The 70876-nt window shown below is 47.3% G+C and overlaps 5 protein-coding genes across 6 annotated transcripts; 2 read left to right on the forward strand and 3 right to left on the reverse strand.

The window, feature by feature from the left end:
* Positions 1-13486: 13486 nt before the first annotated feature.
* On the reverse strand, positions 13487-18122 carry LOC127314039 (uncharacterized). The gene is made up of 3 exons (XM_051344503.2): positions 17337-18122; positions 14381-16406; positions 13487-14172 (listed from the first exon to the last, which is right to left on the reverse strand). The coding sequence occupies exons 1-3, from the start codon at positions 17555-17557 to the stop codon at positions 13567-13569; spliced, it is 2853 nt and encodes a 950-aa protein (XP_051200463.1). The 5' UTR covers positions 17558-18122; the 3' UTR covers positions 13487-13566.
* Positions 18123-18314: 192 nt separating this feature from the next.
* Positions 18315-19853, forward strand: LOC127314040 (uncharacterized). Its single transcript, XM_051344505.2, has 2 exons — positions 18315-18703; positions 18841-19853. The coding sequence occupies exons 1-2, from the start codon at positions 18428-18430 to the stop codon at positions 19642-19644; spliced, it is 1080 nt and encodes a 359-aa protein (XP_051200465.2). The 5' UTR covers positions 18315-18427; the 3' UTR covers positions 19645-19853.
* A 17272-nt stretch (positions 19854-37125) lies between these two features.
* Positions 37126-37880, forward strand: LOC139833881 (uncharacterized). The gene is made up of 4 exons (XM_071824245.1): positions 37126-37362; positions 37442-37618; positions 37703-37797; positions 37871-37880. The coding sequence occupies exons 1-4, from the start codon at positions 37339-37341 to the stop codon at positions 37878-37880; spliced, it is 306 nt and encodes a 101-aa protein (XP_071680346.1). The 5' UTR covers positions 37126-37338.
* Positions 37881-40051: 2171 nt separating this feature from the next.
* Positions 40052-41241, reverse strand: LOC127314041 (uncharacterized). Its single transcript, XM_051344506.2, has one exon. The coding sequence runs from the start codon at positions 41141-41143 to the stop codon at positions 40175-40177; it is 969 nt and encodes a 322-aa protein (XP_051200466.1). The 5' UTR covers positions 41144-41241; the 3' UTR covers positions 40052-40174.
* A 5398-nt stretch (positions 41242-46639) lies between these two features.
* On the reverse strand, positions 46640-54069 carry LOC127314042 (OVARIAN TUMOR DOMAIN-containing deubiquitinating enzyme 1). 2 transcript variants are annotated; one of them, XM_051344507.2, is made up of 10 exons: positions 53498-54069; positions 49849-49896; positions 49713-49766; positions 48141-48200; positions 47965-48048; positions 47729-47845; positions 47570-47625; positions 47419-47474; positions 47239-47339; positions 46640-47031 (listed from the first exon to the last, which is right to left on the reverse strand). In XM_051344507.2, the coding sequence occupies exons 1-10, from the start codon at positions 53957-53959 to the stop codon at positions 46813-46815; spliced, it is 1257 nt and encodes a 418-aa protein (XP_051200467.1). In that variant the 5' UTR covers positions 53960-54069; the 3' UTR covers positions 46640-46812. The 2 variants fall into 2 exon arrangements, with proteins under 2 accessions (XP_051200467.1, XP_051200468.1); XM_051344508.1 differs by lacking the exon at positions 49713-49766.
* Between the last annotated feature and the right edge of the window lie 16807 nt (positions 54070-70876).

The following is a 70876-nucleotide window of genomic DNA, read 5'->3' on the forward strand; positions in this document are numbered from 1 at the left end:
TATGAGTGAAATCAAATGCACATATTCAATGACGAATATTCGGAGGAAATCAAACTATATTGAGGATCAAAGATTGCAAGAGGATATGAAGGTGAGACACTATGAAGCAAGCAATCAATGAACCAACACTATGCTCTAAGTAATTATGTGAAAGCTCGCCAAAGTTTGTGCACAAGATAAACAATTTGCATTGAAGAATATGGTGCACAAGCATGGCATCATTACTCCCACAAGACCACTCAAGGCATGTGCCAAAATCAACTATGAGTGCTTGAAGATGCAAATGATATAAAATGAGCACTCATAGCCAAGTTCTTTGTGAAGTCATTAAAGAGTGAAATAGGAATGAAGGAATAGACTCCAACAAAGAGGGATATCAAAAGATATGCACCATCTCTTATGTGTATAAGTTTCTCTAAGTGAACAACATCATGGAGACGTTTATTCGCAAAGAAACATGCACACACAAGATAGGTATAAGAGAGATAGAGCAAGATATCCAAACAAGTATGCTCAAGGACTTATCTCATGTTAAGAATCTAAACCAAATATAAGAAATGAGATAACCCACTCCCAAAGAAAGCAAGGTTAGAATAAACCAAACCCTCAACACTTTTCATGATGGCACAAAAGTACCGAAAAGGAAAAGGTTTGTCTTCCAAGGTCAAAATCTTGAAACAAGGAAGTGTTCTAGCAAACATAGGAGAGCTCCCCCAAAATTAGTGCACCATTTAGAATTTTGCATTTGAATACAAAATGCACAAATGTGGGATTTGCTCAATCATGTTTGTCAAAACACCAACAAGGTTCAAGTGAAACAAGGAGATCCAAAAGAAGCAAGGAAGACAAATGGGAGTCTAACCCACAAGGACAAATTCTTGGCAAGAAATGAAGCAATTGAGCACAAGAGCCAAGTGTGAGGATGATCCGGAACAATACTACACAATTTATTACCAATTGTCAAAAGACAAGAGGTGTATAGGAAATATCCATATGTAGTTTGTGAGTATGTCCAAGATTATCTTCACAACAAGAGAGCAAATGGTAAAGTGGGATTTGTTTGAGCACACGTGTTACATAGGAACAAGATAATCTCTAATATCAACTCTATGTGACACAACCTCAAATGTTCACATTTTCTAGGATTGTAAAATGCACATGGCACAATACTCCCCCATAATGTGATAAAGACATTTTCCGTGCAAGAGGCAAATAAGAACCAAGTGAGATAATTAATGGACATTATAGGATTTTAATTCATCATGTCACACATTTTAGGATTGTGAAATGCACGGAGCATATCACTCCCCCAAAATGGGATAGACCATTAATTTCTCACATGAGCCAACAACTAAGATATGAATAAGATGCAATAGGCTCAACAAAGAACAATTGTACATGGTGTGCCACCCAACATAAAAAGAAACAAGATAAGCAAGTAGGAAGCACAACATACACAATCACATGCAAGGCACAAAACCAACACATGTAAAAGGGGAGCGAGTAACTTTCAATGTAAAGGAGTTGAGGACTCGTTACCGCAAGGAGGAGCATGGGTAAAGAATGAACGGAATAGTACTTGACTTGAGAAAGTGAAAATGATGAAGATCCCCTAAGTCTTCATGAGCTAGTCAAGCCTCCATGCTCTCCACTTGTACCTATTGATCAAGTTTTGGCTTGTTGGTCCCCAACAAAGTTGGGTCCTAAGAAGTTAGTCACAATAGGCTTGGCAACCTAAATGGTTCTTCTTGCGAAACCACTTTGAGTGCCAACATATTTGGCAAACACATTGCCAACCTTATCCTTATGTAGAGAGTAAGCACCATCGATCAAGATAGGGTTGGATGAGTTACCACTTGTGCAAAAGGAGGAGATGTGGCCCTTCTCACGGCATATGTAACATCTTCTTCTCCTCCCCTTCTTCTCACTTAATTTCTCCGCAACGGGAGCCTTGGCTTGATCCTTCTCGGGTAGCGGCCCTTCTTCACGTTGAGGTAGACCTTGAGCTTGGCCTTGAGGTAGACCATGAGCTCCATCTTGAGGCCGCTTCCCTTGTTTCTTCTCGCCAAGTGGCTTCTTCTTCAAGGGGCACAATCTAACATGATGCCCTTCAATCTTGCACTTGAAGCACACAATCTTGGCGGGGTCCTTCACATGCCCTTGGCCCTTCTTCCGCTTGTGCGAGGTGGACTTGTTCTTGTTGTTGGAGTTGAATCCAAGTCCACTCTTGTCATTTGGGAATTGCTTCCCCTCATGACCCTTTACCAAGTCCTTCTTAAAAGAAGAGACTTGGGCCTCGAGCTCTTCGATTTCCCCTACATGGTTAGTAACAACACAAGTACTAGAGGAAGTGGAAGCTTTATTGTTAGAGCAACAAGGCAAGGTATGTAATTCACCACAAGATATAGCAATTGCATGGGTGGGTGATTTACTAGCACTAGTACAAGGAATTGTAGAACAAGGCATAGAAGGTAGTTCACCACAAGATAAGTCAATAGCATGAATGGGTGAACTAAAAGCACTAGCACATGGCAAAATAGCATTTTGAGAGGTAGTGCTAGTACTCACATGAGGCACATAAGATTTTACCTTTGGCATGATAGCCTCATGAGCTAACTTTAGCAAATCATGAGAGACTAGAAGATCATCATGGGAGCTAGAAAGCTTTCCATGACTTTCTTCCAATTTCTCATAATTGCTTGTTAGCAAAGCAAGTTGAGCCCTTAGCTCAACATTCTCCTTCAAGATGGAAGCTTCACAAGAGGTAGAGTTAGTAGCACAAGCATTATCAATTATAGCACAAGGAGAAGGCAACTTAGCAAGCTCTATTTGGTTGAGAGCCTCAAATCGCTCAAGTGACTTGGTGAGAAACTCACAATCCTCAAGGAGTTTACCATGAACAATTACTAGCTCATCATATTTAATTTGTAAATCATGTGCCACCTCTAAAGCTCTATCACGAGATTCCTTTACCCTACGTATCTTTAGAGCAAAGTTCTCTTCAAGAGTTTCATTGGTGGTTTCTTGTTCTTTAAGAGCTTTACCAAGTTTTATAATCTCGTGTCCATACTCGCGCTCATGCTCTTCCTTTTTCTCAATAAGTTTTGTGCTCTTAATGGCAAAATTGAAGATTTTCATGAAGTTAGAGCGAGCAAGTTTTTTCTTAGGAAGAGCATGATAAACCGACTTTCCCAACTTGTTTAAGGAAGCAACATTAAGTCCTTCCATATCATCATCCTCATCATCACTAGATAGATAGGGTTCCAAGGAAGGAGATACCTTAGAAGCCTTAGCCATAAGGCAAGTGTAGGAACCGTGCAATGATGAAGAAGATGAATTCCTTGAAGCTCCATCCAATATCTTATCTTGGCCCATAGTATCTTTGGTTTCCTCTACATTGTTAGCACAAATACTAGAGGAGAGCAAAGTATCTTCATTATGGCAACAAGACAAGAGAAGCATATCATCATGGGATGAAGATATGCAAGGACTATCAACACTAGCATGTAAATCATTTATAGTGCTACAAGTGTTAAAGTCCAAAGATGAGACATTGCAATGGGATAGAGATGAAGAATCATCAAGGAGCGCTCACCATCAACAATGCAATGTTCATCACCACTCACCATACCATTACCTTGTGTCTTACCACACGTTGGTGAAGTGGAAGGAGCGTGATCATCCTCAATGGTCTTGGATCCACCATATGTATCTTGAAGATTTGTCCAAACCTCATGAGCACTCCGGAAAGGCGCAATGGAGGAAATCACTACATGACTCACAACACGGCAAAGGACTTTAGTAGCTTGAGCATCTAGATAAGAGTTTTTCTTCTCCTCAAAAGTTGGATTTTGTGGATCCTTGGGAGGAGAAAAACCCATATCAAGAATTCGCTCCACATGTGGGTGCATGTCCCTAAAATAATCAAGCATGTAGAATTTCCAAGCATCATAATTAGTGCCATCAAATGTAAAGGGAGAAAAGTGCACTAATCCTCTAGCCGACGTCATACTCTCTAGGCGGTGAAGCCCAACAAGATAAGAGAGCCCTAGCTCTGATACCAATTGAATGTTCGAGGACGTCGCCTAGAGGGGGGGTGAATAGGCGGTGTGGCAAGTTTTAGCCTTTTCCAATTTTAGCGCAACGGAAGGTAAATGTGATAGCTTTGGCAAAGGTGATGTTCCTACAATGATACTAGGACATGTGCAACAAGTAAAGGAATCAACAAGATAGTAAGAGTAAGGTGCGAGATAACCGGAGGACGCGGAGGCGAGTCGAGGTTTGTTTACCGCAGTTCCTTCCACAACAGGAAGTACGTCTGCGTTGAGGAGGTGCTAGTCTCACACAAGAGACTAGACGGCCACACCACGAAGGAAGGCCTCACCTTCTTCCTCGAGAGAGCTCCACGGAGGTGCTCTCCCTCTTCCACTAAGGCACCGGTCGAGGCGGTGATTCCTTCACAAGGTTGGGGCGAGCTCCACACACACAAGGATGCTCCCAACACCCTATGGAGCTAGTACATCACCAAGCTAGCCTCCATAGCTGCACATCTCCAATGCTCCACCATAGGAACCCATCCAATGCTCCACACAAGGAACCCTTCCAATGCTCCACCAAAGGAACGCTACCAATGCCCCACGGAGGAACCCGTCCAATGCCCCACAAAGGAACCCTTCCAATGCTCCACAAGAGGAACTCTTCCAATGCTCCACTAAGGAACCCTATCACCAAGATCCACTAAGGAAGAACACACACACCCTACGAGATCGGAACCCCGGAGAGAGCACAACCCATGCACCTAATGCAATGGCTAAGAACACCACTAGGATGCCCAAGTTCTTCTCTCCCAAATTCCAACAAAGCTAGAAGAAGCAATTGGGGGAATAAGGGAGGAAGAACAAAGGAGGAGAAACACCAAGAAACTCCAAGATCTAGATCTAGCAAGATCCTCTCACTTAGAGGAGGATTCAATTGGTGAAGCTCTAGATCTAGATCTCCTCTCTCCTTTCCCCCAAAAATATGCAACTAATAGTGGGGGGGATCAAGAGGAGGAAGAACAAAGGAGGAGAAACACCAAGAAACTCCAAGATCTAGATCTAGCAAGATCCTCTCATTTAGAGGAGGATTCAATTGGTAAAGCTCTAGATCTAGATCTCCTCTCTCCTTTCCCCAAAAAATATGCAACAAATAGTGGGGGGATCAAGAGGAGGAAGAAAGAACCCAAGGTCAACAATGGAGGAGAGAGAGTGGAGGTGCAGGGTTGGTTGGGTCGGAGGTGGAAGAGAGATATATATAGGGGACCCAGAAATATAGCTGTTGGGGCTGAAAAACGGTCAGATCCGCGCCCAAAGCGGTACTACCGCTTGTCGAAGCGGTACTACCGCTCGCGCGCGAACTGCGCAGAAAACGGTCAGAAATAGGCCCAAATCGGCCCAAAGCGGTACCACAAGCGGTACTACCGGGTCGGTACCGGGTCAATACCGGACCAGATGCATTGTCTCGCAGAGACCAAACCGGTACCTGACCGGTACCTGACCGGTACTACCGCCCGTCCCCTTTTTTCTTTAAATACGAAAACGGCAATATCTCGGGCTTGGAAACTCCGATTGAGGTGAAACCAATTTTACCGGAAAGAGGACGACGAGAGCTACCACTACACAAGGTGAAAACATGCAAAAGAGTGAGTGATGATTTTCTCATGGTCATAGAGGTGTAACCTCTCAATATGGTATATCGGGAAAATCATCACCCTTGCACATGCAACATGCAATGCATCCGGAATCCGTTTCCGATGAGCTAGAGCTTGTCATGAGAATGAACACAAGCTCTAACTCATATCATGGATAAGAACCAAGAAGAACTAAGAAACATGCAAAAGAGTGAGTGATGATTTTCTCATGGTCATAGAGGTGTAACCTCTCAATATGGTATATCGGGAAAATCATCACCCTTGCACATGCAACATGCAATGCATCCGGAATCCGTTTCCGATGAGATAGAGCTTGTCATGAGAATGAACACAAGCTCTAACTCATCTCATGGATATAAGAAACACGATGCAATGCATGCTAGGTTTGAGCTCTCTCCGATGATGCGACTCACTATCCTATCGAGCACAAACCTAGTCCTTGCGCGTTCTTCTTGAGTCGGCAAGCTCCGTCTTCATACTCTTCATGATTGTCCATGCCACCGTCTTCCTTCAACTTACACGCCACCGTCTTCTTTCATCTTGTACGCACGCCACCGTCGTCATCCATCTTCTACCCCGTCTTCTCTATTCATCTTCTACGCCGTCTTCTCTCTTCATCTTCAACACGGTCTTTGTCTCTCTTCGGCACCATCTTCATCATTGTACTCCGTCTTCTCCATCTTACAACCTTGAGTCCAACACATAGCTATGGACTTGACCTAAGATCAATTCTCAATGCAACCGTTAGTCCATAGGGATTGTCATCAATTACCAAAACCACACATGGGGTAAAGGACTTGTTCTTACACCTTTCTAAATAGAACACAAACCCTAACCAAATTATAAAAACCATTAAGAAGCGAAGCCTTTTCGCCAACAAGAGCCGAGATCCACCATGCCTCCATGGCGCTAAGACCACATGAGGCGAGGCAGAACGGTGGCGGCACCAATGAGTTTAAGTTTTACTAAATCTATAGGAAAATATGCTCACTACAACCTTAGATATATATATATAGTTCGGCAAGATAAATCTAATAAAACTACTTTGATGGGGTGATGTTGATATATTTCTACAAAGAAATGACTTAAGACAAAATTGGAACACCAATTAGTTTAGAACGGAGGGACTAGGTGTTTGTGTCAGATTTTGAGGTCCCCAAAGTTCTCAAGAAAATTATAAAAAATTACATGTTTTTTTGTTTGACATGGAATGCGTTGTAGGAGTAATGTGCAATATGTTTACCGAAAATACTTTTGTACTTACACGCATAGGTGTGGGTGGTTCTGTCACCTTCTGTTTTGCTTTAAGTTTCGGATAAAAGGAGAAGAGAGAACTACTTTTCTATCTACCACAGTGAGCGGGAACCTCAGGGAATAAATCGATGGTCTAGAACACACCTACACTCATGTGTGTGTGAACAAAATCCATTCGATATGTTCACTTACGAACTTGCATAATAATTTGTTTCATACATGAAGAAAAAACTTTAATTGCCTATTAGCAAATTCAGTAGCGGCAGCATCATGCACAAACTTAATTGTGTCTGATTTTGAGGCACCTCAAAGTTCTCAAGAAAATTATAAAAGTATTCATGTTTTTTGTTTGACATGGAATGCGGAATATTTCAAGGGGGAGCATCTGTCTCTGCATCAACCGATGTATATGGCCTATTTATGTTGTTATTGTTTGTTCGGTTCACAAAAAATTACAGCTGACAAATCATATAAGCTCGATACATGTATCAACCGAAGACAAAAAAAAAATATCAAAGCATCAACATGTGATTCTCGTGCAACCGTTTGTAAACGGCCTCACCCAATATCCATGGTCTAGCGCTTCTGTACAGATTAGTGGAGGATAAAAAGTGCAACATACCAACCTACAAACTTGTATAAAAAAAATTGTGTCATTATGAAAGAAAAAAAGTCCAAGACATTGGAAGGAGTTTTTTTGTTATAGGAGTTAATGGTGCCTTGGACATCCTGCATTTTTCCTGAAAAAATGTATATCTTGGAAAATAAACCTCCACATGGTTTACTTCAAAATTTTGGCACCGCGTATGTCTATTAGCAAATTCAGCACCTACAGCTTCATGGATGAAATCAATTGTATCCTGCTGCATCCTCAATTTGCTCAAAAAACATGTTTGTAAACAAGGATAAACAGTGAACGGTACCGGTCTAGCAAGAAAGATTAGATAATAACTATTGTTCGACAAGGCGACGCCTAGGCAACACTTAAGCACGCTTAGACACTAGGTGATGGATAAACGCCTCGTCTAGGTCATAAGCGGAAGCCTAGGTGGGGCAACTAAAAAATTGTCTTTCTCAATAAAAAAATCATGACATACTTTACTAATGAGCTATATGAGTATTATTCTAAGGGTAGTTATTAGAAATTTACACATTTACATGCTTTAAAACTAATGCATATTCATATATAATAACATATATATACACTCGCCTAGGGCGCTTAAGCATCGCCTCGGCACTTGGCGAATACCAACCATCTCACTTACGTCTAGCGTTTTTCTCAACCTTAATAATAACCAAACAAAGGAAAACACAAGTAGTTCAATCTGGTACTAGTATAATTTCCGGACCAAATCCATCGCGTGCTATGCTTACAGTACTTCGGCCCGACGAGCCCCCCGAACGACGTTTTTTCCATCCGGACGGCGTAATTCGGCCCAGTCGCGCCCCCGGTTCCTCGTTTTCGTCCGGATTTGGGCCTAAATTCATCCGGCGATCCCACGCCATCACCGGCCCCCCGGGGAGCGCTCGGGGAGTCCGGACGAAACGAAAGCGCGGGAAATAACGAGGAAACTTTCCGCGCGTCTGGTGGCCCCAACTTGTCGGCGGGAGAAACCGATCGTCGTCCTCATCGCATCGTCTTCCGCGCGTTGTAAAAGCCTGCCGCCGGTCTGCATTCGCCGGCCACGCGGCGAGTTAATGTCGTCGTCTTCCGCGCACGCATCGTCTTCCGCGCGCAGTAAAGGCTGCCGCCGGTCAGCTCGCCGCGGACGCGTCGCATTCCACGCGGCATTAATCCCCCGCGCCAGCCGCGCCTATATACGCCGCTCCGCTCGCCGCGAGGCGTACCCCGTGCTCCACTCTCCCTCCACTCTCCCTCTACTCTCCCGATGGCGTTCTACGACGACGACGGCGCAGCCAACAACGGCTTCCCCCGCCGGTCGCTCCACGCGTGGGAGGGGCACCTCCTCCACCAGGCGGGGTACCCCTGCCCGCCGGACACGAGGCCTCCCGGCGGCGGGTGGTGGCTCAGTGCTGGCGGCGTACCAATCCCGCCGCCGCCTCGGGGCCACGCCCTCGACGTCGCCATCGAGGAGGCGCGGATGACCATGACGGACGAGGAGCGCGCCGACCCGCGCCACCACCCCGACAACTACACGCGGTGGAACTCCTACTTCCTCCAGCGGTGGGAGCGGGAGCTGGCGGCCTACGACGGCCCGCCGCCTCCGCCTCCGCGCAACAACGCCGCGGGCCGCCGACGCTGGTGGAGCGCGCCGGGCCGGACACTCGAGGCCGTCCTCGAGCACATCGAGGGCGGAAACTTCCCAGTGCTCACGATGCCCCCTGCATCGAGGGCATCGGCGAGCCGCCGCCGGGGAAACGTCTGGCAGCCACGGCGCATGGCTGCCAGCTCGTCGTCTTCCGGATCGGCGCCGAGGTCATCCTTGGCACCAGTGAAGAAGGAGGCGACGTCGCCTTCGACGCCGGCGCGCGTCAAGAAGGAGCCGGCGTCTCCGCCGCCGACCAGAGGGCGCAGCAGCGGCGCCCTCGTCATCCGCGACCAACCCTCGCAGCCTGGGCGGAAGAGGAAGGCGGCGAAGAAGGAGGACGCCGCGGCCGCCACCAACGCCGCCGCAAACAGGCTCGCCGAGGAGGAGGCGAAGCGGGCGGAGGACGTTGCCGTGGCGGAGGCGATCCCCAGGTCGCTCAACGACCTGGTGCCCGCCGACAAGGCCCTCCTCGAGGACGCCGCCCTGGCGTGGTCGAGGCGCGAATGGGAGCGCGAGGAGGCGGAGCAAAGCAGCCGGCGGCGGCTGCTGGACCTGGCCGCCGCACGCCAACTCGCCGCCCGCGCCGCTCCAACCGCCGCCGACGACGTCGCGCGCTACCGCCGTCCTGCGACACCTCCATCCGGCGTCGCTGTCCCCTTCGTCGACCTCGAGTCCTCCGACGACGAATGGTACAAGCCATCCCCGGGGTGGGGAGACGCCGGCCAGGGCAGCAGCAGCCAGGCCGCGCCGCCGAAGGTCGAGGACGACGGCTCCGACGACGACGGCGGCGACTACACGGTGTTCTACCGCCATTTCGGCATGTAGAGCGCCGTGTTTTAAAATTAGCATTTGAATTCCCCTAGCCGAATTCGAAATATAGTCGAATTCGGCCTCTATGTATGAACTCCGCCCGTTATATAATAAATATCATTAAATTTAGTCTATATTCGCCCATTTTTAGCCGTAGTTTGTCAAGTTTCCGTTTTTCAAATTCGCATCGTCGTCTTCGCCTGGGCACGCGGCTGGGAAACTACTCCTCCCCACGCCGAATCTTCCTCCAATCCGGACGAAAATTTCGCCGGATTTGGGCGTGGGGAGCGCCAACGAGTGGGGATGCTCTAATTGCCTGTGTACATCGCCGGACTAGTTATCCAGTAAGTCAGGTGGGTGGAACCAGGACATGTCTGGCGGCTGGCGCCCTCATTAACCTCGGGATGAAAACACTATTTGGACGGAATTTTCAGATTGTACAATCTATATCTATACCTAATAATAAAGGAGCTAACGTTTCCTTGGTTTGGTCTGTCAAAGTGCGCTTTCGTCCAACGCGAAAGGCGCCTTCGTCCGTGGTTTCGTCTGTCATATTATGCTTTCGTCCGTCCGAAAAGATGCCTTCGCCTTCGTAGGTCTCCCTGCCGTGCCGCAGTGTTTGGAGTAAACCGTGTCCTACTCGAACTGAGTCGGCAGTGTCTTACTCGAACTGATTAGGCTTCATGAGTATAAACATACAGGCCACGTGTTCCAGACAATAGAGGCAAGTTTGTTTTTCGTCTCCACGATGCTAGACGGCAAAATTAGCAGCAGAAGCATCGGAGCCGAGGTCCTCCATCAAGAGGATCAGCGTCAGCGCTGATTGAGAAGGCGCGGGAGGGGGTGGTTCGTGCGTCGATGAGTGCGCCGACTTTGGCTGCCTTGAGGACTTCTCGGTCTCTGCGGCAAACAGCCGATTTCGGTGCATGGGAAGGGCAGCAGATCTCCTTGGTCTTTCCGTTTCCAAAGGCTCACAAAGGTCTACTGCTAGCTATATGTATGTTTCTTCCAGAACGATCAACTGAAATCGTTTGCATCAACCAAGTGGTGCTACGATTGATCTGGTTCATCATGGCTCCACAGTCCACCTACGTGCAGGGCTAATATGTCATCGCTGGTTGCCAGTTTAACTGCGTTTGTGTGTTCAGATAATCTCTCTATGTTCAGATATTATTATATTTCATTTTTTTTTTACACAAAGGTAAAAGATTTACCTTATCTACTAATTAAGAATAAGATGCCCAGTTTTTAAGGGAAACCGGGCAAAACCCGATATAGACATGGCCAAGCCCACCCAACAACAACTCCATAGAGCCATGCCCACCCTCATCAACGACACATCAGATACCACAAAAGAATGCCAATCACACAAACACAACCAACGGTGAACCGCTCCACCAAACTAGCAAAACACCCACCATTGTTGAAGAGAAGAAGCCACATCTGCTATGGGAGGAGTAGACCTAGGACGTCCGAGAAAGGTGAAGAAGCCTTCTTCACGAGACCATGCGCCGAAAGTGGTGCCCGAAACACTGATGACCAACACTGAGAGTCACCTTATCTCCCACACGACACAAGGTCGAACACCCTCAAAGTTGACGATCACTCGAACCCGTCGCCCCGACATTCCGCTGCTCCGCCACGTCCTGCGCAGCCAACCATGACAACCACCTTCCGGGGCCGCTGACCCGACGTACCACCGCTTGCTCTCGAGCTGCAATGCCGCACGAACCAATAACCCGTATCCCAAGCTACTCATGGTAGGTGACCGCAGACCACGGCCATCACACCAACTCATCCGGGGCCACCGCCCCGACATAAAGTCCCACCCCCTTTGGGACGCGTCGACTGAGTCGACAATGCCGCCGCACTAGCCGCAGAACATTGCCACCCAAGCCATGACGAACCGCGACCCAACCTCATAGGGCTACCACTCGCGGTGATTCCGGAGGCCGCCGCCTTGGCGCACAAGCACAACCTCTCGGGGCCTCTGCCCCGACGTCCACCACCTCATCGACAAGCGAGACCAAGCGAGCGACCACATGCTGACTCTCCAAGGAGATACCTCCAACGAGGTAGTGGCTATCTGTCACCATTGCCCGCTTTGGCAAACCAAAGCTAGGGTTTCTCCCGGAGAGCCACAACCCCACGAGGGAGAGAAACAAAGCTCAACAACAATGCCTCCAAGAAGGTAAACGATGCCGAGGCACCATCGTTATCGGACCCAACCAAAGGCCGAGGTTGAGCTTTCTCCTAGAGCTCCTCCACGCCCTCATCGATGGGGTGAAAGTCTGGGCAGATCGTCAGCACCAAAGCATGTAGCAATCAGCAGGAACTCGCTCCGCAGACGACTGCCAAGCTCCACCATGTGATTCACCAACTGCAGCACCTCCCGCCACAACAAGAGAAACCACATCCCCATGGGCAGCAGATCGGCGTGATGCCAAATCGACCCACCATGGGTGCCTCGCTGATGAGACCACCGACCGCAACCCGGGGCCGCCGCCCCGGCGTCCTCTATGCCCACATGCTTGAAGGAGAGCCGCACCCTGCAGCCTACCAGGGCGCCACCCCCGCCGACGGAGCAGCGCAGCCAACACACTCAACCAGGGCCAGGGCACATCCGCGCGCCAACTACCTGTTGGACCAGCATGGCCCATCACCTACGTCGCAGAAGGAGAACGATGACCGCCGGAGTAGCCAGCGGCGCTCGGCGCAGAAGCCGCATATCTGGTCGTCGTCGCCGCACATGGCAGACATCCGCCTTCACCTCCGCCCAACACTCACCACCTCGACCTCCTCACCACATCCTCCGCCTCCACGACTCGCTGGCGACGTACCGCAGCGCGTCGCGCGACAACGAGGTCCGGGGCCACCGCCCCGACTTGTTGGTTCTGCTGCGCGCGGGCGTGCAAGGTCCCTGCCCCCCTTTGGGACAGAAGGCCCACCGCCACGGCGGCAGGGGCCGGCGGCATGCATTATCCTCATACTTTTAAGATTAATGTTGTATTATATGTGGTGTCGTGTGTTTCTGAATTTTCCGTCCCGTTGCAACGCACGGGCAATTTTCCTAGTTCATACCTACTCCCTCAAAATCAAATTAAGTGTCGCAACATTCTCTAGATACATGTATCTGCACACAGAAATGCCTCTAGATACGCCCGCACCTAGATAAAGCTGTGACGCTTATTTTAAAACGGAGTAGTTTATACTTAAACCATGGAGTAGCATCAGTTAGCGAGGGGTGGTGCACAACCTGTTCCTTGTGACCTTAATTCTGCCAGATTACATATGAAAAATGTTGATTTTGGTCAATTGCAACTGCCCTGCAAACTTTCGAGCAGGTATGTATATAGAGAGAGAGCACACTGGCTGCTCTGAGATTAATTTCCATCGCTCGACAGTCAGAGGAATAAAATGCTTTTTACAGAAAATATATCAATTAGTTCATTCATGACAGGACAGTCCAGTACATTACAGGTTAATGAATATAAGCAAATACACATCTAAAAATATATACTGTAGCCTGCCCTCGAAATTAATCTAGAGTAGCTTGTTGGCACCGAGAGAGCTACTAGCCTGGCTTGCTGGCGTGATTTCCAGCTCTCGCAGTTTGATCTCGGCATGGAGACTTTGCGCCTGTTCCACCAGGGAATCGAGGGTCGTTGTCGTCGTTGGCCCGGCGGCAGCGAAAACCATGCAGCTCTCAAGATCAAGCATAGTCTGTGAAGCCCTGGATAGAGACTCCATCAGGCTCTCCAGGTCAGCTCGTTTGACGATGATGCCGGGGGCGCCCCTGAGTTTCGTCAGCGCCGCTATCACCATCCTGACGGTAAGCTTCATCGTTGCCAGGCAGTCGGCCGTGAGATTGCCGCTGTTCAGCTGCACCATCTTCCTCGCCAAGCTGAAGGCCACACCTTCTCCCAACATGTCGAGATCAAGGTTTAATGTCTCACATGCTGTCACACAGAGGGATAGCAGGGCAGCATGCAAGTTGTTGTTGTACTTGTTGTTGATTGTGGTGGTGCCTCTGACACTGACTTGTGAAGCAGCATACCCACCGTCGACAACTTGCCATTCGATGTCCGCATCTGATCTGCCATACACCGGCTTTGACTCATCACCTACCGACAATATTTCTCTCAGCACCTACAACGGTGAAACAATAGTGTAGATTAGATTGCAGTACATGAATTCAACCCATGTTTGTGTATACTTTTTTGCCCCTGCAATTCTTGAGGTTTTGTGTCACATTGACTCCGGCCTTCAGTAGATAATATGCAAAGGTGTGCGCGTGGTGGTGTGTGTTTACTTCTATGTTATACTCAGTAATTGTCTCAAAAAAAACCTAGCATACCTTTGGTATCACGCAGGTCATGGTATTCTTGAGTGTGCGGAGATATTCTTCATTATCAGTGTAATGAACACATAGATGCTCCAGAATTTCCGCTGCACTTTTTCGCCATGCATCGTGGTTCCCAACTTGTGAAACTATTTTAACGAGACCAGCAACGAACTCAGATGCATCATCATTCTCCTTGGGGAGTATGGTGGCAATGCTTTTGCTGCTGAAAATCAGCACAACCAGTGCTTTGCCCGCAGCCTTTCTGATGGAGTCGTTGCTGCTGTCATCGTTGACAAAGATGCTCACGAGTATCTTAGCCAGAAACTCCCTTATTTCAGTTTTCTCCCTGCATACTTGAGTGAGGATCTTAATGGCCTTCATATGTAGCTTTTGGCCTTTACATTCTACACAAGTAACAATTCTTTCCATGGTGGTGATTGCTTCTTTGTTGTTTGAGATCTGTCGACGTAGCTGGATCCCGGTCTCTCCGTCGGCAGTTACGAGCCGAAGCATCACCTTGAGCGATTCCTCTACTACACAAGTGGACCATGCACTATGATGGGTACTGTGCACTAGATCGCAGCTGATGGGTGCCATGATCTTGCAGGTAAGATGTCTGGTGTTGCTTATGATCCTGCAGTTGTGCTCACTACCCGCGAGGCTGCAAATGATACGAAGGCCAGTAAGCACCAGACTTTTGTATCCGTCAAACGAGTGGGCATTGTAGTTGCTCTTTGTATCCTTGGGTGATGGACGCCAATTGACGTGGCTGTCCAAGTCTAATTCTGATTCTGACTCTGAATCTGATTCTGAATCTGATGGCGGAGAATGATCGTTGGTGCTGCTGCTTTGTTCCTGATCATGACTATTGTTTGTGTTTGGTGATGACGATGACGATGGCTGGAGTCCACGGTATTCTTCAAAGGTGTTGAGGAGTGTAGATATGCATTGGATCCCTCGTGGGAACTGCTCCAAACGAATCCCGACAGCAACATACTCCACTATCCTTGCAGCAGATTCCCTCATCAATTTTTCATATGATCCTCTCGAATCTAGCATATGAAGGAGTTTCTGGAGAACATGGGTGGAGGATGTAGACCCGATCATCTGCTTTATAAACCAGCATTGCCTTCTGATCTCCTTCTGCAATTTCTGGTGCTTCTTCCCCTTCCCCTCTTCCTTCTTTGGCTGCTTATGCTTCCTCTTCTTCTTCTTCTTTTTCTTCTCCTCCTTATCTTCCACCTTTTTCTTTTTCCTCTCCTCTTTCTCCTTCGTTTTCTTCTCCTCTTTCTCCTTATTATTTTTCTTCTCATCCTCGTTCTCCTTCATCATTTCCTTTTGATTAAAAAGAGCTCCGGTCCTGTGCTCTGTGTGATTTTCTTCAACAAAATTTGGATCTTTAACAACATTGTCTGAACTATGTCGGGTGAGTAGCCTGTCCAGTATCAGCATCCCGGTACGGCACCTACGAGGTGACTTGGACTCCATGAGTTGTACAGCATAAGTGACGAGGTTCCTTCCTCTGGCAGAGGATGGACTCTTCAAGCATCCCCTCTTAATCTCGCGCAAGTAGCCCAAAACTGCATGGCCACCATCTTTGAAGCCGTATGCTCGGCTCACTTGTTTAGCTATCCTCTTCTCCGAAAGCAACAAGACAGAATAATACAAGAACAGGGCGCCTTGGGCAACACATAAGACATACAAGACATTATGCGCCGGATCCATGTTCTTTTTGTCCACATCCTTGTCTCCGTAGTGGTTGTGTTGCACTAGACCTCGTATCGAAATCACAGTGGTGATGACCATCCCAGACCATAGGAGACACATCAGAGGGCCAATGTACATGTGCAACATCACTTTGTGAACCAGCGCTAGAACCGGCCTGATCACTGCAAGTACCACCACCACAGCTCGCTTTACATCTGGTGGTACCCTGTTCTCAGGGTGAGCATTATCTGTCAATATACTGTTCACCCCCTTCAAGTTCGAGTACAGACCACCAATGTACCTTATCCTTTGATTGAAAGAGACATCGATCCTGTAGTAAAATATGTTCCAAGTTAGAAATAGCTATGAATTTTCAGAATAGTGAAAGAAAAGATTCTCTTGAAACATAACTACTAAAACAAATATAATAAAAAAAGAATATAATCATTGAATTTGTGCTTTCCAATCATCTAACAATGGCATCATTTGAATTTTGCATTGTGGTTTATTGCGATAATATGTTCTTGTCGAGCCACTGTGAAACTCATTTGGTTATATTTTTTTAATCTAATCAGTTTGAAAATTCAAAATATGTGTCACCATTTTTGCTTTTCTACTCGCACCCATCATTTGAATTTTGCATTGTGGTTTATTGCGATAATATGTTCTTGTCAAGCCACTGTGAAACTCATTTGGTTATATTTTTTTAATCTAATCAGTTTGAAAATTCAAAATATGTGTCACCATTTTTGCTTTTCTACTCGCACCCTATCACCACGATCTGGCAATATGCGTAGTTTATCTCCGTTCCTGGCATTTGTTCGCAACTTACGCAGGTGCACTAAGATGATCCCATGACCACAGTGGCTAACTGGACATCAAAGGAAAGATGAGGAGGATAACTAAATGATTTGAAGAGATAAGCAAGATGTCCAGAAGCCCAGTAAAACAGTAAAAAATGCAAATAAATAAAAACATGCAGTAGGGATTCCTAATGCTTCTTGTCAGAAATGAAGAGGCCTAGGATAGTTGAGGGCACCAGGTAGGGGAGGATCAAGAGAAACATAATTTAATTAAGCAGAAAGCTAGAGGGCGAATAAAACTGGTCCTCTGATTGACCGATCACCAGAAAATGCTTTGTATGTTATGCATATGTTAATCTGATCATAGTTAAACAGTGATCTACCTAGAAACAGCTTAATTTTGATGAAAAAAGTTTCTAGAAAGGATATGCAAAAATGGTATAAGTAGTACTACTAACCAGAGTATCTGTATTAGGGTGATCACCGTGAGAAGCCAGAAATCTAGCTTGTCTACCATAGAGACAAAGCCACCGAGAAGAACCACTGTAGTCCACGTCATGACCAGGAAGCCTAACCCTCTCACTGCGAATGACAAGTAGGCCATAAACACAGCGTAGCCATTGATAACCTTCACTTCCTTCCAATCAGAGTCATATCTCTCACGACCCATTCTCTTCATACCAACTGCAACAGGGACCGATAGAGCAATCCAATATGCACATATGTATACTAGGCAGCCACTAATTAAGTGCTTAAACCACGTGTGCCCAACTGGGGCAGGCAGGCAATGAGGATGTTTTTACCTCTCTTTTGAACTTTTTCTTTATCGGTTCGTGAACTCAGCATGTGCTGGCTATCATATAGTTGTATGCATAGGCCTGAGGTTAGACTCTTGTTCTATCATATCGGCTTGATACAATGATAAAATTTATTAAATGATTTATTTCCTCTGTATGAAAAAAATATGCTTATCCATGCCTTGTTTCAATAAAATATTATGTTTATCCAAGCCAAAAGCAAGATTTAGATCTGACCAATAATTAAGAAGCGATGACGCTGTTTTGTTAATAAATTCCAAACTGATGATGTGACGCCTTCTTTTCCAAAGCGCAAAGTATAATAATAAACTGATGACCAAGCCCCAAGGTCTTCTTTTCCTGAGCACGGAGTTCAGTATATGCAAACCGAAATCTATGTTCACTCCTCTAACCCACCTTCTTAACTACAAGTATTTTCTTCCAACTGCTAGTAGTAAACATATAAACTATCATAATCATTCGGCAACAAGCAAGCACCAACATCACCGCATGGGCGGCGCTGGGTGTATGCCCCTGTCTTCCATGGAATACCCAAGATTTAGATGGGAAAAAAATTTGCATGTATTTGGCCCAGCCCAATACACAGGAAGTCAGGAACGATCTTTCACCGAACCGGCCATCGCACGCACGAGGCTCGCAGACTCGCAGCACGCACGCACGCACGCGACGCGCCTGGCCTCGACGACCTTACCTGCCCACGCCGCGTCGCCGCCCCACGACCGCCGCCGGCGATGGAGCCCGGAGCAGCAGCAGGCGACGCCCCCGCGCCCGCCGCAGCGGCGCCCCGGCCCCGCGCCCCGCCGTCGTCGCCGACCCGCGCCCCAGCCCCTCCTCCCGTGCCTCCCGTCCGCGCCGCCCCATCCCCATCCCCGCGTCCCCGAGCAGCAGGCGACGGCCCCGCGCCCGCCGCGGCGGCGCCCCAGCCCCGCGCCCCGCCGACCCGCGCCCCAGACCCTCCTCCCGTCCGCGCCGCCCCATCCCCATCCGAGCGTTCCCGAGCAGCGAAGGTACTGCCCATCTGCCCCCAATTTTATTTCTTGTTATTACTTAATTGCTTGCTTCCTAGAGAAATTATCCACTCCTACTAGCTTCATACAATCATAGATGCAAGATTTTAAATTTTTGTTTCTTGTTTTTATTGTAGAAGAAGAAGAGTGGTATTGTTGGTAGTAGCATACATACAATGTGGGAAAAGGCTGCAAAAACAAGGAAAATGAATGAATCATCCACACCGAATCAGACAACAACTGCATCTAGTGTTGAGAGCAATTTGCAAATGGTTTTATGGCAAGCACCGGAGAGTAGAGAAGAAACCTCAACACCTCATGTAGAAGTAGAAGATGATGAATCTATAGATGAAGATGATGAAATGATGCAAGCAGATTTAGAGGCACTCGAACATGATCCTGGAAAGCGGATTCCCATCTCTATGTATGATGTCAATGATCAAGATAGAGTAAGAAGAAGATTTATTGAGATGGGGCCATGTCAACCAAAGAATCATAAATTTGAGTTTACAAATAAAGGTGGAAGAGAGCGTCGCTTTTCCGCTGTTTGGTTTAAAGACTTTCCATGGATTGAGTATAGTGTGGAAAAAGAAAGAGCTTTTTGCTTTGTTTGCTATTTATTCAAGGATAAAACAAGATGTCCCGGTGGAGATGCTTTTGTGAAGAAGGGATTTAATAACTGGAACATGAAGAAGAGATTGAAGAAACATGAAGGTGAGGTTAGTAGTGCTCATGCTGAAGCTCAAGAGAAGTATGATAGGTTCAATTCACCACAAACATCAATTCGGGAGTCTATTGCTTCAAACACCACACAATACAAGGCTTTGTATAAACAGCGTTTGACATGGACACTCAAGTGTGTGAGATATCTGTTGCACCAAGGCTTGGCATTTAGAGGACATGATGAAAGTGAAGACTCACTAAACAAAGGAAATGGGTGATGACTATTTGAACTATTTGAAGAATAAGCTAAGGAACAAAATGGGTGATGACTATTTGAACTATTGTATGGTTACATTTGTTGAGAGAGATTTCTTCAGGCAAGTAAAGGATGAGGATATCATCAATCTCTTCCAAAAAGGCAAGCGCAAAGTTATAATGTAAGATGGAACATCATCACTTTATCAATAAAAAGGTACCTATGTATTCATGTCGTTATCGGCTTATAAATTGAAATATTGCTATTGTTGTCATGCTAGTGTTGTTTTATTCATATATTGATAGTATTGTGATGTTTGATTCATATACTACATTTAGAGCAAAAAAAAATTTTTGGGCGGAATACCCAGGCGCCATTTCCTGGCGCCGCCACTGCATCACCGTCAAGGAGTATGGAGAAAAATAAGATGTTGAGGAATCCCATGTTGTGCCTCCACCAGAGCCCAGAGGCTGCTGGCATAGCACGCAACCGAGATGGAGGTTAGCACGTGTCATCTAAAGAGCATCTCGCCGAAATCTTGGCCAGAATTTGAGCATCACCGCTGATAGAAGAGGTTAGCACCAATATTTAAAGATGAACACATGCACCTCCCTAAAGCCCAATGCACATTTGGATAACCCAGGAGCAGGAGTCGGGCCACCATGGATCGAGATTGGTGAGTGTGAGCCAAGGCAGAAAAAGCAGGGGATGTTACTTATATTGAGGAAAAAAGCAGAGGAAAGCTAACTAAAGAGACGAATGCAAAAATAAATAAATAAAAGAGACGAATGCTAAACTAAGGCTGGTGCCAATGCACCGCCCGCCTCCCGCCCCGCCACGTCAGCTTTTCTCTCACTCTCACCCCACTCTCACCTCACTCTCACCCCACGGTGCCAGTGCACGGGCTATAGTGCGAACTCTCGCCTCCCTCTCGCCCCACTAGCGCCTCCCTACCGCCCCCACTAGCACCGCTATCGCCTCCCTCTCGCCCCACTCTCGCCTCCAACGCGGGCTATAGGCGGGCGGTACCGTGCCCTAACGCCGGGCGCCCGTGCCACCGCCCGACGCTACCGTCCCGCCCCTCTCCCGCCTGCCTCTCGCCCCGCGCTGGGCGGTAGCGCCTCCACTCCCGCCCCCATTGGCACCAGCCTAAGGATAGGAGATGGTGGGATTGGCTGGGAGGGCATTCTGCCAGCGCATGCATATTGGAGGTTTCAGCAATGCACTGCAACAGAATGAATGATCTGCCGCTGACAGGTCAAAAAACGCGTAACCGACAGTTCTACAACACCGCCTGTCAAAATCGCCTAAGCTATGAGAGATTCCGATGCACCTAAAATTATTTTCGAACCACTGATAGAGCGCGAGAATACTTGGTAAATTTTCATGTGGTAGAATTTGGTACAATGCTAATTTGATCCGCAAAAACAAGGCAGTGGCCAATTTGGGGGGACCAAAAAAAAATCATTACCTTGTAACTACCTCTGGTGCTCAGCGAGACAGATTGCTGCGACAGATCTGCAAGTCATTTGCACGACGCCACAGTCGTTCAACGAAAATTGGCAGACATGGGAATCTGAAGCGGCGGCTAGGTTTGGCGGCCGATGGGCTTGATTGTGCCTCGATGGTGGCTGCTTCATCGCCGTCGGGACGTCTGCGCGTGGTCGCGAGCCCCGCGGGCGTGACGGAGGGCGGAAGGCCGGCGTGGATGGTGGCCAGCATTCCAGGCCTAGTGCCGGCGATGTCGGACGCGGACGCCGCCGCTGCTCAGGTGGGTTTCGGACCTTCCAGTTCAACGGCAGGGCTCTCAGTTTTTTTTTTTTTTTTTTTTTTTTTTTTTAGGGCAGGCAGGGCTCTCAGTTGAAAGTTTGCGCTTTGGGGTGCGTGGGAATATCTGGGAAGTCGGCCCAAGCGTAATTCTAAAGGGCCTACAAGACAACCCAATTAATTCTATTTTTTTTCTCCGTGGCTTTGAGGTGAAAATGGGGTAATTTTTTTTATTTGTTTACAAGTAGCTAACCGAACGTGCCGCTCGGTTGAAAATAGGTTAACTTATTTATTAGAAAATGATTCTCGGTATAAATGTCGCCATTAGAGGGAGCCGCCGCTGCCAGGTGTATGCATCCACCTTCAACATGGGTACTTTCCATTTGTCCGATTGTTAGTTTTCGATTCCCCTTTTTTCGATTTCAGTAAGAACTTTTTAGATCCAACAATAGTTCAATGCAATCGGGTTAGGGAACGTTCGATTTAGGGTAGATTACTAATTTGGTACAAGTAGTGTTCGCCAGCTGTGAATGATATGACCATGGCACAGAAGCAAGGAGGTGACGATGACATGGCATGCTGATCACCACATCGGCATGCATGTTAATGGAATGCTTGTCAATGCCATGCCATGGTGATCACCCAACGCCTAGGTTGCTGCTCCGGGGCAACAATGATGCGCTCATGGATGCCTACGACGAGATTTACACACCCAAGATTCGAGCCTTCTTCGTGCAGCTCTCCACCACTGACCTCCTAACCCTAAGTGTGTCGCCTGCCATGGAGCAGGTGCTCATCAAGAGGTACAAGCTCAAGAAGGATAGGCAGCCCGTGAAGACGTCTCTCTATCTAGGCAAGTACCGTGAGAACAATGTGCAACTGCAGTGGAGGGGTGAAAGGGCCGCGTTCATCAAAGGCTGGAGCGAGTTCGTTGGAATTGTTGGGATGGTAGTTGACGGCACGGTCGTCTTTACCCCCATGGATGGTGGCTTTACTTCAAGATGTATAGGAACAACACCTATGTGGAGATCATCTCGAGCTGCAAGAAGCACCGCCAGGGCCCTTGGGAAGATCCTCGGTATGAATGTCCCCATTAGAGGGAGTCGTCCTTGTTAGATGTCTTCTTCTGTAGCAGCTTTTGTGATGTTATGATGGTAACGTTGGCCTGGTGAGGCTATTGAACATCCCTTTTGTGCGAGGGGTTTATGCCCCAGATGTAGTTACGCTACTGATTAGGCTAAACTAAGTGTGTTAGTAGTCTGTCGCTAAAACAAAGTTGGTAAGTAGGATGTTAGATGCTTATATGATGTGTATTATGCTTGATTGCTTGTTGTGATCCCTGTGTATGCATTGTTTTTTTTTTGAAACGGAGGCAAAAGCTTTGCCTCATTCATTAATTAAGTAGAGAGTGTCCAGTTTTTAGGAGAAAACTGGGCAAAAACCTACAAGGTCAAGCTCACAGAAACAACACGCCCACACACGTCCATAACCAAACCTAACAGAGAACACAAAGCAACACTACAAACAGTGGAGCATGACACTCCCACCACACCGAAAAAGACAGGCCACGATATCGGGAGGCACTCATCAACCAACTGCAGATCCAGGGAAGGCAACAACCAAGGTGGCGAGAAAATCGCAAACCTCTCTAGCGACGACAGCTCCGGGCACCGTTGGCAATAGCCCAGACTTAGCCACCCCATCATCAATAGGAACCACCGGCATTGTAAACTGAGGAGAGGGAGAGACTGCAGCGTCATCAACTCCACACTTCTCAAAGTTAGGTGCCCGACACAACGAAGAAGCCAAATCCGAGAACTCATGCGAGCTAGGCCTCACTTCCTCGACGAAAGGAGGCGTAAGCACACCACTACACAACTCCAAGAGCTCGGGCATGATCTGCAAGACCGGAGCCGAGCTCGCCCTAGCACGAGGAGAGAAACAACCATGAAGGCCCACTCCACTCGCGCCCACTTTGCCAACATCAGGCGAAGCCACAGGATCGGCAGGCATCCGGGAGAGCCTACCCAGCGCAGCTTCCGCTCGCTCCAGAAAGCCTCCAATCGCTAACATCCAGCCATGCAAAGAGACAACAACCTCATGAAGAGGACGGGCGGCCTCCTGGAATAGCTCAGCTTGCTTCTCCAAAGAGGATTGCATGTCCTTTGGGGCCAAAGAACCAGGAGGAGCAGAAACAACTGACGCCCAGGACCGACGACGAGGCACATCGGACGGGGGCAAGACCTCAACCTGGGCCTGACGAGGAGCCTTCGCATGGCGGGGCGACGACACGATAGGGCCTTCCAACAAGCTGAGAGGATGCCAAGCATTACGGCAGTCACGAGCCCGATGACCGTCCTCAAGGCATCGAGAGCACTTAAACGGGTCACAGCAAACCGCGGCACGGTGACCAGGAGCGAGGCACCTGCAACATCTACCCCTGAGCCAAGCAGGAATAGCACGGCGAGCAAAAGGCGGGCATGGCGGAGCCGAGCGACGCTGGCCGCGTCGCGGCATCACCTCCTGCCAACCATCGCGCGTGTCCGCCACACACTCCACCTCCTTGCGAACAACCTTGTCAATAGCAGCAACATCGAAGGACTTGGTGGCCGGTGGAGTCCGGGGAACTAAAACATCTTCGCCATCCTTGTCGTCGTTGCCCGCAGCGGACACCCAAGAAGGAGGCCAGGGTGCAGCAGCAAATGGCAGTGCCCCTTCACCAGCCTCACCGTCAGCAGGCCGCACCGTCGGGGGGGGGGGGAGCGCTTCTTCAACCTCTTCCATGTTGGCAACATCACAGGCCGCAGCCGCGGGGTAGAGGCAGGCGGCACATGGGCGGGGCGGGCCTCTACACGCCCACCAGCAACCTGGACAGGGCAGACAAGGAGGCACGACAGAGTCGAAGAAGGTGGTGGCGTCCGAGGGGCAAGCTCCTCTTCGTCTTCCTCATCATCAAAACCAGCGGCATCAGCAGCGGAAGACCAAGACGGGGCTGCACGAGGCAGCAGCAACAGCTCGGTGGTCGGCGACGGGGAAGACGCCGAGGCCGCAGCTGGCACGGACGGGAGGGGTGGCGCTGGAGAGCACAGCACCCGTGCCTGCCTTTCCAGCGGCAGGGGAGGATGGAGCGTCGCCTTCGACGGCCTGGAGACGGCCGCACCCGGGATGACCAGGCCGCCATTCTCCTTGCGAAACCTTCCTGCAGGAGGTAGCCGTGACGAGCGACGAGCGAGTGCTGCAGCAAGCGCGGCGGTCGAGGCCGGGGAGGTCGCCGTTGCTGGCATGGGGAGAAAGGGCGGAAGCTCCAAGAGCGCACGCAGGGACAGGAGGCCGAGCCCCTACATGGCAGGCCTTCTTTGCTTCGCGATACTTGCTGCTACAACCCAGCTGAAGCTTCCCCTGCAATTACCTTCCTCGAAGAACAAGCTGCCGGCGGGAAAGCTCCTGACAAATGAGAGAAAGAACTCCGCCGCGGCGACGACAGCGGAGGGCTTCGAGGTTGACGGAGAGAGGACGCAGTGGTGGTTCCGGATCTGGCCGCAGAGGTGGCGGAGGTGGGCCGAGGAGAGAGATCAGCGCGGCGGCAGCGTGGGGTCACCTGCAGCGGCCATGGTCGCGGGAGCCGAACTTCCCCCTTTGTTTTCTTGTGGAAAGAAGTCCATATAACCCCCCTAACTATGGGGTTTGGGACAAAGAACCCCCTTAAGTTTAAAATGGGGCACTTAACCCCCCTAACTATACAATACCAGGCAATTGACCCCCTCAGCACTACGAGAGCGGTTTCCTGGGTGGTATTTGATGACGTCACATGCGGTAGAAACGGAGGGGAATACGGGACTCCGCCGGAGCTGGGGAAGACATCGAGAGACGGGCTGGGCAAATCGGGGGGATGGCGAGGCTCCACAGGAGTGTGGAAAATCGGGGGACGGCGGGCCTCCTCAGAGCACGGCATATCAGCAACGCCGGGCCTCCGCCCCATCGCTGTGTAAATTATCGCAAGATCCCCGTCCAGCGTCCGTCACATCCTGCTCCTCCGCGCGGACAGCCGCTGGTACGGGCCGCCGGCGCCAAACGTGTCATCCTCCTCGATAGAGAAGACGTGGTCGATACGCAGCAGCTCCCCGGAGCGCGCGCTGGTGAGCAACTCTGTCACAGCCGCAGTGTCCAAGAGCCTCTCCTTCATAAACGCCGCCAGCGGGGGAGGCCAGAGGCGACGAGGTGGTCGTCGTCCTCCATCGAAAGCTCGATCTGCGCCCCCGTGACATCTCCAGTCTGCCTCCCGTGGACTAGGAGGGGCCTCGCCGACAGCCGAATCGATTCCGGTAGCAGCGGCCTGACGGGAGGACCGGAGGAGGCTGGCCCTCAAACTCACCCGCGAAGCGAGGAGCTGGCCGCCGCTGTAGCGAAGAGCTCGCGCGTTGAGCCGCTGAGTGTAGTTTCGCCGGCGGAGGTTGTGTTCTCTATAAAATTCCTGTGAAAACTTTGACCGAAAAAGGTTCTAATCAAGCACGTACGTGGCTAAAACCAGTCCACGTTAGCAATACCACCGTGCCAAACCACTTTTCTTGTGCTGAGGGGGTCAATTGCCTGGTATTGTATAGTTAGGGGGTTAAGTGCCCCATTTTAAACTTAAGGGGGTTCTTTGTCCCAAACCCCATAGTTAGGGGGGTTATATGGACTTCTTTCTTTTCTTGTGTCGTTGTGTTGGCTCGTGTATGCATTGTGTAATGGTAATCTTGCTATAGTAACCGAACACATGTGTTGTGACTCGCTATAGAAGATAGTCATTTTGCAGGCAACCAAATAAAGTGGCATTTGGATAGAAAATGATGCAGCTCAGTCTATCAAATAACTCACCAAAATTAGCCCTGATCCGTTTGCAACAGGCTAACACTACAGGAATGGGAGAAGACGCCGATGGTCAAACTGTACGCCGACGGCTTTTTATCGGGGCCGTCGGCGTACGGCCTCCCCGGGGCAGCTCAGGAAGCCGACCGTCGGCGTACAAATACCGTCGGCGTAGAGGAGGCTACGCCGAGGGCAGCCGTCGGCGTCACCTTGGCCCTCGGCGTAGCACCGGCATCGCCTCTGGCCCAGCCCGCGCCGTCGTCGCCCGCTCACGGCGTCAGTCAGACGCCGACGGCCACCCTCGGCATAGGGCATGGGCACCCTATGCCGACGGCCACCCTCGGCATATAGTATTTTTTTATTTTTTTTATTTTTTTCCCTCTCTCATATTACTTTATAATATGTTTCTATTATTTATTTACTAGTATGAATTATGTAAAAAATGGTTCTATTTTTTAAGAATTCGTAGATGGCATATGTAGGTCCCATGGGTGACGCTCTTCGCAGACGGGTCAACCGGAGCCACTAGGCCCAACATTTGCTATCGATGTACATATGGGTAGATCCGCGGGGTCCCCGCCCTACGGTTTCCCGAACCCTAACCCTAACCCGAACTGTAACCCTAACTCTAACCCTAACTCTAACCCTAACCGTAACCCTAACTCTAGCCCTAACCCTAACCCTAGGGTTTCCCAAGAAACAGATCACCGGAGCGTCAGAATTGTTGGAAAACTTGCTTCTGCCCCTAACATACATGTACAAGTGTGATGTAAGGTTTGGCTAACCTTGGATGTACCCGGCGTTGACGATTTCCGCATAATGGGCTACCAGTTGGTAAAATCCAGGATCTGTATGTGGAAACCCCCGCCATGGCTCGAACGGAGCCTATTTTATGGTAAAGTATGCCCAACCTATGGTTTCCATGTACATATGTCCTAAACAAAGCAAAATAAATAAAAAAGTCCACTGGTAAACCCTCACACGGAGAAAGCTATAGGGGTAGATGTGTGGGGTCCCCGCCCTAGGGTTTTCCAAGTTACAGACCACCGGAGTGTCGGAATCGCTGGAAAACTTGTGTGTGCCCACATGGCATGCACAAAAGTGATTTGAGATGGTTTTATATCCAAGGATACCCCCCCAAGGTGTGTCCGGCTTCTCGGACAGGGGGTTCCTACACTTAGGCAGATTCTGGATGTATAGGGGGGAACTCCCTCGGAGGTGAACTGCAGAGAAAAGTGATACATTTAAGAACTTAAGACCCAGACACGATACAAAACACTTAAATAACTAGACCCACACACATACCAAAGCGCTTAAAGTACTAGACCCACACACGAACTGAAACACTTAAAGAACTACACCCACACACAGGAACCAACACACTTAAAGAACTACACCCACACAGGAACCAAAACACTTAAAGAACTAGACGCACACACAAACCAAAACATTTAAAGAACTACACCCACACACGAATAAAGCACTTAACGCTAGACACACGGACTCGACACACACACATATTAATCAGAGAAGTCGAAATCTTCGTCCTCGCTGGGGGTGTCCTCTGAAGCGGTGGTTGTGAAGATCCACGACCACCGTTCATCATCCTCCCCCCATGTCGACGCCTCTCCTTTGGCGTACTCTGCTTCAACCGCAGCCTTCCTCTGCCGCTTTCCCGCCCTCCTCTCTCTCCTGTACGTCTGCTTGTCCTTCCAGAATGCGCGCTCTGCCTCGACGGCTCCGGATGGTCTCTCGCGCCACTATGCCATGAACCGCTCGTCCGCCTCGGTGGTATCAATCCGCCGCCGCCAGACTGTACCGCCGCGCTTCACCCCGTGAGCGAAGTAGCGGCTCGCAGAGAGACTCGAGCCCGTCAGAGACCTGACCTCCGGGAAGTTCATTTCGTGGCGCGGCCGGCCAAACCTCCAAGCCGCAACGTCGTATGCGCGGGCAGCAGCCTCCTTCGTGTAGAAGGTGCCGAGCCACACACGCGTACCACCGGCGGCCGCAGGCGAACGCCGATGAAGCCCGTGTTGCTACGGCGACGAGGAGCCATCTCAGCGGCAGCTCAGCTCAGAGGATTTTGTGGTGCTGTTGGATGAGAGAAGTGATGAGGGGAGAAATGTTGCTGGTGCTGTTAGTGGAGAAGACATGGCTATATATAGGCCGACGAGGGGCTGAAACGGCGGGAAAACTTGGCGGGAGAGAATGGGCGGGAAAGGGTGGGCGGGAAAACTTGGCGGGAGAGAATGAGCGGGAAAGGGTGGGCGGGAAAACTTGGCGGGAAATCATGGCGGGAAAAAAGGGCGGGGGAGAAGCAGCGGGAAAGGGTGAGCGGGAAAAAAGGGCGGGAGAGAAGTAGCAGGGCGTAGGGAATGGCCCCAAAACTTGTGTGTGTCCACATGGAATGCACAAAAGTGATTTGAGATGGTTTTATATCCAAGGCTACCCCCCCAGGTGTGTCCGGCTTCTCGGACAGGGGGTTCCTACACTTAGGCAGATTCTGCATGTATAGGGGGGAACTCCCTCGGAGTTGAACCGGAGAGAAACTTGAGATCATATGGGATGATCCTTGTTTCCACATGTACCTATGACCTAACCAAGCTCAAATGGAGGCATATGCCCACCGGGGACCCCGATGGGATGCGATCAAAGGGGTAGACCGCGCGGTCAACGTAACCGTGGTTTCGTCGGAAATCGAGCATCAGTATGTAGGGAATGGCCCCAAAACTTGTGTGTGTCCACATGGAATGCACAAAAGTGATTTGAGATGGTTTTATATCCAAGGCTACCCCCAGGTGTGTCCGGCTTCTCGGACAGGGGTTACTACACTTAGGCATTCTGCATGTATAGGGGGAACTCCCTGAGTTGAACCAGAGAGAAACTTGAGATCATATGTGATGATCCTTGTTTCCACATGTACCTATGACCTAACCAAGCTCAAATGGAGGCATATGCCCACCGGGGACCCCGATGGGATGCGATCAAAGGGGTAGACCGCGCGGTCAATAGAACTAGGGTTTCGTCGGAAATCGAGCATCGGATCTAGGGAATGGCCCCAAAACTTGTGTGTGTCCACATGGAATGCACAAAAGTGATTTGAGATGGTTTTATATCCAAGGCTACCCCCTGTGTGTGTCCGGCTTCTCGGACAGGGGTTCCTACACTTAGGCGCATTCGCATGTATAGGGGGAACTCCCTCGGAGTTGAACCGGAGAGAAACTTGGGATCATATGTGATGATCCTTGTTTCCAAATGTACCTATGACCTAACAAATCTCAAATGGAGGCATATGCCCACCGGGGACCCCGATGGGATGCGATCAAAGGGGTAGACCGCGCGGTCAACGTAACTAGGGTTTCGTCGGAAATCGAGCATCGTATGTAGGGAATGGCCCCAAAACTTGTGTGTGTCCACATGGAATGCACAAAAGTGATTTGAGATGGTTTTATATCCAAGGCTACCCCCTGTGTGTGTCCGGCTTCTCGGACAGGGGGTTACTACACTTAGGCAGATTCGCATGTATAGGGGGAACTCCTCTGAGTTGAACCGGAGAGAAACTTGAGATCATATGTGATGATCCTTGTTTCCACATGTACCTATGACCTAACCAAGCTCAAATGGAGGCATATGCCCACCGGGGGACCCCCGATGGGATGCAGTCAAAGGGGTAGACCGCGCGGTCAACAGAACTAGGGTTTCGTCAGAAATCGAGCATCGGATCTAGGGAATGGTCCCAAAACTTGTGTGTGTCCACATGGAATGCACAAAAGTGATTTGAGATGGTTCTATATCCAAGGCTACCCCCCCCAGGTGTGTCCGGCTTCTCGGACAGGGGGTTCCTACACTTAGGCAGATTCTGCATGTATAGGGGGGAACTCCCTCGGAGTTGAACCGGAGAGAAACTTGAGATCATATGTGATGATCCTTGTTTCCACATGTACCTATGACCTAACCAAGCTCAAATGGAGGCATATGCCCACCGGGGGACCCCGATGGGATGCAGTCAAAGGGGTAGACCGCGCGGTCAACAGAACTAGGGTTTCGTCGGAAATCGAGCATCAGATGTAGGGAATGGCCCCAAAACTTGTGTGTGTCCACATGGAATGCACAAAAGTGATTTGAGATGGTTCTATATCCAAGTCTACCCCCCAGGTGTGTCCGGCTTCTCGGACAGGGGGTTCCTACACTTAGGAAGATTCTGCATGTATAGGGGGGAACTCCCTCGGAGTTGAACCGGAGAGAAACTTGGGATCATATGGGATGATCCTTGTTTCCACATGTACCTATGACCTAACACAACACAAAGGAAGAGAAAAGTCCATTGGTCAGCTGTCATCGGAGGTCGGTCAAAGGGGTAGATCTACGGGGCTACCGGATTAGGGTTTTGTCTACCGGAGGGAATAGTGATGTAAGATAGGGTAATTATTGGTACTACATGTTCCGATGAACTAACACAACACAAAGTAAGAGAAATGTCCATAGTTCAACTGTTATCGGAGGCCGGTCAAAGGGGTAGATCTGCGGGGCTCCCGGATTAGGGTTTCGTCTACCGAGGGGAATATTAAGTTAAGATATGGTAAAAATATTTATGCGCATAGCTTGGGAATGTAGAAGATTAAAACAAATAGGAAGTAAAAGGAAAAAACAAAAGGAAAAAAATTTAGAAAATAATTTTATACCTATAATTGAGATTAAATAGGAAGTAAAAGGGAAAAAAAAGGTCTATGCCGAGGGCCACCCTCGGCGTATAGCCGGCCCTCGGCATAGGGGGGGCGCGCCGGACCGGTTAGGGCATGGCCTGGTCGAGCCGGACCACGCACACGCCTCATCTCCAACCCGCCCGCGCCCATCTCCTCCCCCTGCCCGCCGCCACGATCCCCGCCCGCCGCCACCAGCCTCTGCGCCGCCCGCGCCGCCAGCCTCTGCGCCGCCGCCCTCCCGTCGCCGGCCGCCCGCCGCCGGCCGCCCGCTGCCCTCCCTCCCCGGCCGCCCTCCTCCCCACGGTCTCTGCCTCCCCACCGCCGACCTCGCCTCCCCGCCCGCCGCCTGCTCGCGCCGCCGCCCCTGCCTCCCCGCCGCCACCCGTGCTCGCGCCGCCGCCGCCCTGCACGCGCCGCCCCTTCCTCCGCCGCCGCCTCGCGCCGCCTCCGGCCTCCCCGCCGCCCCGCCTCCCGACCCCGCCTCTCCTATGGTAAGTTTTTTTTTCATTTTTTTAACTTTTATTTGTAGTATTGTATGCTATTTAGAAATACAAATAGAATGGAAATAGTTTGTGAAATGTGAAATGTGAAATGTTTGTGAAAGGTGAAAATAGAAAATGTGAAAATGTGAAATAGAAAATGTGAAATAGAAATACAAATAGGAAATGTGATATGTGAAATGTTTGTGAAAGGTGAAAATAGAAAATGTGAAAATGTGAAATAGAAAATGTGAAATAGAAATACAAATAGGAAATGTGAAATGTGAAATAATTTGTTTTTTAATGAATGGAAATAGGTGTCGTCGTGACCGCCGACCTCGTGACCGCTCCGTCGTGACCGCCGTGTCCGTGATTCTCTCCGGTCGCCGAGGGTGAGCTAAAACATCGCCTCCCCTTCTCCGCATTTTCTTATGTCACTAGATTCATTTTCCAAGTCCAGTTGCGTAACCTAGGTGTCACTTCCCGTCCGCGAGCGTTACGCGGATAAATATGCATTAGTGGTCCGCATATTTTGAACCGTAACGCTTGCGGCATTTACGGACAATCGGTGGATGCGTAGTTGTCTACGTTTCCATGTTCTACTCCGGTCCGAGTCAGATTTCGGCGGCGCTCCCCGTTGTTCTCCGGATGCACATCCTCTCGGCTTTTTGCCGAGACGTGTATCGGGAGAGCAGCGGGGAGGTGCCGCCGAAATTCGACTTGGACCGGGGTAGAGCATGGAGAACGTAGCCAACTACGGATCCGGCGGCTGCTAGAGCCCACCTAGTAGTGATGTAGGTTGATGCATGCGTTTCGCCCGGTAAAATAAATAAAAATATGATGCATTTAATTTCCTATTTGATATAAATGCTATGTCTGTGGTTTGGCTCCCAATAAAGCAGAGGATGGCTGATAATGGATGGATGTACAATGAGCGTGTTAGTGCGACTGAGAAAACAGATGAGTGGACAAGGAAGACCCATTTTCTAGTGAATGAGTTAGCGCGTGGTACAAAGGGGCTGGTTCGGGCACTTTGCCCCTGTGTTCGCTGCGTGAAGCGTCAACGTCGTGGGAAGGATGAAATGTATAGACACCTTCTGCAATATGGGTATATGCATGGGTAAGTCACGGAAATCGACTTTGATGAGCGCGAACGTGACAGAGGTGAGGTGATGCGGCAGCGGCTCAATGGCAATGCGTACGATGGAATTAGAGACTTTCTAGATGATCTCGTCCATGCCGATTTCCCGGATACGCCACCTCCAGAACCGGAGGCGCCGCGTAACCGGTGGCGCCGCCAGAACCGAAGGAACCAGAGCCAACCGCGAAGGCCTTCTATGATATGATTGCCGTGGCTAAGAGGCCTCTGTACGAGGGCGCCGCGATTTCTCAGCTCGATGCCATCTCCCAATGTCTAGCCGACAAGACCCGGTACAACACCACCCGTGAGGGCTTTGAAGCAAGTCTGAAAACAATCGGTAACATGTTGCCCAAAGATCATTGTCTCCTCAAAGCTCGCACGCGACGAGGAGAATGATGAAGGACCTCAACATGGATTATCAAAGGATAGACTGTTGTCCGAATGGGTGCGTTCTTTGTTGGAGACAGTATGCGGAGGACAAGTACTGTCCCATCTCAGAAGCGATCTAGGTATGAAGAGGTAACGGGAAAGGATGGTCAGGTGAGGCAGTCAAGCACCGCAAAGTCGATTCTTCGATATCTCCCATTCATAAAAAGAATCCAGCGGCTTTACATGCACGAGGAGACAGCCAAACAGATGACGTGGCACAAGTATGGGAAGAGATTCGTGGACGAAAACAAGAAGTTGAAGATGGGACATCCATCCGATGGTACGGCATGGAAGAACTTCGATACAAAACACCGCCTTAAGGCAGCCGAGGCTCGGAATGTCGAATTGCGATAGCAACAGATGGCTTCAATCCATATGGTATGTCCAATGCCAATTACGCTTGCTGGCCCGTGTTTGTTATTCCGCTCAATCTCCCTCCCGGAGTCCTAATGACGAGGAAGACCATGTTTCGTCGCCGATCATTCCAGGCCCTCATTACCCGGGAAGAATTTGAGTGTCTACATGCAGCCGATTGTGGAAGATTTGAACCACTCTTGGCACCACGGGACATTGACGTACGACCGAGCATCGAAGACAAACTTCGCATGAGAGTTTGGTTGCGAGATACCATGCATGACATGCCCGGGTACGCCCTAACATGTGGATGGTGTACAGCTGGTAAGTGGCCATGCCCGGTGTGTGCATTGGCTTGAGTTCCTTTGGCTACGTAAGGGTCGCAAGTATGTTGCGTTTGACACGAATCGACAGTTCCTCAAAAGGAGGCATCCGTTTAGAGAAGACAAAAAGAACTTCAAGAAGGGCAAAGTTGTGCATGAAAAAAGATGTGCCGAAGTTTGATGGTACACTTGTTGAAGCCGAGCTACGTGCTCTCGTGCCGGCAGCGACGCTAACCGGCCATCAATTTGAGGGATATGGTGTAACGCACAACCGGACTCACGAGGCGGCTTTAACGAAGCTCGAGTATTACAAGGACCTCGAACTTACCCATAACATCGATGTGATGCACACCGTAAAGAATGTCGCGGAGTCCGTCTTTCACACATGCCCGAACATTCCCGGAAGTCAAAGGATAATGTCAAGGCTAGAGTCGATATTGAGATCCTCTCGTGATAGGGAAAAATTACACATGAAGCGTCCTATTGGCCGTCAAAAGAATTGGTTCAAGCCGCATGCCAACTTCTCGCCTTGATTCCATCCAAAAGAAGGAGGCATTCAGTGGCTCAAATACGTCGTGATGTTCCCGGATGGTTATTGCTCGAATATGAGTAAGGGAGTTAATCTTTCGACGGGAAAAGTCACCGGGCTCAAGAGTCACGACTATCATATATGGATTCAGCGGCTCATGCCGGTGATGCTTCGAGGGTATATCCCCGAGAAAGTCCGGCGAGTGCTTGCGCAGCTTGAGCCATTTCTTCCGCACGCTCCGTGCTAAGCGTATATGTCCCGAGGTTATTGCAAAGCTACAACATACAAGGCCGGAGTTGCTATGCAATTTGGAGATGATATTTCCGCCAGCTTCTTTACTCCGATGGCACATCTCATTGTGCACCTCGCCAACGAGGCACTCTTGGGTGGTCCGGTGCAGTTTCGTTGGCGCTCTGTATTGAGAGAGAGTTTAAGTATATTCGAAAGATAACTGGAAACAAGGCCAAGATTGAAGCATGCATAGCTGAGGCAATATGCCTTCGGGAGATGGCAGATGCCGCGACAACGTACTATCCCGATGATGTTCCCACTCAGCATAACCCGGTCACTCGTTACAATGTCGACGTGCCCGAGAATGACCCCAAGCTAAAACTATTCCAATTCCCCGGTGGCAAGGCTGGTAAAGGAACAAAATATAAATTGGAGAACGAAGAGAAGGATTGTATAATGCTATATGTGCTTATGAACATGGAGGAAGTGATCCCATTCGTAAGGTAAAATGGTGAACAAATTACTTTGCAGCTAGTAACCTCGTCTCGGTCTAATGCTTATTTTCTCCTTTCAGGGAATTCACGGATGAAATGTGGCCGTATGATGAATTGCCCGAAACCTCGGAGATGGACACTCTACTGAAAGACGGTGCTCCCGGAATTAATAAAAACTTTGTGACATGGTTCATGGAAAAAGTAATTTCTAACCTTTCCTCTTACATTGCAACATGTGACTTGTCCCTCTTATTACACGTAACTAATGCACACAACAAATTTGAAATGTTCTTGTAGGGCCGTGAGAGAAACGTTGATATGATAGATGAGTTGAAATGTGTTTCCCAAGGTTGTAGCCGTGAGGTGACCAAGTATGAGAAGTATGATGTGAATGGGTTTCGCTTCCACACAGAGACGCACCAGAAGGGCCGGGCGAATCCCAAAACGATAAATACTGGGGTCTTCACCAAAGGAGCCAACAACTTTGATTACTACGGAAGGTTACAAAGTGTATACGAGTTGACATTCAATCGTACGAACTTGCAACTCAATATCGTCGTGTTCAAGTGTCATTGGTTCGACCCAATAGGTGGACAGAGAAGTGATAAGTCCATTGGGTTAGTTGAAGTTAAGCCTTCAACCACCTATAGCGGAGCCGATGTCTTTATTGTGGCTCACCAAGCCAAGCAAGTTTATTATTTGCCCTACCCATGCCGTAAAGCGGAACTCAAGGGTTGGGAAGTCGTCTTCCGTGTATCGCCACATGGTAACCTACCGATTCCCTCTGAGGATGATTACAACAACATTGACCCCGTGACATGCGAGGGGATTTTCTATCAAGAGGAACAGGACTTCGGGGAATATATTTTAGAACCGTTTGTTCAAGAGGACCTCGGGAACGATGCGTAAACTCGTGGTGAGTCGGTGGTGGATCTAAAGGACATATCTATGCTCGAGAAGTTACTTGAGGCGAATGACAATTATGATGAGCCTCCACCCGTCGACCCTTCAACTTTGTACTCACAAGATAGTGATAGTGATAGTGGGCCGAGAAAGAGAAAGAGAAAGAGATGGAGTATGAGAGTGAGCGTGAGAGCGATGATGGCTGGTGAGGGTCTTTTATTCTTAGTATTTATTTGTCAACATGCTTCTTAATTGCATTGTGCCTTTTATTCTTAGTATCTTCATTTTATTATGTCAACATGCTTCTTAATTGCATTGTGCCTTTTATTCTTAGTATCTTCATTTTATTATGTCAACATGCTTCTTAATTGCATTGTGCCTTTTATTCTTAGTATCTTCATATAATATGTCTTTGTGCTTAACTGTTTTATTCTTCTCAATGCAGGTGACTGAACAATATGAGCAAGTGGCAAGGCGGACTCCGAGAGCTTGCTTAAGACGCCGGGCGCAGGTGAAGAGGAATATTCCTAGAGTGCCTAGACGGAGTGATCGAGCCCCGGTGCAAAATCCGCGTTACGCCGATGGTACCGATGGAGGACGAGGACGAGGAGGACGAGGTGGAGGTCGAGGACGAGGACGAGGAGGACGAGGTGGAGGACGAGGTGGCGGCGGGGTACACATGGACTTTGACGAGCCACCCTCCGCTCTCGGCGACGTGGCTCTGAGTTGTACCTTGAGGGTCCGTCTAGTGGGGAGGTGGAGATGGAGACGGAGTCTACACACGAGTCGGACTCTAGGGCTGAGTTGGAGGTCATGGAGGGTGAAGGTGCGCCGAAGCCCTTGAAGCTTCGTGGAGAAGCTAGAGTCCCCGATGCGAGGAAGGAGCCGAAGACCCATGATGACAAGGCCCTTATCATTCCTTCGAGCGATGAGTAAGTGTACTACTTCAGAAATTTCGAACATGTATTTTCATCTTGGGCATAATAAACAATTTGGCATGTGTACTAATGTGTGATTTATTTGCAGCAACTGGACATGGGATGCCAAGCCCCCCCCCCCCCCGCATGCCTAACAGCTTGCTTGGGGCTCTGATTAAGAAGTTCTGGCCCGGCAGATACACTCCCCTTAGCACGGTCCCCGGTGGCCCGACGAAGCTAGCCACTACTTGGGCGGACTATGAGGATGCCCCTGCCGTAGGCTTCGCGACACCGCCGAGGTCGTGACCACCAAGTTCGGTAAGGCATATATTTCTCGAGCACCGTTCATAGTTGATGACCCTAATGTGCTAACTCATGACTTTCACAACTGATTTATGCATGATTGAAGTGCTTCTATCGTGTGGACCCGGAGCATGAGACGCAGGCGCGTCTCACTTTGCGTGGCGCTTGCGAGAGGTTGACACCGCAGCAGTGGTACAACCAAAAGTTCACCAGCGCTAGTGCCTTCTGGGCTAACAAGGGTAAGAGGGTCAAGAAGGAGTACTATGTTGGTAACGAGCCTACGGAGGAATGGGCAATGACCATTGAGGAGTACATGTCGGTGAGTAAAATGTCAATGAGATTTTACATTGCTGCTAAGTTTTCATTGAATTATCTTGAGCTGAGTATTGCGTTTTCAGGTTTGTCCCGAGTGGGCCGAGCAGCATAGGGAGGCATGGGAGGAGCTGATTAGGGCGAGGTGGCTCAGGCAGGACGAGGAGTTTGCAGCCGTGTCGAGGCGTAACATGGAGAACCGAGGCACCGGTGGCACACACTGCGCGGGAAACCGCGACTACACCCGCTTCAAGGGGAAAAAGGTATGTATATACATGGAACGACCTTCATTCATTTCCCGCCATGTCTCATTTGTGGTACGCTTAACTTTTCTTTTCGCGATGCAGGTGGCCGAGGCACCACCTGGGGTGGTGCTTCATGATGCCCAGATATATGACATGATGCGGAAGCCGAAGCCCCATCCCGCATTGCCTCAGCCACAGTACTACGGCAATGCCAAGGCCGCCAAGGAGGACTACCGCGACATGGTCAAGTCTCGTCTCCCCGGGGTGGAGGCCCCCTTGAGCATTCCGGTCGACGAGGAGTCGTTGGTCCTGTCTGGGCACGGCGTCCGCATGGCCGTTTCCCTTGGCTGAATAAGGCGGTCAAGCCTACCCACTCCACGAGCTACACGCGTCTCAAGCATACCCTCACCGCCGACAGCCCCCAGCCTCGTCCACGGCCTGCTCGTCCACCCGCCTACGATGTAAGTTTTCCTCATTTTCATCCTCTTTCCGGTTTTCCTTCCTACATGGCTAAGTGTTTACGAGATTCATTGTTTCTGAAATTGTAGCCTGACTTCGAGGCGGCCTTCGAAGCCTGCAATGAAGCGTATCAGCAGGCCGCTGCCCGGTGGAATAGGCGTAATACGGCCTATATGACGTATATATCGTAGTCCGAATCTTTCTTCTCGCGCAAGTAGATGACAAGTCTCAGTTTGATGCTTTATTTCTGCAAAGCCTAACTTGTAACCTATCTTGCAGGAAATGATGATCTCTATGTCTACTGGTACACCGCCACCGGCTCGAGTTACCGTGGCGGGGGACATGCCTATCATGCCATCGAAGGCAGCTTTCGCTGCGACTTACTACGGATCCACACCGGAGGTAAGTTCTTTGCCAAACCGGTAGTTACCACTTTCCTTTGCCTCGCAAGTTGCTAACATGTAGGGAACACGTAGGGAACGGGATGGTCCGGGAACCAGGCATCGCCGGGTGGGCGCGAGGTCACACCGGTTCATGAAGGTGGTCGGTCTCCTGGGCGTTCTGCTGGTGCCTCTCCGTCGACTACTCCTGGGACTACTCCCAGTGCCTCTCCGTCGACTTCTCCTGGGCGTGCTACCGGTCCTTCTCCAGGTGGTTCTTCTGCAGCTTCTACCGGAGCGCAACCCCGGGCTGCTCGTTTCGCCAACGATGTGGGCGGACACACCCCGCCCGGGTCCTTCCTCCGCTAGTCGGCACCGGGCTTCTTGCTTGCCATCATTTGCTACCTACTACTATGTATTGGATGACATGGCACTCTCCTCTTGTATGCTATTACATGCACCATGTATGCTACTATGTGGATTTCATGCTATTTATGTGAATTATGGATGAATTTGGATGTATTTGTATGCTACTATGTGGATTTCATGCTATTTATGTGAATTATGGTGAATTTGGATGAATTTGTATGTGTGAACTGTAGTATTATGCAAACTGAACTGCTGGAACGGTGCAAATTAAACTGCTGAAAACAAAAACAAAATTTGGGCAAGTCTACGCCGAGGGCAATGCCGTCGGCATAGACCCCTGCTGCGACCATATGGTCAGGGCTATGCCGACGGTATTGCCGTCGGCGTAGACCCCCCACCTGGCAGCAGCGCCCAGCGTGCCGCGTGTCCGCTGCATGCGACATGCAGACGCCGAGGGCCGGGCCGTCGGCATAGACGCCGTACGTGGCAGCCTCGCGATGCGCCACGTCGCCCCACGGCGCCCAGATCGCGTGGCTATGCCGAGGGCAAGGCCGTCGGCGTCTGATGGAGCACCGTTAACGGAGACGGCCGGCCGTGGCCAAACGCCGAGGGCAGCTACGCCGAGGGGAAGTCGCACCGTCGGTATAGGCGGCATACGCCGACGGCCGGCCCTACGCCGACGGCACGATGACAGGTGCCGAGGGACCTGGACGCCGAGGCGCTATGCCGAGGGCTGCCGTCGGCGTAGCCTACGCCGAGGGCCAGGCGTGGCTACGCCGAGGGCAGCCGGCCGTCGGCGTCTACGTCGATTCCTGTAGTGTAAGCCTGTCCCCACTGAATCCAAATAAAGGGTCAGGCTATTAAACGCGACCTAAAACATCCTTTTCTACATAGAGATACTAGTTTAATCATGTGCGGTCCCATTATCCCAGAGGTTTGCAAATCTTCAGTCAACCGCAGCACGCGTGCCATTATAATTTCCGGGCCAGATCCATTGTGTGTTGGTCGAGAAGCTTAAGCAGAAGACACGTTCTGTATGATCTAGTTCACGTGGAGCAACTCCAGTGACCAGCCCAGGCATATGTGCCAAGTCTTGAAACTAGTATTGTGTCTTATTAACAGAAAATTTTGTTTTCTCATTTTCTGAAAATGCTTTAAATTTTTAACCAAGGCAAATGAAAGAAGTGTTAAGAACGAAAGATTAACTGTTCAATACAATAAAAAACTTTAGCAAAGTCAATAGTTTAGTAGAACCTAAATACCATATTATTATCATATTAGCAGTAAAATTTGTTGTTATACAAAATAAACATTGGTATATGATCTACGGGATGTTGCGTCAAAACGCACCTCCAAATCTACTAAACTATAGCTTGGGTTCCATGTTGCGCGCCCGGCGCCTCGACACAAAGCACCACGCCACCACGGAGACGATGGCGATCGCGGCGGCCACGGATCCGAGCACAGCGATCAGTATCACCCACCATGACGTTCCCTTCTTCTTCTTGCCATCAAGCCTTTCCACCGTCAGGTCCCAGTCACGGACGCCGACGAAGATATCGCGGACCTTGCCGGCGAAGAGACCGACGAGCGCGGTCTCCGTGGTGCCTTGGCCGACGAAGACACCGAAGGGTGAGGTCTGCGGGATGCCTTGGCCGGCGAGGGAGAGCGGCGTGTCGAGCAGGGCTCTCGACGGCCTCGGCTCCCTGCCGGCGGCACCGACGTACACGTGCAGGAGGTGCGCGACGGCGTCGTACTCGACCCACACGGCGGCCGCCGCGGTGCCCTTGGGCGTGACGGTGACGTTGAGGCCGACGTCTGGAGAATCTGGCGCGTACGACTTCACCGTGCCGACCTCGACCGCGGCGAGGCCGTCCGCCGTGGCGTTAGGCACGGCGCCGCCTGTGGCCGCCGAGCCGTTGGCGCCGCGGAGGCCCACGCGGTTGTTGAACGTCGGGAACCTGTCGAGGAGGATGACGAAGGAGACGGGGGAGGCGGAGCTCTCGACCATGAAGCTCGTGTTGAAGGACGCCTCGCGTGCCGGCGGCCCGCCGGCGCCGGCGCCGGCGCGCCAGAGGTTGATCATGTCGGGGAGCAGCAGGAAGCCCTCGGACACGTTGACCTCAGGGAAGGGCCGCTCGGGCTGGAAGAGGAGCGACGCCGGCGTGGCGACGGTCATGTTGGTGGCCACCACGAGTTTGTCGGTCGTGTTTACGTTGAAGGCGGGGAAGCTGTAGGACTCGACGTCTTCTGCCGCCGTCGAGGACGCCGCCATGATGGTGGCTGCGCAGAGCAGCACTAGCGCCAGAGCTGTAAGTTTAGGAGAGCTTGCCATCTTTGGGTCAGTGCGTGTACTTCCGTTGTTTGTGTTTGGGTGTTCGGATAGAAACACCGAACGTCGGGAAACTTCTTTTATAGCTCAGGCTTGTACGCTGACAAAGTCAAGAAATGACAAAATGTAGTGTACTGGTTAAAGAAAAAGAGAGAAGAAACATCAAGATTCAAAGCCGGGTCAAAGCTAAACAAGCTAGGAGTTAAGCAATCGTCGATTAGGCCATCACCCATCAGGGATACTGGATATGTTTCAACATATACAAGGAAGTTTGTCACGGTGGCCTGCCGCGCCCTTAGCTATCAGATTGTTTTCTCCTGAAGTGAGCTATTAGATTGTTTGCTATAGTGTTTAGGAAAAGCTTTTATAGATTCCAATCCTCAAAACAGTGTAAACTTTTAAAATGATATCGTGGTATAATTTAATCTCAAACTTCATACCCCTATTTTTGAATAGGTATCGTTTAATCTCACCAAGTCTTGTGTTTTCATTCAAGAAAAAGTTTTAGCCTTCTCGACCTTTGAAAACAGAAGCCTTTTAGAAATATTAGAATATATGGAGTACCTAAGGTATATGGGGTATCTGAGGTACCGTAGAAGGGATGTAAAAGCACTTATGAAAAACGTAAAAGTGATACTGCAGCGTCGTGGTCTAATTTCTTGTGGTTTAATTTTTTTCTAGCGCCTATAAATATTGCTGAAAAAGTGGAGTGATTTTCTCGCAAAAAGGCATGAGCTAGATATTCTTTCTTAATAGGGATCTCAATTTGTGAGAAGAAGAAGCAGAAGTGGGAGGATCAAACACCTCTAGCTGGGAAAGACATGAAGGATAACGTGTAAAATTACTTGTTTGAAACATCTTAAATTAGCCTTTGCTATTATAAGTTGTATTTTTGGTGGATCATATGTCATTGGAAAAATGAGGGTAATATGCTAGTAGCACTACACAGGCCGGACAACACACCGACTAAAAGATGTGACGTACGACGAAGCAAATTTTTTCAGAGATATCAGTACTTTTTTGACTAAAGGAGATGGTGGATGATGGAGTATCTTTGTTTACGGAGTTTCTATAGAAGAAAAAGGCAGTATTTACTCTAGCTTAAAGACGTAGTGAGTGAAGTAAGTATACATTTATAAAGATACGGTAGAAAAAAGCAATAGTATTCGTAGCAATAATATTCTTTCTAGGTAAAAGAGGCAACGGAAGGTGGAGTAAATATATTTTTCCAACGATGTCGTAAAAAGGCATAATAGTATTTTCCCGGGGTGGAAAAGGGGCCAATAGTGGGTTTTCGAATTAACGCCGAAGATTTATGCACCGGTAAAAATAATTCTAACGGGTAATTACCATCGAAAACTGCTATTGAGGTTGAATATTTGTTTATAAATTACTACGCTAGGGCGTAGTTGAAGAAACACTTTTAGAAAATTACCGCTAAAGAAATATACGATCTGAAAGAGTTGCTATTGGATGATAAACGACATATTTCATAGCTTATGTCGGAAATTTACTGTTGACCTTCATGGTCTTTACCGAGAAATTTTTTCGAAAAAATATAGGTATTTACAGCCTCGCAAAAAATACTAATAAATAGTTAACATGGCAAATTACTACTAAAATTGAAGTTTTCTACCGACGAATCAGTGCAAAAAATTACTATTAAAAAGCTTACCGGCACACCGTTCATTGTACTGTTCATGCACATGAACAGTGCCTAAATTATTGTGGTTGCAGCAAATGGGTGTATCTTTCTAACCTTCTAGACTACTACCGAAAATTTGCTTTTGGGAAAATATACTCCCTTTATGTAATTAAATGTAGTTGAGATTTATTAAAATTTAAAGGTATGTGGATATTATTTAATGTCTAGAAACAACTTTCGGAGGGAGTAGGTATTTTTTTTATTAGAAAAGCAGGGCACTGTCCCAGTGACCCGGTTCCATTTCTGAGGAGTAGGTATTTACTGTCTAGCAATTATTGCTAAATAGTTAACGCGATAAACTGCTTCTAAAGTTGAAGTTTTCTATCAACAAATCGAAATTACTATAAAAAAAAGTCGAACCAGTGCCCAAATCGGTGAGGAACCAGCAAAGGGGTTTAGCTTTCACATACAGTGGGATAACTTATTTCCCTATTAAAATTTGTATTACGAGGCGAAGTTCAGAAAATATACATTACGAGACTGAAGATTCAACACGTCTACTCTTACTTGCGTTGTATACCTGGTCTTCGCTGGAGTTGCGCCACGTGAAGCACAGTAGTTCGTCTGCAGCATACGGAACGTGTATGTTGCTGACTTGCTGTAGCTTCTCGATTTATCGGTAGGATTCAGTGGATTTGGTCCACGAATTATACTGCACGCCTATCATGGTTGACTTCTGCCAAGAGTGGGAGCCTTGGATCGTGGTGTGGTGTCGTACGACACGACTGGTTTATCTGTTGTTCACTTCGTGATTCTAGGCCTGACAAGTGACAACGTGTGGCCTGATTCCATGTGATTATGTAAGGGCATGAATAATGGTGATAAGATTGTTTTATCTTAGTCTCGCCACGTAATCTAGATATAACAAGAAAATATGATGTACAATGAGTTATTTTTAGTCTTATCTCTAGTAATGAGACATTCCTAAATAAGTGGTGAGACAGATTATTGCTAAGAGATGGTCTCTTAGTTAAGAGAAGATAAACCTCTTTTTCCTATTTCTCTCTCCTCCACGTCATCAATTATCCTAGATGGTAATGCTAAGATATAACCATTGTACATGCCCTAAGTTGGTTTCCGTAAAAATCAGTCCATACGTGTAACGTTACTCGTGGAAGTCTACGTGTGAAACTCGGTAGACTACGAGATATACTCTCTCCGCCTCGTTTCATGAAGGTTGTTTGAGATTTATTAAAATTTAAATGCTTAATAAATATATAAAGGTACTAAATAGTATATAGGTATATTTTAAATTTAACAAAATTTAGATAACTTTTATAAAATGGAGGGAGTACAATAGTTAGAAGCAATTTGTATCTAATTGTTTGTGCACTGCTACATGTGAAACCTCTGTCATGCTTGTTTCTCTCCATTGATAAAACCCCAAAATTAATGTTGGTTCTTAAAACAAAGACGATTCAAGCAAGCTTAGACATATTAGAAATCACCTTTTCCAATCGAGCACTTCTTGTTTTTATAATACCTTGGTCTCTACATGTAAAGCTACCCCCTCCGTCTATAAATAGATGTCTAAAATTTATCTAAATCTAGATGTATCATCTAGATACATCTAGATACATCCAGATTCAAACAAGTCTTAAACAGAGGTGGTACTATACTACAACGGGAAATCCAGATCAAATGTATCAGCATGCAACAACGATCCCATGATCCGTGTATCATGGAGCAAAATAGAACCGATATCAAAAATACATCCATAAATACTGGAGCATATATTACATTCTCTTGAAACCATGAACACCAAATAGGTCAAGCTTGCAAAAGGAAGTCAAAAAGGCAACTCCGAGTCCTAACCAACATGCTTTTACCCTGCAAGCAACTCAGGGAACTCCGAGTCCTATACTACAATGAGGAATCCAGATCGAACGTATCAGCATGCAACAACGATCCCATGATCAGCGTATATGGAGCAAAATAGAACCGATATCAAAAATACATCCATAAATACTGAAGCATATATTATATTCTCTTGAAACCATGGGTCTAGCTTGCAACAGGAAGTCAAAAAGGGAACTCCGAGTCCTAACCAACATGTTTTTACCCTGCAAGCAGCTCTGCGTGTTTTGAAAACACAATCATGCCATTCCTATCAAGAATATCATCATAGGTTCATGACTTTCATGAAGTCATATGTAGTTTCACCATATGGCACCTACGAAACTTCACCACACCTATGGTGCTACACCCACTTTTCGCGCAAATGGAGGGAGTTCTGGTGGGATCTTTCCTATTGAAGCGGGTTGAGTGGGATGTTGTATTTGTTCACGTCATGGCTGTGAGGGGTGCATGTTTGTGTGCACCGTAGGGATACTGCGACCCCACTTGTATGCGACAAGCCCCCGATAAGTGCCTTCAATAAACATTGAGCGAACTGTTTGTGCATATGTTAATCCCTAGACATACGGGTGCGGAAGGTTGATGAAGCGTGTCGCTTGGGGCAATCAAGCCCATCTCGCGTCTTTGATATCAAATGCTAGTAGTTACATTGCTCACTAGTTTGCATGAAATAGAATCACAGCCTCTAAAGAAATCTGAGAACCACCTTTTGCTGGAGAAATGTACTCTCTAGAGTTCTTGGTAATTAGGGAGTCGTTAATGTAAGTCCTATTTTTCAGTTGTTTTGTGTTGGTGCGTTTGATCACTTGATGGTGTGCGTCTCCGTGGCTAAAGAGGATTTCGTGATATCACAATTACGGAGTACGTACTACCATCGGACTGTGATCCATGAGACCCCTGGCGCCGTTCTGATGTTGTTGCATCCGAGTCCGATCTGATGCGGACTACCAAGCGAATCATCATCCTCAATAAGTACCCACGCGACGGCCTACATCGCATTGCACCAACTCGAAGATCGACAACCGGCCGTAACCTGGTACGACGATGGCAGAGGAGACAGCAGCTGCCGCCGCCAAGCGAGCAGAATTCGAGGCCGGCACGGCCGCCGACCCCGGGAACGCCAAGCTGTGGGCCCGCTTCGTGACGTTCGAGCTCAAGGACGGAGGCGGCGGAATCTTGGCCGGCCGCGCCGTCTGCGAGCGAGCACTCGCCGCGCTCTCCGACTCCGCCATTGAGAATTTCGTGTACTGGAGCTGGTCCCTGGCAGAGCGCAGAGCCGGCGACGTCGACGGGCAGCGGCGGGTGCTCGAGCGGTGGGTCCGTCGGCTCCCGCGGGGCGGCGGCGGCTTCGGCAAGCAAGGCTGGAATGAGTACCTGGCGTTCGAGGTGCGCGACGGCGGGGTGGAGCGCGTGCGCGCCGTCGGCGAGGGGCTCCTCGCGGCCTTCCCCATGGACCCGACCGCCTACCTGCTCTACGTCAGGGCCCTGGCCGCTCTGTCACTGCACGTGGAAGCCTTCGCGGTGGCGGAGCGCGGCGTGAAGGAGCTCTCCGGCTGGTGTCGCGGGCACGATGAGCGCATCTGGAGGTTCATGGCCAAGTATATCAGAAGCCTCGAGACGAAGCAGAGCACCGCGTGGGACGACAGTAATTTCTGGTAGTAATGGTTTCATGAAATTTGTCTCCATGTTTTTTTATTTACTTTTGAGAAAAACATGACTGCTTCTGTATCTTGTAAGATACTACTAGAAGCTATTTTACAGTAAAAGAACATTGACGAAAATGTATCATGGGCCTTTACCTCTCACAGCGTGAAATCCAAACCTGCAATACTCTTTCTACCTCCCCAGCTCATATCTCCACCATTCAAAAATGACGCAAAATTCTGAACTTGCTGCTCCTTTCACCAAAGAATTTCGGCAGCGTATTCATAGCCCCAGAAAGAAAGCTTAATAGATTTCTGTACGGATGCACAAAGTATAGAAATAGTGCAACATGAGTACACACCAAGAGTAATAGCTGCGTTTTCCTAGCCCAGAAGTTTCCTTACATGTAACCGTGCGCGTGACTCTGATCAGTCCTGATGGTATCTACGACTTACTACAAATACTACTAGTAGATGATATCGTAGTGCCCTGGCCTATACAGCAGCGTCACACAAGGAACCGAGGGCGAAGCATCTGGTGACTCGTAGATGTGGGTGTTTGGCTCTGCAATCTTTGAAATGTCAACGTTGACAGTTCGGAGGGGCACTTGTAGTACATCTGTGAGGGCGACAACATGGACTTCAAATGCATCTTTGTGCATTGGGATGACTTCCTGTCGACACCACTGCAATTTGAAAACAGACGAGGGGTTTGTGAGTGAGGAATTCACATCATTTTTTACAAACAAACTCACCTGCTGGTATAAGTAACACGATGTGCAAAGTTTACTCTTACTGTGAAGTTGCAGCGCACAAAAATCATAACCAGCAGACAGAGACAAATACCCAGACCTAGTACTACACTTTTGACCACACAGAAAGTAAACACTCACCCCTTCAGGGTATGATGGATCAAGCTCAGGTATGGCATGCCGGAACTTTTCAACCTCAGTGCATATCTGAATCGCTGTCACCAGTCGAAGATATGATATGACTAGATCATAAAAATAGCTGGAGTCAGAAAATTAAAGTAAGGTAGCAACATAACTAAGAGTGTGGTTGTGATTTCTCACTATTGGCAAACAGCTGATCATTTTGACTCTCCTGGAAAAGCCAGTCTTCATAGTCACTGCAAAGACATTTATAACATAAGTATGCAGCTTAGTCCTCTAAAAAAAGTATGCAGCATAGTTAATTGTTGTAATAATCTCAATGTGAACCCACCTTACTGATAGAGTTTGTTTTCGGTCCATACATTTCAGTATGAAGTTCACAAAAGCCTGCATAGATTAGAAAATTATGAATATATGACTTGATTGCAATTGGTGGTTCTGATATGTAGGATTAAACAAATTGGTTAATGGAAACTATGCTAAGTCTTACATCATGACCATGATAATATGAACCAGGCAAATCAAGTCTTTGGAACTTCTCCAACAGTGGTTCAAGTGTCCCAATCAAACGTAGTTCCTCCTCATGAGGTACTTTCACAAGCAGCTCCTATAGACCCAACGGAAAAAAAAAATCAATGCAGATATGCACCGAGGGACCACAAACTTTAAGGTGGAGAACTGGAAAAAAATCAGCAACAAGAATGACTCAACAAGATATCAGCATACCAGATATGAATAAATGAACGATCTGTAGAAGCAACTCCCATCTCCAGCTACTTTCCGGTATTCAGAGTAATTAGCCAAAAGCTTCTGCAGAAGCCCAAAGAATAGGAGAGAACAAATAGCAAACAAGTGAGTAAACAAAACAAGTACAAGTTTAATGGTTCACAAGTCGTACTTACATTTGATTTATCTTTCATAGGGTCGTATGCAAACTCAGACTCTAGAGATGATAAAGGCTCCTGCGCCAAGAAAATTTCAGTTAGTATATTACAGACACCAATGCAGTTTTCTCAAATTGCCATCTCTTAACATCCAACATATGAGCATACTCAATAAGAAAAGGAAAACACTGGAGATCACCCGGGGGATCTCTCGCGTTCCTTCCTCCGCCTCGAGCGTGTGACACGCGTCCATCCAACGTGCGTGGAATCTGGACATCGTGGGTGGGGCCCAACCCAAGGCTTATCCCGTCGTTCTCTTCTACCTCTAGCGCTGCTACTTTCGATTCCCCAACACACCACCGATGTTCCTCCTCCTCGTCCCTCCGGCGAGCTTGCCATGGAGCCTCCTCTGGCCGCCACCTCCGCGACCGCTCCGCCTCGCCACCGCCAGCCACTTCCTCGAGCGCGCCGCCCCAATCCCTCCCTCTCCCGCCTCATCAAGTTCCTGCTGCGAGCGGCGCCGCGCCAATCCCTCGCTCTCCCGACTCCTCAAGGTGCTGCTGCGAGCGGCGCCGCCCCCAATCTCTCCCTCTCCCGCCTCCTCAACATGCTGCTGCGAGCGGCTCCGTCGTTGTTGCAGGCCGCCTGGCCGGTTTTTGCAGCGAATCCCGCCGCTCCCTCGGGCTCATCTCATTGAGACAGTCTCCACCATGGAGATGTTGTAGACAAGGTCGGTCGAGAGCGGCTATTGCTGCCATCGGCGGAGGCGATTGCTACCAGCGGCGGCCAGCCTTGCTACAAAGGACCGGAGGCCTTGCTGCAAGGGGTTGGAGGAGGAGGTGGTTGCTGCCAGCGGCGGACGTTCTTGCTACAAATGGCGGCCATTCTTGCTACAAAGGGTGGCCCGCCTTACTGCAAGCCGGTTGCCGGTGTTTCTCCCAGCGGCGGAGGCGCTTGCTGCCGGCGTTGCTCCTAGTGGTGGAGGCGCTTGCTGCCGGCGTTGGCCGGCCTTGCTACAAGGGGCTCAAGGTGTTGCTGCCGGCGGAGGAGGCGGTTGCTACCTGAGGCGGAGGCGGTTGCTGCTAGCGGCGGTCGACCTTGCTACAAAGAGCGACCGGACATGCTGCAAGGGGCTGGCGGCGTTACTACAAAGGTTCGTCGTGGTTGCTTCGAGAGGCGACGGCAGGCGGCGGTGCTGCCGGCGAAAGAAGCAATGGTGTTAATGGCAGGCGGAAGTGCTATTAGCCCTTGCCGGAGATGCTGCGAGCTGCGGCAGTGCTACTGCAGCGGCGATGCTACGGCGAGCGGTGGTGGAGGATCTACTGCGAACAACGGCGGAGACGCTACTTCGATCGATGGAGGCGCCGGCTTTTTTCAGTCTATTTTTACTACTAGTTGCAGTCCCTGCAAACTCTTGGCGCATGTGGATGGTGGGGTCCATCCACGTGGTGTGGTGGAGAAACGGTTTCTGCTCATGTATATCGAACGGACGCAAGGGCGGGGTTGACTCCGATCCGACGGCTATGCACCCGGGGGATCGGGGATTTGATCCCCCGGGGGACGCTCAGCGCTTTCCATAAGAAAATTAACCTTTTCATGAATTTTGGGGCCGCCATTCTGCGATGTCTGCAAAACCATAGAAAACTGAAGGTACAAAGAGGTTAACAAAGAACCAATGAGGGAAAGTTAATTGGACTATGCATTATAAAAAGAAACCGTCACTCACATCATCACATGGCGCATCCTCATGTCTCCAAAAAGAATGTCCAAGAATCTGAAAAGGGCACTATAGTTGATAAGGGGTATGCATTTACGTGCGATCACATTTAAGCTCCACAAAACAACATAAGCGATAATTACTATCCTGCTTGGGATAAACAGGAATAAATCAAATCAAAATGACCATGGGATGGACTGCATGCCCACTGAATCCTTACTACATCAATCAAAACTCCAGGGAGCAGTCACTAAGACACACCCTCTACTGTAATGCAGGCATTTTCAATGAAATGATATACACTGGCAATCCACACCAATTGCTCGATGTCTTTAATAACCAAATTTGGAGTATTGCACTGAAATCCAACAGGAATTGGTTGTCATTGACTAATGAAAAGGAAGTATACATTTATATTATTACAATCCGACATGTTCATTCCTTGGAACAAAAGGATGTCTGGCAGTTAAATTGGTACCAAAATCCACACGATTTTACAGATACATCATATATGTGGGCTTAGTGCTAACTAGTTGCTAAACAGAAGCTGCATACCCAGTTGGTGCAGCACATTGCCACATTATGTTTTTAGGGTATTCCGCTATTGTAAAAATGCGATAAAAAGAAATGACGTATGACCATACAGCATTTAGCATTAGTACAATTGCTACAGTCTAAGATCTCGATCCGGACTATGTACACTCCGAAATAGAAGGAATGCATAGATAGTATCTCTAGGTTTGCCCAACCCAAGCAAAAAAAATCTGTTATTAAGCAATACATAGGGATGCTTTAGCAGTATACAGAGCTTCAATTTGTTTCCGAATTCCACCTTATATCCCTAAAAGAGACAATCATATAGGACTTTAACAGCACCAAGATTTTACAGGCCTCAAAGGTGAAGCACATATGACTGATCTGTAAATGAACAAGCACCATTGACATCCCAAACAAACTTAGCAAGAAATGAGGGAAACCATAAAGAGTAGCACAACTTATAATATCTGGTCTCGAGTCACACTTCGCGTTGGTATCAAAGAAATTGTGAATTAGAACATTCTAAACATGGGCATTACATATATTACCAAATTCTTAAAAGAAATCCCAAATCAGGATATCTGGCAGTTAAATTTGGTAATATATTCCACCCGATTTTACAGATATATCATAGCTATGGGCTTACTGCTAACTAGTTTCCAAAAAGAAGCTGCATACGCAGCTTGTGTGGTGCAAATAACTAAGTTCTGTGCAACTAATGAAAGAAACGAGTAACTAGTTTGGCTTCCAGAATTTTGCATATGCAATTAGTAGTATACTGGAAACTATTTTAGATTGTCTACATACAAGATTTATGACATGCATACAGCCTTATATGAGCAATTTATTGATGTTTCTCATGGCATTTTCAGTTCAGGCTAGATCAAGAAAACTTTAGTTGCAAACTTTGCCTCTAGATGTTATTCTCCATACAGAGTCAACTAATTACAATTGGCTAGTACATTTAATTTTCTATGCTACCTAGCGCTTACCTACAATTCTTATCTCTATCATCCTTTGGACAAACTTTGAGTTGGGATAGGTACTGCACTGGTTTTACTTCAGTAAGTCATTAAAAGCAGTCGTAAATACATGCAGGTTTTTATTTCATTTTAAAGAAGAGTTGTGAACAGTTTGCAAGATGGCTACTTTTAATTTCAGTTAGGACTGTAGTCACTGTTCATGTTTGTAGGAGATCCAGCACACTTTACATGAACATTGACTCGGTAAAAAAAACTTGAGATTTTTTTTTTGCTAATTAAGCTATGAGCATAAGGTTACGAATATGAACATTGTTTGTTTTTTGTAGAAGTGCACAAAACAAGAAGAATCTGTTGCATAACTGAGCCACAAACAAAAGATTAGGAATTGGTGGAAAGAATCATATTATGTTCTGACAGTATTCCGCTATTGTAAAATCGTTGGACAACAAATGTTTACCATCTAAATTAGCAAGATTTGTGGGAAAAAAGTCTCAACTAGCAAGCTAAGGAATGTTCAGAGGTACAGACTATTCATGCTATTGCCAATCGTTATCTATGCCATAATTCTATTTTTATACAGACAGAAGATATTACACAACGATCAAATTCATACAAGGCCAAGAACTTTGAAGACCATAAAAAGAAATGACCTATGACCATATAGCATTTAGCATTACTACAATTGCTACAGTCTAAGATCTTGGCCCAGGCTATGTACACTCCAAAATAGAAGGAATGGATATATAGAATCCCTAGGTTTGCTCAAACCAAGCGAAAATTTCCATTATTAAGCAGTACATAGGGATGCAGAAGCAATATAAAACTTCAATTTGTTTTCCAATTCCACCTTATATCCCTGAAAGAGACAATAATATACGACTTCAATAGCATCAAGATTTTTACAGGCCTCAAAGGTAAAGCACATGTGACTGATCTTGTAAATGAACGGGTACCATTGACATCCCAAATGAACTTGGCAAGAAATGTGGAGAACCATCACGAATATCATAACTTATAATTTCTGGTCTCGTGTCACATTACGTTTTGGTATCAAAGATATGGTGAACTAGAACTAGTCACTGTTCATATTAGTGGTCATGATTGTAGGAGATCTAAAACATAAACATTGGTTTTTGTAAAAGTGCACCAAACAAGAAGAATATGTTGCATAACTGAGCAACAAACATAAGATTTAACAAATGACTTGGTGGAAAGAATCATATTGTGTTTTTAGGGTACTCTGCTACTGTAAAAAATGTTGGACATCAAATGTCTACCATCTATATTAGCACGATTTGCGGGAAAATAAAATCTCAAGTAGCAAGCTAAGGAACGTTCAGATGTACAGACAATTCATGTTATTGCCGATCATTATCTATGCCATGATTCAATTTTTATACAGAAAGCTAACACACAACGATAAAATTCATACAAGGCCAAAAGATAAATATGAACTGTGAAGACATAAAAAAGAAATGACGTCTGACCATATAGCATTTAGCATTAGTACAAATGCTACAGTCTAAGATCTCGACTCAGGCAATGTAGAAGGAACACATAGATCGTATCCCTAGATTTGCCCAAAACCAAACGAAAATTTCAGTTATCACGCAATACATAGGGATGCTTTAGCATTATACAGAACTTCAGTTTGTTTTCGAATTCTACCTTATATCCCTAAAAGAGACAATCATATAGGACTTTAACAGCACTAAGATTTACAGGCCTCAAAGTTAAAGCACATATGACTGATCTTGTAAATGAACAAGCACCATTGACATCCCAAATGAACCTATCAAGAAATGTGGGGGAAGCATCACGAATATCATAACTTGTAAGATTCCAAATTGCAAGATTCAATATTTCATATCTGAGGGATACTATTCAGAGAGAAGATAAAAATCAAGAACGAACTAAGTTGAGCAGTATTACTGGAAACTTGTAACCATTGCAAGATTCGATATCTGAGACCACAGAATTTTTTTGGGTGTGGTGTTAAAAGTGAAAATTTCCATCCAATCGCAAGTCCTGACCAAAGATCCAAACCATGCCATTTAGAGACTCGATCTTTCATAAGAAATCATCAAAATAGTCACAGGGACAATCCCAAATCAGGAAGTTAGGGTTTCTTGCAGTACCTCGTGATGCGCCTCCTCTTGGAAAGCTGGGTCAGCGAAGAAGGTCCGGCAGTCGTAGGCGTCTGGAGAGCCCAGCGACGTTGAGGCGCCGTCGCGTGTACGGTCGCTGAAGCCGCCCCAGGTGTCGCAGTCGTCGTCGTCGGAGTCCGAGTCGGAGCCCCCGGTTGGGCTGCTCAGACGCCGCGGGCCTAAGAGGAAGGGGGCGGCGGTCTTGTCCGTGATCTTGGATTCTTGGCCTTCTACAGGTCCCCAGGCGGAGGACGAGGCGGCGCCAATGGTCGGACCGCCACTCGTGTCCTCGTTGACGAAGATCGACCTCCCCGGCTGACCGGAGTGGTGCGCGCGGGGAGGAGAGGCAGGTGGGGAGTAGACCTCTGGTTCTTGGGGCGTGATGGAGGAGTTGGCCCCTCCGCCGCCGCAAGTGGGGTCGTCGGCGTGAGGAGAAGGGCGGCGGCCCTCCATTTTGGCGGTTGGGAGAGGCGGGAAGGGGGAGGATGGATTCGGGCCAGGGGAAGAAGGTGAAGGGGGAAGGTGGTGGAGGAGGCAGGGATCTGTTTCTGCAGATGACAGAGGTCGGCCCAGCTTTTCTTTATAACAAGGAAGGGTCCGAAAATTTCATTCTTTCTAGCGGTTGGGCCAGCTATATGGCCTCCTTTCTTTAGAGACACACTCTCTCTCGATTTTCTAAAATCTTTTTTAAATATTAGGCCATAGTCCTAAGTTAAATTAATAACACCATAGCAGCAAGTACATGGCGCTGAACGAACAACTTACATGTTTCAAAGCCACAAGCAAAAAAAAAAGAGTTTAACTTGGGCTTCAAGGCCATCGACCGTCGATATAAACCGGGGATGGAGACTACACCATGAAGACAAGCACACCACCAGAGAAAGATCTTGTTTTGGCGGAGATACGGTTCTGGGAGGATCGCTGGTTCGGAACAACCATTCTTCGTGAACAATATCCGGTCTTGTACAGGATTGTTCGTCACAAAAGGGATACTTTGCAGAAGGTGATGGAATATTCTCCTCCCTCTATGACGATCAGGCGTGATCTTGTCAGTCCTCGGCTAGCTTCCTGGAATGAACTGCTTCAACGGTTAGGTTCTATCCAGCTGGTTGGTTCAGGGGACGGATAAATTCCGTTGGAGAGTCTCACCAAAAATGGCATATTTTCGGTTAGCTCCATGTACAAAGCATTATGCCTATCTGCACAACCGGTTTTAAATAATAAATCCATCTGGAAGATGAAGATACCTCTCAAAACAAAGGTCTTTGCATGGTATCTTCGCCGAGGTGTGATTTTTACTAAAGATAACCTTGTAAAGCGCAACTGGCAAGGTTGTACGAAATATGTGTTCTGTCACGAGGAAGAGACAATAAAACACCTTTTCTTCAACTATCGAGTTGCTAGATCTATATGGTCAATCATTCAGATAGGTTCTACCTTATACCCTCCCCGTAGCATTGCAACATTTTTGGCAATTGGCTTAATGGGGTGGATTTTAGGTACAAAACGATTATCAGAGTGGGAGCAATTGCGGGTGCATGGTCGCTTTGGCTATGTAGAAATGACAAGGTTTTTAATGACAAAAATTCTTCTCTTATGCAGGTCATCTACCGGTGTACTGCTTTGCTCGGTTCATGGTCGCTACTTCACCGTTTAGAGGATCGCGACCTCTTTATGGAGGTGTCTACACGATTGGAGAACACGGTCACGGACTTTATTTTCCAACATAGGTGGCTGCATAGTCAGAGGATTGAAGCCAACGGAGTGTCATAGTAGTTGGCTTTTATCTTTGTTTATCACATTTTGATGGATCCTAGACTGCTAAACGACTGTGTGCATCCTGTTTAGGGCATCTCCAGCGGCGCGACGCAAACGGACGCTGAGCGACCGTTTGTGTCCGCCGTGACCGGAAATGCGTCTGGGGCCTGTTCCAGCGGGGCGACGCAAAGTGACCGGGCCGTCCGCGGAGACGCAAATCTGGCCCAAATATGCGTCAGGTTTGCGTCGCGGCGGACGCTCGGCGGTCGCTCCAAGCGTCCGCTCGCGTCCCCACGGGCCCTCATGGCAGCGACCTAGGTGCGATCGGCCTCCAATTCACAACCGCCGACGACCAACCGCCGCAATGGAGCGCCGAACCGCCGCGGAAGAGCAACCGCCGGCCTCTTCGTTTTACGCGCCGTCGTTAATCCGCGCACATTATAACCCCCGCGTCTACGGTAATTCAAGTTCAACCGCCTCCTTCTTCTTCCTCTTCTTCTTCTTCTTCTCCAACACCGGCACGCCATGAGCGACTACACGCTGCCGTCCGACTCGGAGAGCGAGGGCAAGTCGCCCGGATTCCTGCATTGGTGGGAATCACCGGCGACGCCAAGCGATCCGGGCTCCACGCCCAGCTACCCTACCTCCACACCGAGTGAGGACGAGGAGGAGGGAGGCGGCAACGGCACCGAAGGCCAGGAGGAGGACGGAGGCGGCGTTGCCAGCGACGCGGACGACGAGGAGGAGGGCCAGGAGGAGGACGAGGCAGCCACACACCAGGGCGGCGCGGCCCAGGCCCCGGCCGCGCCGGCCTGTGGTGTGGGCCCCTCGTGGCGCCCCCTGACCTACCCTTCCGCCTACTTAAGCCTTCGTCGAGAATAACTCCAGTACCGAGAGCCGCGATACGGAAAACCTTCCAGAGACGCCGCCGCCGCCAATCCCATCTCGGGGGGATTCAGGAGATCGCCTCCGGCACCCTGCCGGAGAGGAGAATCATCTCCCGGAGGACTCTTCACCGCCATGGTCGCCTTCGGAGTGATGTGTGAGTAGTTCACCCCTGGACTATGGGTCCATAGCAGTAGCTAGATGGTCGTCTTCTCCTAATTGTGCTATCATTGTCGGATCTTGTGAGCTGCCTAACATGATCAAGATCATCTATCTATAATGCTACATGTTGCGTGACACGCGTACAGCACGCGACCGTTGGGAACCCCAAGTGGAAGGTGTGATGCGTACAGCAGTAAGTTTCCCTCAGTTAGAAACCAAGGTTTATCGAACCAGTAGGAGTCAAGAAGCACGTTGAAGGTTGATGGCGGCGAGATGTAGTGCGGCGCAACACCAGGGATTCCGGCGCCAACGTGGAACCTGCACAACACAATCAAAGTACTTTGCCCCAACGAAACAGTGAGGTTGTCAATCTCACCGGCTTGCTGTAACAAAGGATTAGATGTATAGTGTGGATGATGATTGTTTGCAGAGAACAGTAGAACAAGTATTGCAGTAGATTGTATTCGATGTAAAAGAATGGACCGGGGTCCACAGTTCACTAGAGGTGTCTCTCCCATAAGATAAATAGCATGTTGGGTGAACAAATTACAGTTGGGCAATTGACAAATAGAGAGGGCATGACCATGCACATACATGATATGATGAGTATTGTGAGATTTAATTGGGCATTACGACAAAGTACATAGACCGCTATCCAGCATGCATCTATGCCTAAAAAGTCCACCTTCAGGTTATCATCCGAACCCCTTCCAGTATTAAGTTGCAAACAACAGACAATTGCATTAAGTATGGTACGTAATGTAATCAATAACTACATCCTCGGACATAGCATCAATGTTTTATCCCTAGTGGCAACAGCACATCCATAACCTTAGGGGTTTCTGTCACTCCCCCAGATTCACGGAGACATGAACCCACTATCGAGCATAAATACTCCCTCTTGGAGTTAAGAGTAAAAACTTGGCCAGAGCCTCTACTAATAACGGAGACCATGCAAGATCATAAACAACACATAGATTGATAATCAACATAACATAGTATTCTCTATCCATCGGATCCCAACAAACACAACATATAGCATTACAGATAGATGATCTTGATCATGTTAGGCAGCTCACAAGATCCGACAATGAAGCACATAAGGAGAAGACAACCATCTAGCTACTGCTATGGACCCATAGTCCAGGGGTGAACTACTCACTCATCACTCCGGAGGCGACCATGGCGGTGTAGAGTCCTCCGGGAGATGAATCCCCTCTCCGACAGGGTGCCGGAGGCGATCTCCTGAATCCCCCGAGATGGGATTGGCGGCGGCGGCGTCTCTGGAAGGTTTTCCGTATCGTGGCTCTCGGTACTGGGGGTTTCGCGATGAAGGCTATTTGTAGGCGGAAGGGCAGAGTCGGAAGAGTCACGAGGGGCCCACATGTTAGGGTGGCGCGGCCAGGGCTTGGGCCGCGCCGCCCTACTGTGGCGCCGCCTCGTGGCCCCACTTCGTTAGTCCTCCGGTCTTCTGGAAGCTTCGTGTGAAAATAGGCCCCTGGGCGTTGATTTCGTCCAATTCCGAGAATATTTCCTTACTAGGATTTCTGAAACCAAAAACAGCAGAAAACGACAACTGGCTCTTCGGCATCTCGTTAATAGGTTAGTGCCAGAAAATGCATAAATATGACATAAAGTATGCATAAAACATGTAGATATCATGAATAATGTGGCATGGAACATAAGAAATTATCGATACGTCGGAGACGTATCAGCATCCCCAAGCTTAGTTTCTGCTCGTCCCGAGCAGGTAAACGATAACAAAGATAATTTCTGGAGTGACATGCCATCATAACCCTGATCATACTATTGTAAGCATATGTAATGAATGCAGCGATCAAAACAATGTAAATGACATGAGTAAACAAATGAATCATATAGCAAAGACTTTTCATGAATAGTACTTCAAGACAAGCATCAATAAGTCTTGCATAAGAGTTAACTCATAAAGCAATAATTCAAAGTAAAGGTATTGAAGCAACACAAAGGAAGATGAAGTTTCAGCGGTTGCTTTCAACTTATAACATGTATATCTCATGGATAGTTGTCAATGCAAAGTAATATAACAAGTGCAATATACAAGTATGTAGGAATCAATGCACAGTTCACACAAGTGTTTGCTTCTTGAGGTGGAGAGAGATAGGTGAACTGACTCAACATAAAAGTAAAAGAAAGGCCCTTCAAAGAGGAAAGCATCGATTGCTATATTTGTGCTAGAGCTTTGATTTTGAAAACAAGAAACAATTTTGTCAACGGTAGTAATAAAGCATATGTGTCATGTAAATTATATCTTACAAGTTGCAAGCCTCATGCATAGTATACTAATAGTGCCCGCACCTTGTCCTAATCAGCTTGGATTACCGGGATTGTCATCGCAATGCACATGTTTCAACCAAGTGTCACAAAGGGGTACCTCTATGCCGCCTGTACAAAGGTCTAAGGAGAAAGCTCGCATTGGATTTCTCGCTTTTGATTATTCTCCACTTAGACATCCATACCAGGACAACATAGACAACAGATAATGGACTCCTCTTTAATGCATAAGCATGTAGCAACAATTAATTTTCTCATATGAGATTGAGGATATTTGTCCAAAACTGAAACTTCCACCATGATTCATGGCTTTAGTTAGCGGCCCAATGTTCTTCTCTAACATTATGCATGCTCTAACCATTAAATGAGTGGTAAATCGCCCTTACTTCAGACAAGACGAACATGCATAGCAACTCACATGATATTCAACAAAGAGTAGTTGATGGCGTCCCCAGGAACATGGTTATCGCACAACAAGCAACTTAATAAGAGATAAAGTGCATAAGTACATATTCAATACCACAATAGTTTTTAGGCTATTTGTCCCATGAGCTATATATTGTAAAGGTAAAGAATGGAAATTTTAAAGGTAGCACTCAAGCAATTTACTTTGGAATGGCGGATAAATACCATGTAGTAGGTAGGTATAGTGGACACAAATGGCATAGTGGTTGGCTCAAGTATTTTGGATGCATGAGAAGTATTCCCTCTCGATACAAGGCTTAGGCTAGCAAGGTTTATTTGAAACAAACACAAGGATGAAGCGGTGCAGTAAAACTCACATAAAAGACATATTGTAAACATTATAAGACTCTACACCGTCTTCCTTATTGTTCAAACTCAATACTAGAAATTATCTAGACCTTAGAGAGACCAATTATGCAAACCAAATTTTAGCATGCTCTATGTATTTCTTCATTAATAGGTGCAAAGTATATGATGCAAGAGCTTAAACATGAGCACAACAATTGCCAAGTATCACATTATCCAAGACATTATAGCAATTACTACATGTATCATTTTCCAATTCCAACCATATAACAATTTAACGAAGAAGATTCAACCTTCGCCATGAATATTATGAGTAAAGCCTAAGGACATATTTGTCCATATGCAACAGCGGAGCGTGTCTCTCTCCCACACAAAGAATGATAGGATCCATTTTATTCAAACAAAACAAAAACAAACCGATGCTCCAAGCAAAGCACATAAGATGTGATGGAATAAAAATATAGTTTCAGGGGAGGAACCTGATAATGTTGTCGATGAAGAAGGGGATGCCTTGGGCATCCCCAAGCTTAGACGCTTGAGTCTTCTTGATATATGCAGGGGTGAACCACCGGGGCATCCCCAAGCTTAGAGCTTTCACTCTCCTTGATCATATTGTATCATCTCCCTCTCTTGACCCTTGAAAACTTCCTCCACACCAAACTCAAAACAACTCATTAGAGGGTTAGTGCACAATCAAAATTTACATGTTCAGAGGTGACATAATTATTCTTAACACTTCTGGACATTGCACAAAGCTACTGAAAGTCAATGGAATCGAAAAATCCATCAAGCATAGCAAAACAGGCAAATAAAAGGCAGAATCTGTCAAAACAGAACAGTTCGTAAAGATGAATTTTATTGAGGCACCAGACTTGCTCAAATGAAAATGCTCAAATTGAATGAAAGTTGCGTACATATCTGAGGATCACTCACGTAAATTGGCATAATTTTCTGAGTTACCTACAGAGAATTAGGCCCAGATTCGTGACAGCAAAGAAATCTGTTTCTGCGCAGTAATCCAAATCTAGTATGAACCTTACTATCAACGACTTTACTTGGCACAACAATGCACAAAACTAAGATAAGGAGAGGTTGCTACAGTAGTAACAACTTCCAAGACTCAAATATAAAATAAAGGTACTGTAGTAAAAACATGGGTTGTCTCCCATAAGCGCTTTTCTTTAACGCCTTTCAGCTAGGCGCAGAAAGTGTGTATCAAGTATTATCAAGAGATGAAGCTTCAACATTACCTTGGGCTTTACCCTTACCTTTCTTGTTCTTTTTCTTACTCTTTGATTTGGGGAATATATGTCTACCCCCTGGTGTAGAGGTGAATTTTAGGGTGCCTTCTTCCATATCTATGACTGCTCCCAATAGTTTCAGCAGGGATCTTCCGAGTGTGATTTGTCCTGTTCCTGCACATTCAATAACAACATAATCAATGGATATTGTCCTTCCAAGAATGGTTTTATGCACACCCGCAGCTATTCCCTTAGGAATTATAACAGAGTTATCAATAAGAGTTATTCCTTCTCCCCCTTCAACGAATCCCCAAAGTTTCAAAGATTCATGAATACTCTTAGGCATAAGGCAAAATTCAGACATAATATCACAATTGGCATGAAGAGTTTGGTCACCGATAACAATTTTAATAGTAGGATCCCATAATGAAGGCTCAGAGTTCACTAAAACTTGATCAAGACGGTTACGAATATATCTATAATTTTCATTCAAGCGAGATGCACTTGTCTCAAGAGTGTTTAATCTATTATAAATGCTAATAAGGGCTGAATCAAAGTTATTAGCTGAATCATGTGATGCAACCAACTTCTTTATGGCATTAAAAGCTTGATCCCCATTGCAATGAAGGAAATCTCCTCCCACTAAAGCATCCAAGGCATATCTATAGCGAATCTTAAGACCAAAATAAAAGTTACTAAGAAGCAAACTTAGAGTCATTTGAGGTTCAGCTTTACGATAAGAATCAAAAATTCTGGACCAAGCATCTTTAGAACTCTCCTCATCCCCTTGTTTAAAAGTGAAGACTAACCTCAGGTGAAGAAGTAACAGGTGCTGAGCTAGACATGGTAACAAAAGTAAAATGCAAGTAACTAAGTAAAATGCAAGTAACTAAAATTTTTGTGTTTTTGATATAGAGTGCAAACAAGATAGCAATTAAAGTAAAACTAGCAACTAATTTTTTTTTTTTTTGATTTAGTGCAGCAAACAAAGTAGTAAATAAAATAAAACAAGACAAAAACAAAGTAAAGAGATTGGATTGTGGAGACTCCCCTTGCAGCGTGTCTTGATCTCCCCGGCAACGGCGCCAGAAATTTAGCTTGACACGCGTACAGCACACGACCGTTGGGAACCCCAAGTGGAAGGTGTGATGCGTACAGCAGTAAGTTTCCCTCAGTTAGAAACCAAGGTTTATCGAACCAGTAGGAGTCAAGAAGCACGTTGAAGGTTGATGGCGGCGAGATGTAGTGCGGCGCAACACCAGGGATTCCGGCGCCAATGTGGAACCTGCACAACACAACCAAAGTACTTTGCCCCAACGAAACAGTGAGGTTGACAATCTCACCGGCTTGCTGTAACAAAGGATTAGATGTATAGTGTGGATGATGATTGTTTGCAGAGAACAGTAGAACAAGTATTGCAGTAGATTGTATTCGATGTAAAAGAATGGACCGGGGTCCACAGTTCACTAGAGGTGTCTCTCACATAAGATAAATAGCATGTTGGGTGAACAAATTACAGTTGGGCAATTGACAAATAGAGAGGGCGTGACCATGCACATACATGATATGATGAGTATTGTGAGATTTAATTGGGCATTACGACAAATTACATAGACCGCTATCCAGCATGCATCTATGCCTAAAAAGTCCACCTTCAGGTTATCATCCGAACCCCTTCCAGTATTAAGTTGCAAACAACAGACAATTGCATTAAGTATGATGCGTAATGTAATCAATAACTACATCCTCGGACATAGCATCAATGTTTTATCCCTAGTGGCAACAGCACATCCATAACCTTAGGGATTTCTGTCACTCCCCGAGATTCACGGAGACATGAACCCACTATCGAGCATAAATACTCCCTCTTGGAGTTAAGAGTAAAAACTTGGCCAGAGCCTCTACTAATAACGGAGAGCATGCAAGATCATAAACAACACATAGATTGATAATCAACATAACATAGTATTGTCTATCCATAGGATCCCAACAAACACAACATATAGCATTACAGATAGATGATCTTGATCATGTTAGGCAGCTCACAAGATCCGACAATGAAGCACATAAGGAGAAGACAACCATCTAGCTACTGCTATGGACCCATAGTCCAGGGGTGAACTACTCACTCATCACTCCGGAGGCGACCATGGTGGTGTAGAGTCCTCCGGGAGATGAATCCCCTCTCCGGCAGGGTGCCGGAGGCGATCTCCTGAATCCCCCGAGATGGGATTGGCGGCGGCGGCGTCTCTGGAAGGTTTTCCGTATCGTGGCTCTCGGTACTGGGGGTTTCGCGACGAAGGCTATTTGTAGGCGGAAGGGCAGAGTCGGGAGAGTCACGAGGGGCCCACACGTTAGGGTGGTGCGGCCAGGGCTTGGGCCGCGCCGCCCTACTGTGGCGCCGCCTCGTGGCCCCACTTCGTTAGTCCTCCGGTCTTCTGGAAGCTTCGTGTGAAAATAGGCCCCTGGGCGTTGATTTCGTCCAATTCCGAGAATATTTCCTTACTAGGATTTCAGAAACCAAAAACAGCAGAAAACAACAACTGGCTCTTCGGCATCTCGTTAATAGGTTAGTGCCAGAAAATGCATAAATATGACATAAAGTATGCATAAAACATGTAGATATCATCAATAATGTGGCATGGAACATAAGAAATTATCGATACGTCGGAGACGTATCATTGCGTTTGTTGGGATCTGATGAATATGGAATACTATGCTACGTTGATTATCAATCTATTATCTATGTGTTGTTTATGATCTTGCATGCTCTCCGTTGCTAGTAGAGGCTCTGGCCAAGTTTTTGCTTGTAACTCCAAGAGGGAGTATTTATGCTCGATAGTGGGTTCATGTCTCCATTAAATCTGGGGGAGTGACAGAAACCTCTAAGGTTGTGGATGTGTTGTTGCCACTAGGGATAAAACATCAATGCTATGTCTAAGGATATATTTGTTGATTACATTACGCACCATACTTAATGCAATTGTCTGTTGTTTGCAACTTAATACTGGAGGGGGTTCGGATGATAACCTGAAGGTGGACTTTTTAGGCATAGATGCATGCTGGATAGCGGTCTATGTACTTTGTCGTAATGCCCAATTAAATCTCACAATACTCATCATAACATGTATGTGCATGGTCATGCCCTCTTTATTTGTCAATTGCCCAACTGTAATTTGTTCACCCAACATGCTTATTCTTATGGGAGAGACACCTCTAGTGAACTGTGGACCCCGGTCCATTCTTTTACATCGAATACAATCTACTGCAATACTCGTTCTGCTGTTCTCTGCAAACATCATCATCCACACTATACATCTAATCCTTTGTTACAGCAAGCCGGTGAGATTGACAACCTCACTGTTACGTTGGGACAAAGTATCTTGGTTGTGTTGTGCAGGTTCCACGTTGGCGCCGGAATCCCTGGTGTTGCGTCGTACTACACTCCGCCGCCATCAACCTTCAACGTTCTTCTTGGCTCCTACTGGTTCGATAAACCTTGGTTTCTTACTGAGGGAAAACTTGCCGTTGTACGCATCACACCTTCCTTTTGGGGTTCCCAACGGACGCGTGTTGTACGCGTATCATTCATCCCTGCATATTTCAAGAAGACTCAAGCATCTAAGCTTGGGGATGCCCAAGGCATCCCCTTCTTCATCAACAATTTATCAGGTTTCTTCTCTTGAAACTATATTTTTATTCGGTCACATCTTATGTACTTTACTTGGAGCGTCTGTTTGTTTTTATTTTTGTTTTTTGTTTGTTTGAATAAATTCATGCTTGTGTGGGAGAGAGACACGCTCCGCTGGTTCATATGAACACATATGTTCTTAGCTTTACTTTTAGTGTTCATGGCGAAGGTTGAAACTGCTTCGTTAATTGTTATATGGTTGGAAACGGGAAATGCTACATGTGGTAATTGGTATAATGTCTTGAATAATTTGATACTTGGCAATTGTTGTGCTCATATAGATCATGTTTAAGCTCTTTCATCATATACTTTGCACCTATTAGTGAAGAAATACATAGAGCTTGCTAAAATTTGGTTTGCATGATTGATCTCTCTAAAGTCTAGATATTTTCTAGTAAGGGTTTGAACAACAAGGAAGACAGTGTAGAGTTTTATAATGCTTGCAATATGTTCTTATGTAAGTTTTGCTGTACCGGTTCATACTTGTGTTTGCTTCAAACAACCTTGCTAGCCTAAGCCTTGTATTGAGAGGGATTACTTCTCATGCATCCAAAATCCTTGAGCCAAAAACTATGCCACTTGTGTCCACCATACCTACCTACTACATGGTATTTATCTGCCATTCCAAAGTAAATTGCTTGAGTGCTATCTTTAAACACTTCAAAAGTTATTACCTCTTATTTGTGTCAATGTTTTATAGCTCATGAGGAAGTATGTGGTGTTTATCTTTCAATCTTGTTGGGCAACTTTCACCAATGGACTAGTGGCTTCATCCGCTTATCCAATAATTTTGCAAAAAGAGCTGGCAATGGGGTTCCCAGTCCCAATTAATTAACTTTCATAATTTTACAAAAAAAAATAGACACTCCTCCATGGTATGTGATTGTTGGACGGCACCCGAGGACTCAGTTAGCCATGGCTTGAGAAAGTAAAGGTGGGGAGGAGTGTCATCTAAATAAAACTAAAATAAAAAGGCACTCCTTCATGGTATGAGATTGTTGGCAGGCACCCGAGGATTCGGTTAGCCATGGTTTGTGAAAGCAAAGGTTGGAAGGAGTGCCACCCAAAAATAAAAATCTTTCATGGGAGCCGCTCTTTGAGGTCTGTCTGGCAAGGGGGTTAGAGTGCCCACTACCATTTGTTGACAACAACAAACACCTCTCAAAACTTTACTTTTATGCTCTCTTTATGTTTTAAAAATAAAATCTCTAGCACAAATATAGCAATCAATGCTTCCCTCTTCGAAGGGCCATTCTTCTACTTTTATGTTGAGTCAGTTTACCTATTTATTTCTGTCTAAGAAGCAAACACTTGTGTTAACTGTGCATTAATTCCTACATACTTGCATATTGCACTTATTATACTACTTTATGTTGACAATATCCATGAGATATACATGTTACAAGTTGAAAGCAACCGCTGAAACTTATATCTTCCTTTGTGTTGCTTCAATACTTTTACTTTGAATTTATTGCTTTATGAGTTAACTCTTATGCAAGACTTATTGATGCTTGTCTTGAAAGTACTATTCATGAAAAGTATTTGCTATATGATTCAGTTGTTTACTCATTGTCTTTACCATTGCTTCAAATCGCTGCATTCATTACATGTGCTTACAATAGTATTGATCAAGATTATGATAGCATGTCACTTCAGAAATTATCTTTGTTATCGTTTACCTACTCGGGACGAGTAGGAACTAAACTTGGGGATGCTGATACGTCTCCAACGTATCTATAATTTCTGATGTTCCATGCTTGTTTTATGACAATACCTACATGTTTTGTTCACACTTTATGTCATATTTATGCATTTTCCGGAACTAACCTATTGACAAGATGCCGAAGTGCCAGTTCCTGTTTTCTGCTGTTTTTGGTTTCAGAAATCCTAGTAAGGAAATATTCTCGGAATTGGACGAAATCAACGCCCAGCATCTTATAATTCCACGAAGCTTCCAGAACACCCGAGAGGGACCAGAGGAGGGCCACAGGGGGCCCACACGTGTGGCCGGCGCGGCCCAGGGGGGGCGCGCCCCCCTACTGTGTGGTGGCCCCAGACCCCCTCCGACTCCGCCTCTTCGCCTATAAGAAGCCCCCTGACCTAAATCTTCGACACGAATAAGCCACGGTACGAGAAACCTTCCAGAGCCGCCGCCATCGCGAAGCCAAGATCTGGGGGATGGAAGTCTCTGTTCCGGCATGCCGCCGGGACGGGGAAGTGCCCCCGGAAGGCATCTCCATCGACACCACCACCATCTTCATCACCGCTGCTGTCTCCCATGAGGAGGGAGTAGTTCTCCATCGAGGCTAAGGGCTGTACCGGTAGCTATGTGGTTAATCTCTCTCCTATGTGCTTCAATACAATGATCTCATGAGCTGCCTTACATGATTGAGATTCATATGAGCTTTGTACACTATTCATCTATGTGCTACTCTAGTGATGTTATTAAAGTAGTCTATTCCTCCTCCATGATGTAATGTTGACAGTGTGTGCATCATGAAGTACTTGGTATATGCTATGATTGTGATCTCTTGTAGATTATGAAGTTAACTATTACTATGATGGTATTGATGCAATCTATTCCCGCTTTCATAGTCTGTCGGTGACGGTGTGCATGCTATGTTAGTACTCGGTATAATTGTGTTGATCTATCATGCACTCTAAGGTTATTTAAATATGAATATCGAATGTTGTGGAGCTTGTTAACTCCGGCATTGAGGTGCTCTTGTAGCCCTACACAATTAGTGGTGTTCATCATCCAACAAGAGAGTGTAGAGTGGTTTTATTATGTGATCAATGTTGAGAGTGTCCACTAGTGAAAGTATGATCCCTAGGCCTTGTTTCCAAATACTGCAATCACTTCTTGTTTACTATTTTGCTGCATCTCTACTTCCTGCAATATTACTACTGCACGCCAGCAAGCTATTTTCTGTCGCCGTAGACAGTCAAGTATTTTCTGGCGCCGTTACTACTGCTCATATACATTCATACCACTTGTATTTCACTATCTCTTCGCCGAACTAGTGCACCTATACATCTGACAAGTGTATTAGGTGTGTTGGGGACACAAGAGACTTCTTGCATTGTGATCGCAGGGTTGCTTGAGAGGGATATCTTTGACCTCTTCCTCCCTGAGTTCGATAAACTTTGGGTGATCCACTTAAGGGAAAACTTACTGCTGTTCTACAAACCTCTGCTCTTGGAGGCCCAACACTGTCTACAGGAAAAGGAGTGTGCGTAGACATCAGGCATATGTTTGCGCCGATGCTGAACTAGACGCCAAGAATTGTTGGCGTAACTACCGCTTGGCCTGGAATTTATTCCTAGTGCCTGCATCTAAGAGCCCGTGCTGTACATACCCTTATGATGAATTCCTGGTGATACATTTCTCTTTTAATGTCCAATCTCTAGAACTTGTGTAGCAATCTCCTAAATTGTGTGACCTCTCTCTCCCCCCACGGGCGAAAGGGCGGTGGTACATTTTCTAGTTTCGCCGTTCGACAAATCTTGGGGTTCTTCTATCCTCTGCTCAGCGGCGCAAGATGGGAGAACCTCTAATATGGTTTATATTGGTGGCGCTTGGGTGGTGTAAGGGTATTTTACCCTTATCCATTATTTTTGTAACAATGACACCGATGCTAGAGTATTCAGACTAATACATGCCTATAAGATTATTCTCAAGTATTAGCCAAATAGGCATAATGGTGTATCAATGGAACAAGAAGATAAAGGGAGGCCCCCCCCACTTCGACAAAAATGAAGAACGACATTTCTGTCAAGGGCCGGTATGTGATCCGGTTGGACTGGCCGTGGGACCGGCTATTCCGACGCACGGTCCGATTGGACCGGCCATGGGACCGGCGGGCCCAGAGCAAACCGGCCCTGGCGCCGGTGCCAACCGGGCATAGACCAACGACATCTTCACCTCCGCTCGGATTTGGCCCGGCGCACGGTCCAGTTTGGACCGGATGGTCCAACCTCTAGCCCGGCCGAACCGGCCTCTGGACCGGATGGCCCGGCCCTAGGTCCGGTTGAACGACTTCCTAGACTGTTCATTGAGCTGGACAAGTCACAACGGCTGGATTTCGTGGGACCATATAAATACCCCTTCACCTAGCTCAGAACACTTAGACACTACACTACAAATTGTTCTTGAGCTCTCTCTTTCATACTCCATTGATAGAAACCCCAAAAGCCTCAGATCTCCCTCCTCCTCCACCCAAACTCGAATCCCTCCGGGGAAAAGATAGAGTAGGTCTTGATCTATAGTTCCACAGAGCCAAATCTTGTCCCCCTTGTATTCATTGAGATACTTTCTCTCTAGGGTTCCTTGGAATCCCTAGGTGGGCAAGAGTAGTCCGGAAGCATCCGGGCTGTGGATTTTCTCCTGACAAGATTGTGAAGGTTTGGAGGCTGCCTCAAAGTCTACCACAAGTGAGTGAGCTATTCCTTCGTGGGATAGGCTCCGGAGAAGAAGGTGAGCCTTTGTGGCATTGGGGAATCCTTCGTGCGACCCCCGCCTTTCCAAACGTGATGTACCTTCTTGCAAAGGAAGGGAACACGGGAATAAACCTTCGTCTCCGCGTGCTATCGGTTATCCCTAACCGAACTCTTTACTTGTGATATAACTGCATGTGAGAGCCTTCGTGCTCGAGTACTTGTATCATCATCTAGGGTGCCTCACCTAGTTTGCATTAGGCTCACCTTTATATTCCGCAAAGCGTAATATTACAAAGAAAGAATTAAAATCTGTAGAAACCTATTCACCCCTTCTAGGTTTACCATCTCTGAAATTTCAATTGGTATCAGAGCCTGGACTCTTTTTAAGGGCCTTACAGCCTTAAGAGTGAGATGGATAAACTATTCGAGGGTCTGGACGAAGATTCTAACCTTTCGGTTAAGGAGATGAAATCCAGATTATTAGCATATGAGGCTGAGAAAAAGAAAAAGGAGGATGAAGTCCAAAGCCAAATGGCACAAATGAGTGCCATGCTTAATCACCTCACGAGTGGGAGTTCTAGTGGGGCTTCGGTCCCTCCGGAAACTTTCCACGAAGTCAATCATGACTATCCCAAAAACACTTCACCCATGCCGCACATAAACCATAGTGGGAGTGTTCCCCATTTTGATGGAACTCACTTTTCTTTTTGGAAATCCTCTATGGAGTCTCATATTCACAGCTGTGGTGTGGATATATGGGAGATCATCGTTGATGGGTACCGGAAGCCACAAGATCCCATTAGGTTGACCTCCACTGAATTCTACAACCGTCAACCCAATGCCTCTGCATGTGACAAGATAAGAAGCGGCATGAACCGCAAGCTCCTCGACCAAGTCAATGACATTGACTTCGCAAAAGAGCTTTGGAATCGGATTGCAGTACTCCAAGAGGGAACCAATCTGATCCAAAAGGCTCTCCATGAGTCAGTAAAGACAGAGGAAACTCTGTTCATGATTAGATAAGGAGGAGAGACCATTGATGATGCCTATGGAAGGCTTGGTGCTCTTCAAGTAAAGGTCAAGGGCCTTGGATGTGAAAATTATAATGATGGTCTTGAGATGAATGAAGAATTCATAAATTCCAAGGTCATTGCCATGATTACTGTCAAACAAAAGGACACCAACCTTGCACTCAACTTGCAAATCCTCACCAAGCAAGCAGATCTGACCACAGATGATCTAGTCTCCTATGTGGCTGCAAATGACAACATAGCCAAGGCAGGAGAGAAGCTCATGGCGATGAACCGTGTCAATGGACCCTCTCACAACCTTGCTTTGAAGGCCAGAGCTGTCCAAGAAGGTGAAGAATTCTATGAGATCGAAGAAGATGAAGAGATGACTTCAACTAGTGACATGCGGACCGATTTTTCCTTCTTTGTCAAGAAGTACAAGATGTTCCCAATGTACTTTAATGAGAAGAAGAAGAGAACGTGCTACAACTGTGATGAAGATAGTCACTTCGCAAATGAGTGCCCTTATGAGAAAAGGGTAGACAATCCCAAGTTTGTCAAAGGTGTCAAGCCAAGATTGAAGCCAAACCCAATCAATAAACGATACCAGAAGAACAAGGGAAGATACTTTGTTGGCACTGGGTATATCTCCGATGAAGAAGGAGAATATGAGGAGAAGGAGGCCAAAGTGGCTGGGTTGGCTTTCTCCGAACCTGGGTTACTCTTCACTTATGGCTACTCTAAGGATTATTCCACCGAGTCCTCAACTCCGGATGTTATTGGTTCATACTTCATGGCAAGGATGACTCATGATGATGACTCCAATGACTCTTCCTTCTCTACGATCATTGTCTCTTGCCTTATGGCAAGGGAAGCAAAGGTAATGGAATCTCCACCCTCTTTATTTAGCATTCTTGATGATGAAACTGTTAATCAAGATGATGAGGTTGTTCTTAAGGGTCTTTTCAAAGTTAGATGCACTCTCTGTGGTGATGCTCTTGTCAAGTTGTAGCAGTTAGATGCTTCAAAGATGTTCCCAATGTACATTTGAGCTAGATAAAGTGAAGGACCTAGAAACTATTGAAAGGGCTCAATTATT

This window comes from Lolium perenne, chromosome 7 (assembly GCF_019359855.2).
Source record: "Lolium perenne isolate Kyuss_39 chromosome 7, Kyuss_2.0, whole genome shotgun sequence".
NCBI classification, from domain to species: Eukaryota; Viridiplantae; Streptophyta; class Magnoliopsida; order Poales; family Poaceae; genus Lolium; species Lolium perenne.

Excerpts from the sequence above, each read along its gene's own strand:
- LOC127314039 (XM_051344503.2), bottom strand. The coding sequence starts at position 17,557 with ATGAAGAGAATGGGTCGTGAGAGATATGACTCTGATTGGAAGGAAGTG. Across the intron at positions 16,407-17,336 it reads ACCCTAATACAGATACTCTG|GATCGATGTCTCTTTCAATC; the intron begins GTTAGTAGTACT and ends ATTTTACTACAG. Across the intron at positions 14,173-14,380 it reads TGACCTGCGTGATACCAAAG|GTGCTGAGAGAAATATTGTC; the intron begins GTATGCTAGGTT and ends TCACCGTTGTAG.
- LOC127314040 (XM_051344505.2), top strand. The coding sequence starts at position 18,428 with ATGGAGCCCGGAGCAGCAGCAGGCGACGCCCCCGCGCCCGCCGCAGCG. Across the intron at positions 18,704-18,840 it reads AGCGTTCCCGAGCAGCGAAG|AAGAAGAAGAGTGGTATTGT; the intron begins GTACTGCCCATC and ends TTTTTATTGTAG.
- LOC139833881 (XM_071824245.1), top strand. The coding sequence starts at position 37,339 with ATGACCATTGAGGAGTACATGTCG. Across the intron at positions 37,363-37,441 it reads CCATTGAGGAGTACATGTCG|GTTTGTCCCGAGTGGGCCGA; the intron begins GTGAGTAAAATG and ends TTGCGTTTTCAG. Across the intron at positions 37,619-37,702 it reads CCCGCTTCAAGGGGAAAAAG|GTGGCCGAGGCACCACCTGG; the intron begins GTATGTATATAC and ends TTCGCGATGCAG.
- LOC127314041 (XM_051344506.2), bottom strand. The coding sequence starts at position 41,143 with ATGGCAAGCTCTCCTAAACTTACAGCTCTGGCGCTAGTGCTGCTCTGC.
- LOC127314042 (XM_051344507.2), bottom strand. The coding sequence starts at position 53,959 with ATGGAGGGCCGCCGCCCTTCTCCTCACGCCGACGACCCCACTTGCGGC. Across the intron at positions 47,626-47,728 it reads CATATTATCATGGTCATGAT|GCTTTTGTGAACTTCATACT; the intron begins GTAAGACTTAGC and ends TAATCTATGCAG. Across the intron at positions 47,475-47,569 it reads AAACAAACTCTATCAGTAAG|TGACTATGAAGACTGGCTTT; the intron begins GTGGGTTCACAT and ends ATGTCTTTGCAG.